Below are 72089 nucleotides of genomic sequence, written 5' to 3'. Positions count from 1 at the left end.
AGCATTTGCACCAAGTTGCCTCAGTAGTCCCCTGGACATACATGTGATGAAGATAGGCCAAATGGTGTACGTCAGGATCAGAGGTGTCGTCATAGGCGTCAATAGCTGGTGGCTTCACCTTAGGTTCCTTGGGAGCATTCATAATATCAGCACAGAATGGAGTGGTGTAGTCAAGGATGAGGCCGGCTACCCCCTGTTGAATATGGCATATCGGATCTTGCCTTATACCCTGGGATGTTCTACACCGCTCGCTATCCGCGCGACTAACATAAGTTCTAGTGAGATGGCGCGAAGGGGCAGCAAAGGGTGAATCTTCCATGACAGGGGTGGAACATATGTCTGACAACTCAGTTTCTTGAGGCCTGTCTAACTGGATACCTGGTACTCTTTTGGATGGTCCACGTTCAGGCGTAGGGATTGTATCGGCGTCAGCCCTCAAATGACCGCCTGGAGGAAATGAAGCTGAGCAGTCTCATCTTCCACCCGGACTTGCTCAGGTTGTGGTTCAAGAGGGGGTTCAGGATGGCCGTCCTGCCCCACAGATTGATTGCTTCTCTCGTCCCTCCCTCGAGGAGGACGGCCACCATTCATTATGGTCTCGTCGATTTCGTTTCGGTTGATCAGCGCGTCCGTGAAGTGCTGGACGTCTACCATGTTACCTTACCTCCCCACGGATGGCGCCAAATGTTGTGGGAGTTTTTCCAATGGTTGATGACGAGGAGGTATCAGGTTCCATGTAGAGTTGAGTCCAGTCCACGTCGGCGGCTTACCTACAAAATAAGAATATTCCCGGAGGAATATTCCCTCCGATGCTTAAGTAAGATTAGTGTTTTAAGGAAGAAGTACTTAATGAAAAGAAAGCATTAACTTTATGAGATTGAAGGGTGTTTCTCTATCTAGGAACTTGTGTCAATTCCTTGGGAATTGAGTGTATTTATAGTCTCCCCCTTTTGGGGGAAAACCCTAGGAGGGTCTCACATGATTGGCTAGTTTACCATAATTGGACAAGTGTCACCATCATAATATTCTCTATGTTGGGCCATGGGCCATAAAGAAATCTGTACTTTTATTTTCAGCCATACATCATCAAATGCTTGTTCCTAAGTAGCTGCCAAGTAGGCGTTTTGCTGGCTGAAAATGAGCCACGTGTCACCATGAGATTGGGCCATGCAGGCGGGTATTTTTACCCACATCAAATGCCCCTTCTTCTTGCAGTAGAAGCATTAAGATTCAGAAGTAGGTTGGCTCACCTTCTTCATTTTAGACTTGGTGCCGCCAGCTTGCTTAGTTGGGCTGGCCTTCTTGCCACCTTTCTTAGCATTCCTCTTCTTACCAGATTTCTTGAACTTGCCCCCACGCACCATAAGCACATTTTGCTTATCACTTTTGAGCGTCTTTTCAGCGATATTCAGCATACCGTGAAGCTCAGTGAGCGTTTTGCCAGACTATTCATACTGTAGTTCAGCTTGAACTAATCATACCCGTTATGAAGAGAATGGAGGATGGTGTCTACTGCCATTTTCTGAGAGAACTGTTGATCCAGCCGACTCATATTCTCAATGAGTCCAATCATTTTGAAAACATGTGGACTTACGGGCTCGCCTTTCTTAAGCTTGGTCTCAAGAATTTGCCTATGAGTCTAGAATGTTTCGACTCGAGCCAGATCTTGGAACATGTTCTTTAACTCACTGATGATCGTGAAAGCATCTGAGTTGATGAACATTTTCTGTAGATCTGCACTCATGGTTGCAAGCATTAGAAATTTTACATCTTTTTTGGCATCAATCCAACGATTGAGGGCTGCCTGAGTGACCCCGTCGCCAGCGTCTTCGAGCATCGCCTCTTCTAGGATACGTACTCCTTTTCTTCCTGCATAAGAACTATTTGCAAGTTCCTTTGCCAGTCAAGGAAGTTTTTCCCACTCAACTTCTCCTTTTCGGGAATTGATCGTATGTTGAATGAATTGTTGTTTGCCATAGTTAAAACTACAATTGAAAAGAATAAACAAATAAATAACATTTCACAGTTTCTCTTAATAAACTTAAATTCTAGCATTCATGCATAATTCTATATTTATTAAGCATTTTATTCAAGTTATGTGTTCCAGCAGGTGTGAATAAAATGATTCCAAGACCCTTAAATCATTAAAGAATTAAGCACATTATGTATTTAGACTCAATTCTAAAATATTTTAGTTAAGCAAATCCTTTGCTAATAGTCTAGAAACTACTCTTGGTTGATACGTACGTCTAAGGACTTATTAGGTAAACCTATCTTATTTTTCACGACATAATAAGACTCCTTACTTACATCGTTGAGTTTCACCAAAACTAACATGTACTCACAACTATTTGTGTACCATACCCCTTTAGGATCAATAAGTAACACCTCGCTATGGCGGAAAACTATTACTAAGATTGATGTAAAGGTTATCCAAGTAAGTGTTATTTTGGCATGGCACCTTTTAACTCAATTTTTTAAAGTTTGGAACTTAAGGCTCTTACTATGTTGGTTAGATTTTAAGTGAACTAAAATCCTTAATCATGCAACATAATCAAGCCACAATCTCATGCATAATTAAGACATATTGAAAGCAATAAGTAACTTAAAGCATGCATAAGATATAAATGTGATCTAGTTTAGCCCGACTTCATCTTGAAGCTTCAACTTCAAACTCCGTCTTGAAAATGGATTGGAAACTCAGTCTTGAATTTCACCATGGGAGATGCCATTTTCTTCAAATAGGATAATCTATAATTGAAACCAATTACAACTATTTGATGGTACGCAGACCATATTTAAAATTAAAAACTTTGGTGCATTAGACCAATTTTACATTCAAATTAATGGTACGCAGACCATATTTACTATCCTATTTGGGCCATACTAGTCACTTTCCATAACCTGCAAAATAATACATTTATAATATACCATTCATCCAATCATTTATCAATGAATGGCCCACATAGAAAGTTAGTAGAACATATTATGCATCACATAAATATTCGCAGCAATTAATCAAGGCTTCCAATAATCTACAAATTATTCAATCCTTATTAATTCTAATCGGGTTGTTTTAACCTTAAAGGAATGTAGAACTAATCAAGAGTTTAATGACTAAAAGCTCCCACTAAAAACCAAGAAATTTACATGCTTTACAAAATTTAAACATAAAATTGTATTTCCTAGTCCAACCGGAACTTACAAATTTAATTAAAATTTAAAGCTCATATAAATATTATTCAAATCCTTTATTTTATTTTTAGTTCATTAAAATTAATTAATTTAAATTTTATCAACTTTTTAATTTTAGAAAAATAATTAGTATAAATAAATTATAATAATTAAATTATTCAAAATTAAATTTCGAGAAAAAATTAATTACGAAATTAAATTTAATTAAAATCGTTTTCATACGAAAAAATTAAAACGAACTAACGTGCCAAGACAAAGCCATAGGCTTGCGCCCATGCCTCGTCGAGGCCTTGTAGTAGCAGCTGTAGACACCTAATTTTGTCCCCATTCCCGAAAGGGAAGGTTCGATGATGAGAACATATATCTCCACTTGACAACACACAATTATTATTCTGAGTATTGACTCTAAACCCCTAAGCCTAAGCCTCACGCTGCGAAATTGATCACGCGTTCTGTCGCAATCGATCAAAAAATCGAACATAACGTATCCTGTCCCGTAATTTGAAATTCGTTAAATAAAAGGAGAAATAGCAAAGTCAAAGTGGTTAGTATTCTGAGAACCGTGACACACCTCTCAAGGGTGCGTCGTAACGTGTCCCTTTTCCATGGTTTAATTGCTTTCCTCGCCCTTTTTATAAACTGTTAAACTAATCAAATCTAATTGTTCTATCACGCCTAATAAATATAATATGTTGGGAAATTGGATTATCATGCTAGGTCCCTTAATACAATCTAAATCAGATAATCGCGCTCGATCTAGTACTATATGTTGCACATTGTTAAAATCAACTCAGATTAGTTTAATAGTTAACGCATGTCCCTTCAATTATTTATGCTGAGCTAGTAAGGATATCCTGCCTCTGGATTTATCGAAGAGCGAGTACTCCTCTCGGTAGTTACAGTCCCCCGAACCCTCATTCTCTACCTTGCGGGTGTATGTTGAGAGATCCCCACACCAGGGATCACAAGGGAACCTACGGCCGTCGTGGTCAAACATAATTGCACTCCCTTTATGTCACGATAACCGGGTTTTTTCAGTTTTTCTCATTGTCGTTAAAAACTAAATGGCGACTCCTATATTACTAGTCAATTGGGTGTAAACTCACAGGAAATCCAATTACACTTGATTTGACAAAAAAGAAACGTCACACCCACGAGGGACAAGGTCACGCATTAGCCTCGTGCTTTTTCGACCCCCTCACAGTGGCGACTCCACTGGGGATAGTGAAGGAAATACTCGTGCTTGTAGGTAATCAAAATAGCCGAAGGGTGAAACGATCCTACCCCGCGTTTATTTCCCCATCAAGTTGGGACGACCTGAAAATCAGCATATTAATGTGAACGGGCAGAACCGCATAACAAATCTTGGCTCCCTCAGGGAGTTTGGACTAAGGATACCCATCGCCAACCGGGGGGTGCATACGCTTCGAATGTTGTCCACTCGGCACTTTCGCTAGTAGTACACCCGTCCCAAACCCAATCGCTCGCCCATTAGGTCCCTCTCATTGGTGCATGCCCCCTTGGCTTACATCGTGATTGGCCTCTTGGGTGAAATTAGTCTGTTGAAGACACTACCTCGACCGGGGCATGTGTTGGATCTGCGATAGAAGCGGTACCAAGCCAGGTGAAAATGCCACCCATAGAAGCCTATCATAAACTACATGACATATTATTATTGCCTCATGATGTGATGTTAGTTATGTGTAGCGAAATGTATGATTGTATGTGACAAACAATGTTAGAAAACCAACGACCTTAAAAATTTCCCATACATTCAAAAACCAATTGGCCAAAGAGTTATACCGAAATACGTGTTCCGCAAACCCGAACGATCGCCACAAAAATAAGTGACGCTCGGGATGGCCTGTAACGAATCCCACAAACGTTGCACAACGCATAAAGGACGTTATTAGGCAAGCACGCAAAATCAAAGTAGCAAAGTATACGCAAACAAAAAGCGAGAACCAGCCAGGGACGCATTTTCAACGCCCCTGGTTGGGCGCTGAAGTTGCTGCTTGGCCTTTTGGTCAGGCGCAGCAGCCTCGGTGCCCGCGCAAAAAAAAAAACACGTAGCAAAAAAAAACCTTTTGTGAAAAATTGCTGCAAGGGCGTATGAAAAGCACTCGATTCTTAAAGCGACTAAAATAAAATAAAATATATAAATAACTCTTTATGTCGTTGTTAGGCCTCCTACGAGGACAATGCTCGGCACCAAAACCGAACATGCCAAAAACTATGAATGTCACAATAGGCAAGTGTTTCGAAAATCCAAAGAATGACCAAAAGAAAGAGCCAAAAAGTGTACCAACAAAAGAAAGAGCGAAAAAACCAATAGGGAGAGTCAAAGTCTAGACTAAGTAATGCTTGGAACTTTGGGGCCTAAACTTTAGCTTATCTTATGCATAGGACTGGTCCTGCCACTTGGTGCAGATCGGGAAATCAAAAGTTAGTGCGTCTCGAAGATACATCGCCAACACCAGGTTTAATGACTCCAAGCTCCGTCCGTCATCCCTCATTTCAAGGATCTCCGCTTCCCCAGCCTCGATTCGCACCCTCAAACATGTCCATCGAAGAATTGCAAGACCAGATGGCCCAAATGACCCAACTCATGGGCCAACTGAAAATGGAAAACGAAGCCTTAGCGGCTGCACAAGCCAAAAATGACCTCGATAACAAGAAGAGGATTGAAAAAATGGTCCTACAGCAAACCATGGGGAGCAAGTACTTCTCCCTCGATCCTGAACCTTTTCGTGGCAAACTACCAGAAAAGTTTAGTTCATCTGACTTACCAAAGTTTAAAGCCACGGACAATCCCCGTGATCATCTATTGAGCTTTGTGAATGCCATGAACTTGAAAGGCATGGACAAGTCCATGTATTTACCTGCCTTTCCTTTGTCATGGGAACCTGTGCCGCTCAAATGGTACTACCACCAGGACCCTAAGATCTTCCCCACTTGGGAAGACTTTGTCAGTGTCTTCATCAAGCAATACTCGTCGAACATGGATTTTCAAGTCACCATGCGCGAGCTGGAAGTTCTCTTCCAAAAGAAAAATGAAGGTTTCACAACCTACTTTGCTAGATGGAGGGACCAGGCGGCCCAACTAATCAATAGGCCTCCCGAAACAGAATTGGTCCAAAATTTCATTGACAACCTGGACCCGGCTTACAGACAACACCTTAGGTACCTGGGACTTGACACTTTCAAAAGAGTTTATGATGTAGGAATAAAGATCAAGGACGACCTCGCAAAAAAATACAAAGTAAACCCGCATACAAAAGCAACACCTACAACAGGGGCAACACATCCCAAGCCCAAGAAGTCCGTGCCGTAGAGGAGACACCCGCCCGAAGAAGCCCTGGAAGATGGATCCGAGACTGAAAGTTTGCCCTACTCGGGTCGACTCTGGTACAAGCCTTTGAAAGACTAACCAATCACGGAAAGTTGAGACTTATAGGCCCCACCCGTGACCCTCCTTTCAAGGGCAAATATTGGGTCGAAGGTACTTACTGCAAATTCCATCAAGGAAATGGGCATGACACTGAAAACTGCTGGAATCTAAAACATACGATCCAGGACATGATAGAGGATGAAGTGATACCGCTCCCTAACAATGGCAAACCCAACAACAACAAAAGCCCACTCGGCTCTTGTCACGTCTCTCTCGACCAACCAGAAAATGAGAACTTCGACCCTACGGTGTATATTACACCTCAAGGTGCACTGCTCGCTGTGGTCCCTATGGATAGAATCGAGAGAGGAGTGTGCGGTGTGTGGGATGATGATGCTGAAGATATCTACCTATCTCAAGTATCGGGCCAGGACCTCTTTACTGAAACTTGGCCCGGGTATGCTTTCATTGACACCACCCCTCAGGAACCCGAAGTCGACAACCTCACCCGATCCGGAAGGATATATCAACCGGATATTCGCCCACCTCCTACGGACGATATCCCAGTCAGACAAACTCCTGAGAATGGACGGCACACCACCGTCGCGGAAGTCATTGAAAATCCTCTTTTGAAGCAACTAAAAAGAACCAAAGCCGAGATTACCATCTGGGATCTCATGTGTACTTCAAAGGAACATCGGGAAAAGCTTATTCGCTCACTTGACCTCATCTCGGTGCCTACAGATATCACACCTGACTCATTGGTTAACCACGTCACGAGAGATGCTGGAGAAAAGGCCATAGTTTTCACTGACAAAGACTTGCCGAAAGAGGGGGGTGCTCACAATAAAGCCCTCTATCTAGTGGTTGGATGCAAACGACAAAACATTCCCCTAGCGCTCGTAGATAACGGTTCGGCAGTTAACGTTTGCCCATTACGAACCGCCCATTGCTTGGGGCTAGAAAACGATGATTTCCAAACCTCCACGCAAGGGGTACGAGCCTATGATAACTTTCGAAGGCCTGTGTGGGGAAAAATCAACCTTACCATACAAACCGGGCCTGTGGCACGCACCACAGAGTTTCAAATAATCGACATCAAGCCCACTTTCAACCTCCTCTTGGGGCGACCTTGGCTCCAAGACTTAGGAGGTGTGGCTTCTACCTTGCACCAAATGGTTAAACTTAACCATAACGGGGTAATACTGGAAATCCGCGCCCCTCCTCTCGACGTCAGTTGTACTATGGTTGGAACGGCCGAAACTGCAGACGACCTTTATGGGTTCAAAATGGATGAAGCAATCCAGTTCATCGAAGACTATGATCCAGCATTCCTAGACCCGCGCGCATCCCGAGTCATCCCTAGAATGCTGTTAGCTCAAGGTTGTTTCCTAGGAACCCCATTGGGCATAAGGAAGAAGGAATACACATTCCATACTTTACCCACCAAATCTACTCCCTTTGGCTTAGGCTATGAACCAACGGAGGAAGATATTGCTGACCGCCTGTTTGGGCTAAGCCTTAACAAGGCCAAACAAACCACCCTCCTTCCCCCGTATCAAAGGACCCTAAACGGTTTGTTCGTACGGGAAGGAGAAGAACACCCATGCTGTGATTTCCCTGAACCCTGGCCTTCGTTCAGGATGGCTTGCTAAAACCCGGATTTGAAATTTTCCATGACTGCCACACCTTGGATGAGGCACCCCACCTCACCAAGACCAAAACAGCTGAAATATTGGACAACTAGGCTCTATGGACATTGTTTAACGAATCGAGGCCTATGGAGGACGAGACTGTGATGACTACCCTAGCTTTACAAGATGAAGGTTTCGAACCAACCCGGTTAATCGCTTCTGCATCAACACTAGAAGAGATAGAGAACGGATGGGTGAAGACATATCAGTGGGTCAACGCAAAAGGAATGGAATTCAAGATGAGTACCGGTGAAGACCAAAGTTTTACGAGACTAAACCCAAGGCTTGAGCCATATAGAGAACCTTAGTAAAAAAAAACGCCTAGTAGTTCTTTAGATTGATAGAAAATAAAATAAAATAATAAAGGCCTTAGATGATCCTAAGACCCCTTAGAATATAGGTTAATTTTATTTCAGTGTGTTTTCCTTACTTTCCAAATTAATAAAGGCGTAATATTTCACCTAAAAACTTTTATTCTAACACTAAGTGAGCACCAAACGTACTTGCAAAGAGGCAGCCCACTCTAGGCCCAACAAACAAGGCCCACTCGGTCTTGAATCGTGACATCGAAATTCATCAAACCCCAAAAGAGAACCACATTATCATATTACCAAAACATAAGGGTCTAACCCATGCAACCCAAAGAAAGCAAAAGAAACCATGCAAATGTTGCTAAAAAAAAACTTATAAAAATAAACGCCGCCCCCGTCATCAACACGCACCTCAGCCCATTCAAAAGCCTACGCAAAGATCTTCATATCTTCCACACACTAACCCAATTCTCAAAACCGTTTCGAGTCAAGAATAGGAAAAATTAATCCGGACAAAAATGCGTCTCACTTTAACAGTCAAAAAATCTCCGAAATAGCCTCAAAATTGATTTTAATACGAGTAAAAAAGAAAAGCACAAAACGAAGAAAAAAAGAAATAAATGCAAGAACATGTGAAGCAAAGCGTCAAAAACGACCGCCCAGAAATCATTTTCAGCGCCCAGGGCTGGGCGCCGAAATCTTTGACGCCCCAGCCTGGGCGTTCAAACTCTCTGCCTGCCTAACTTTTTTTTCCACAAAGTGCTCGTCATTTTCTCCGCACATAACGGAAAAATAACGAACACTTGGGGGGTACAGTACATATCCAGATATGCGTACCAAAAAATAGCCGTACAAAAAACACATGGAATTTCATTTTTATACGCGGCTTACGGCGAAAACAGCAGAAGAAAATAATGATGATACTTCACTCATTTGACCGATTAAATAATATGTTTCCACCTCAGGGCATATGTATTAAAATCTGGCATCCTATAATTTATTCTAGCTAGAACTACGCGCGACCTGATTCTAACAAAGATACGTAGGCAATCCTATTTATGGATTCGGTCCAATTAAATAGTAAAATATATATACATTGTGCAAAAGTGTTAGACATATATAAAATATAAAAAAAAGGGAGAAGCAAAAACGAAAGTAAAAATTAAAATACGCCTTTATTAAAAAATAATAAGAAGGAAAACAAAAGTTCTAAGAGGAAAAAAACAAACACAACTGGAATAAACAAAGGGCACCTATACCCTAGCAGGAACTACACTACTCTAGTTCTTCCGGATCATCAAATAAAGTCTTGTAGAGGGCAAGGTTTGCAAGATCCACCCCCACAGTCTTCTGCGCTGCCCCTATATCAATCTCCATAAGAACTGGCTCCTGGACACTAACTTCCAAAGATGCCAAGACTTCAGAAACATTCTCAGTTATAGCCCGCTCAGCCTCAAGGGCACCGACAATGGTGGGAGAAGGATCATCAACATCAACTAGATTAGTCACTGTTTCTACAGACGGCTGAGCCGTCCTAACCCATACATTGTTCCGGCGACGATCTTTGCGAGAGCTTGCATTTCTTTTAGCAACGGCAGGCCCCTTCATGTTAGGCATCTTCTTAGGCGTAGAACTGGAACGGGGAGGAACTTCCTTTCGCTTTCGATCAGGACGAGCTTTCACAGTCTTAATACCATGGGTGCAAAATTGGCAGAATCACGGCCCTCATATCTAACCCGAATACGAGGTATCAAAAGCTCAGCCGACTCCCCATTTCAAGCCTCGGTCCTCACAGCTTTATCATCGGAGCTCATCCACAACTTGTAGTTTTCAGAAAGACCCACAAAGCCATTTGTAGCTACGGCCCAACGCGGGAGACCATCATAATACTTAACCCATGCTTGAACCCATGCTTGTGAAAAGGCCGCTACTTTAGGTGGTACCATATCAGAAAAGGGGATGGTCTGCCTTAACCCGTATTGACGCATGACTCGGTAAAGAAAGATATAAATGGGCCGGGATAGCCCCAACAAAGAAACATAAACCGATACATCAGAACCCCCCGTCATAGTAGTCAAACCCCACCACGGTACCACCCACTTAATAGAACAGATACCATGAGTAAAAAAGGAGGCCCACTCGGCCTCGTCCTGGCCTCGGTGCAAACACTTCCGGTTACCCAAGGCTATAGGGCGATAGTGTTTAGGATCGGTAGGAATTTCTAAGAGCCTAAGTCGTTCCATGAGCGAAATCTGCAAAAACGGGTACGATCAGATCAAAAAATAATAAATAAACAAACGAAGCCTGGGGCGCAGTTTCAACGCCCAGGACCAGGCGCCAAAAATTCTAACGCCCAGCCCTGGGCGCTGAAACTCAGCTCCAGGCAGGACGAGTAAAAAAGAATGCAAAAAAAATAATCGCAAGGAAAAGATCGATTACCTGCAGCAATAGGGGGCTCCCCTTAAAATATCCAGATTTGGCATCCTTCTTCAGCTCATCCGCACTCAGCAAAGTCTCGGCAACAACCAACGGCATAATAGAATAACAACTTTCCATCTGGCTAATCAAGGGGATAAACCTTATGTCACCGTACTCACCATTGTTATTCGACAGCAAATAATGATTCAACAAGCAATATACAAGGGCTCGAATGTTCAATTTTTGTTCGGTCATATTTTTACTAGGTCTAAAGTGATGTTTTACAAGCTTTGCCAAATTAACCTCATCACCTACAATAATCTCAGCAAGCATGTTAGCATCTAGTCCTAGGAAAGCCCCTATGGTTGTTTTACCCTCTTCAATGGTGCCAGGGGTGGCAGGAGTAGCATTAGTAGGATAACCAAGGATCGCGGCAAATTCATCTGGCAAAGGACATATTTCGTTGCCCCGAAAGACAAAAACATGATGATCGGAATCCCAAAAGCTTAGGGCTGCATGCAGAAAGTTATAATCAATATTAATTTGTTGTAAGCCTAAAAATGCCTCTAAGTGGTATTCTTTCAACAAAGCCTTTTCTGTAGGAGTAAGGGCTCGTAGCCAACGCCTAACAGCTCGTTGGAGTGAGAAGGGAGGAATCGACATGAAAAATGCAAGGAGGGATTAAGACTAAGCAACTACAAGAGAGAAGAAAATTGAGAGTGATAGAAAATAGGGACGTATCTAGCCCCTATATATAGCTGAAGACATCAAGTGACATCCCGATCCCATTCGGAAACGCGTAAAGAAATCCGAACACCAAAAATCGCCAGGAGAGGACGTTCAGCGCCCACGGCTGGGCGCCGAAATAATTAACGCCCTGCCTTGGGCGCTGAATATGCAGCCCAAGGCCCAGATTTCACAAAACGCGGAACAGGAAATGACTTAAAACCGTGTTGCTAGACACGAGGCCCTATTGCAATTAAGATCAAGCCCAAAAGCATCTTTAGCACCTTAATAGCAAAAGTGAATGTTAAAACTTGGTCAAAACTTAGACACGTCTCAAGGAATATATGTGTACACTTTTCAAAACAAATATGAGCAAAATAAATATCAAGGTCATTCTTCGAAACACCAAAAAAAAATATTGTTAAGTCGTTGGTTTCTCAAAATAAAAAATATTTTGTTTGTCAAAAGATTAAATCCGGGCCAAGCTAAACCGGATATTATTGGAAAATAGACTTTGTCGCCTGGAAACTGAAGTCGCACTCCACGACTTCGCCAAAATAGCACACCACTATAAAGGCCGCTCGCACATACGAGCACAACCCCAAACATGATTAAGAGACGTTATAAAATACGTACCTCTCTTGGCGAAAAATGACCAACGAGCCCAAGTGCTTGGGGGCTCGCGAAAAAAATATGTACTCCAATAAAGAGTGTGCGGAGTCGAAATCATATTCCCGGACTACGCTACACGCAGTCCCATGTTTGGGTAAACTCAAAAGAATCGGTTTCGACCTCAGAGAAAGGTCGCCGTTGACACTTGTACAGGGTCCTCTGATCAAAGACCAAGTGGTGGCAAAAATCGAGCCGTAAAGACCAGCTCAAAACCACAAAAGCAGACGATCACAAAATAAAGGTCCGTCTAAACCCGTTGTCAACCCACATTCAGATTACAACTAAGTCCGAGCATCCCTCGAAAGAATTCGCTCTTGCAAAAATGAATAAAAAATTCTCAAAAGAAATCACGATGGACAAAAAAATGGAACTTGCCCATCTTCAGTTGGCAAGATCGCGTCACGAGCCACGCGAGTTCCCAAATTGATAAAAAAAAAAAAAAAAACCAATTCAGGGACGTCCACCCTCAGCGCACAGGGCTCGCCCACCCTCAACGGGCGGGGTCTGCGTCACTAGCCGCGCAGGTCCTCAGTTTTCGAAAAATAGAATCTTCAAAAACGAAATAAAATAGGCTCGCCATCTTCAGCCGGCGGGGTCTACGTCACAAACCGCGTAGGTCCTTATTTTCAAAAAAAAAAACAAACGAACTTCAAAACAGATTCGTCCACTTCTTTCGGACTGGGCGTCCACCCTTAACGGACAGGTTCGCCATCTTTAGCCGGCGGGGTCTACGTCACAAGCCGCGTAGGTCCTTATTTTCAAAATTTCAAAAACAGATTCGTCCACTTCTTTCGGACGGGGCGTCCACCCTTAGCGGACAGGTTCGCCATCTTTAGCCGGCGGGGTCTACGTCACAAGCCGCGTAGGTCCTTGTTTTCAAATTTTCAAAAACAGATTCGTCCACTTCGTTCGGACGGGGCGTCCACTCTTAGCGGACAGGCTCGCCATCTTTAGCCGGCGGGGTCTGCGTCACTAGCCGCGCAGGTCCTTAGTCGCTGCAACGATAACTTTTTTCGGTTTTCCTTTTTTTCAACAAATTAAAAGGACTGGTTTTCCGTTTTTCCAAAAAAGAACGATGTGCTTGATTTTCCTTCGTTTTATGTCCCATAAAAACAAGGGGGTTTTCTCGTTTAGCTAGCCCAGAAAATGAGAATCTTTAAAAACATTTTTACCTCGTGGTTGGGCTTGGCCAGGCCCAATTACACTTTATAGCTTTGATTTCTAAAACATCTGTAGCTACTCCCAATGACAAAGTGAGGGAGTTTCTACGCCTCTTTAGATACTTCTAATGACAAAGTGAGGGAGTTTCTATACTATCCGTTGACAAATCCCAATGACACGTGAGGGATATGTCGACACTTCAAGTGATGAGCCTTAAGTCAAATGTTATCACTCGGGGGCTCGTGAGACCCTCGCAAAAGCAGGTCACCATGGCTTGCGTGACGCACTCTGTCTAATACTTTGACCATCGTCTTACTCCAAGAGTCAGTCAAAGTGGGGGCTAACTGTAGACACCTACTTTTAACCCCATTCCCGAAAGGGAAGGTTCGATGATGAGAACATAAATCTCCACTTGACAACACACAATTATTATTCTGAGTATTGACTCTAAACCCCTAAGCCTAAGCCTCACGCTGCGAAATTGATCACGCGTTCTGTCGCAATCGATCCAAAAATCGAAAAGAACGTATCCTGTCCCGTAATTTGAGATTCGTTAAATAAAAGGAGAAATATCAAAGTCAAAGTGGTTAGTATTTTGAGAACCGTGACGCACCTCTCGTGTCCCTTTTCCATGGTTTAATTGCTTTCCCTGCCCTTTTTATAAACTGCATGTTAAACTAATCAAATCTGATTGTTCTATCACGCCTAATAAAGATAAAATGTTGGGAAATTGGATTATCATGCTAGGTCCCTTAATACAATCTAAATCAGATAATCGCGCTCGATCTAGTACTATATGTTGCACATTGTTAAAATCAACTCAGATTAGTTTATAGTTAACGCATGTCCCTTCAATTATTTATGCTGAGCTAGTAAGGATATCCTGCCTCCGGAGTTATCGAAGAGCGAGTACTCCTCTCGGTAGTTACAGTCCCCCGAACCCTCAATCTCTACCTTGCGGGTGTATGTTGAGAGATCCCCACACCAGGGATCACAAGGGAACCTACGGCCGTCGTGGTCAAACATAATTGCACTCCCTTTATGTCACGATAACCGGGTTTTGTCAGTTTTTCTCATTGTCGTTAAAAACTGAATGGCGACTCCTATATTACTAGTCAGTTGGGTGTAAACTCACAGGAAATCCAATTACACTTGATTTGACACAAAAGAAGCGTCACACCCACGAGGGACAAGGTCACGCATTAGCCTCGTGCTTTTTCGAGCCCCTCACAGCAGCGCCCATGGGCCGCGTGCACGAATGCAGCGCCCATGGCTTGCCACTGCGTTGGTCGTAGCGCAAGCACGAGTAGCCACGCGTAGCACCCAGCAAGCCGAGCAAGCCACGTCTACGGCAGCAGGCTCCCTTGCTGGGGCGGGGCAACGCTCTCTGGGCGATCCAACGCTCACTGCCCGCGCTCGCGGCCTCGTGTGCTTGCTGCCTTCTTCTCGCCTCTCACCCACGTGCACACAACACACACCGCACAGCAGGGCAGCCCCCTGCGCACGTGTGCCATGCCTTGCTCGCTGCCTACTACCGCATGGGTGACGAGCTCCGTTGCTCGTCGTCGCATGCCCGCACTATGCAACACCCCTTAAGGGTAACACTTAGATTCCATTGCTTCGTGCGTGCAAGATTCGTGAACTCTTTTCATAAAAATCAAAACTTTTATAATATAAATTTATTGACAAATTAATAGCTCATATTAATTTCATAAATTTAGGCGAAAAATCGAAAATTTATTATTCAAATTAATTTTCTATTATATTTATTTTCATGTATTCAAATCTAGGTCATAAAATTTTAAAACTTTTCAATTATAACAAAATTTTATGGTGGTTTTTAATCATAGGATCCTAATTAAATTGCTAATTAATTATGAAAATGAAATCAAATTCTAAATTATTCGAATTTCAACAAATTAATTACAATTACAAATTAGGTTGTATAATTAACAAGATTAGGCTTTAAATTTGTTAAGGGTATACAGTAGATCAATCATAGATTCAACATTTAAATACAAGATTCGCAAATATTTAATTTAACATCATAAAAATTACAATTTTTGCATTCGAAAAACTAAAACCTCCAAAAAGTCATAGTTAGGCTTCGAATTTGGGAATTCTCGGTTCGGTATCAAATTAAAGATTTTAGTCAAAATTTACAAACATCGTTTACATGCGAAATTCACTATAAAATTATATGATTCCGACCATTACTGACTAAACTGCCGAAATCTTACAAACATATCATTACATAATCGCACGAATTTGCAATTAACACTAGTGGAAAAAATACCTGTTGAGGGGGGCATTTTGGGCTTATTGAGGCGAACAAGGCCCGCTTCGACAGACGTGGCATCAACAGCTCACATAGCTGTTGAGGCGGGCTTTGTTCGCCTCAACAGGTAGTCTGTTGTGGGGGGCTTTCAAAAGCCCGCCTCAACAGCCCAAAACCAAAGCGAAAAATAAGGACCTGTTGTGGGGGGCTTTACAAAAGCCCGCCTCAACAGACACCTCTGTTGAGGCTCACTTCTTAAATGCCCCCCTCAACAGACATGTATTTTTGCGTCAATACCTGTATTTTTGCGCCAATACCACCACTAATATTCTGCTTTAATTTTCTTTGTTAGGTAATAGAAGAACCATAATACTCATAAAATAGACAATTGTAAACAATAAATACTTCATTCACATTAATATTGAAATAATATTGTTTAATGTAATTTTATAATATAAATTCACACAAAAATAATATTTGAATCTACAATTCGATTATTCTGCCTACGCTTCCCTTGACCATTACCAAAATTACTCTTCCTTGTAAATGAAAAACCACTCAATTTTGCAAGTTGTCCAACCAGTTGGCCAACACCACCAAACGCAACAGAGACAAAGACACGATCTCCTTTCTTAGCACCTCCAATCTCGTACAACCCAACATAGGCTATCATGCGTGCCTAGCATACCTACATATGATACAAGCGAAAAAAATAAAACGACAATTATTTTTTAAACAAGACACTGGATTCATGAATTCATATTGGATTCATGAATAATTTTTTAAACAAGAGATCAGAAAGCTGTAGTTATAACTTAAAACCATCCCATTTTTAATTATTTACAGAATAACCCAACTTATTATACCACTTGATAAAACGGTCGCCTTTCTTTTCCTTCTCTCACCACCTCCCCTTAAGGTTGGATTTATATTTTCAATTTTTCCTAATTTTAATTGAAATATGATTTCCTCCTCACTATTACAACAACCTATAAAAGTAAACCTAAATAACTGCACAAAAAGGAGCACTTAAGGCACTACATTACACGGTGAAAAGGAGGTGATTGTCTTAAAGGCTCTTGGCAAGGTGAATATCTAAGGAACATTTGAGGCATTTTAGGGCATTTGATGCTCATAGCAGACCTTTGTAAACACAAATTAGTGCAGTAAAGTATTAAAGTGCTAAAGTACAATATCAATCCTGCAACAGTAGGGAAAATAAGAACTGCATACATCTACCATATACATCTAAAAGCAGTTTTAAAACACAATCTCAGCATCAAGCTTAACCAACAAAACGATTTCTTTTTTTTCCCAGCAATGGTTCATAGTTTCATACACACAGATGCCCCAATTCACAGAATATTAATTCTTAAAGCCATACACCAGCAATCCAGAAAGTGAACATACCTTGATGTCTGGATGAGTTAAAATATGGAGCTTTGTATGGAGCTTATGGTTGCTTGCCCTCCTGTTGCTGCAATGTACTGCTGTGTTTGCTGCATTTTGAACCACAAAATGTTACTAATCATACATGAGAATCCAAGATAAAGCAAGGTATGATATATGAATGGTAAAAATTTATCAGTTAAACAACAAAGTAATGCCCGAAGTTCACCAAAATGGCAAAATGACAGTTCAGTTTTACTGAACTTTAAGAAAATATACATTGTAGTTGATGTTTGTTGCATGTGGAACCAAAAACCATTACTAATCATACATGAGAATCCAATATCAGAATATCTGGATGGTAAAAATTTCTCAGGAGAACACTGAAAGACGCTTAATAGGAAAAGAAATGGAAGAAGATCATCAAAATTACAGTTCAGTTTTACTGGAGTTCAAGCAGGTATATTTTGCAGTTGATGTTTTGGTGCATTCGGAGATGACAAATATTAGATTCTTTTCCTGCCCGTTCTCTATGTCTCAAGGGAGAAAATAGATCACAGATCAATAAGCATTAGATGTATTACAGAACACTTGATAAGCATCGGAAAACTACCTATTCCCAGTCTCTATCTCATACAAAAGTGAACAAAGTTAAAAATAATTAACAATAAGAAACTGAAATGAGGGAGAAGAAAAACAACCTTTACGACAGTTGCTTGAAATCAGGCCACGATTATGGTATTCTGTATATTTTGCTACTAGCTAGAAACAAGATTGAAACAAGATTGTAATCAGTAATCAAAACAAAAGTTTTAATACTAACATAAAATTAATAGAAAAATAGAAAATACCTTTTCTAGCATCTGTGATTTGTTATGATTTATAATTTATCAACATGTTTGATAGTTGACACTTGACAGAGCAGTAGTAACTATTAAGCTTATGGACAAGGGACTGACTGCAGATATTCAGTTCAGTCTGATCTCCACTAGAGTACTAGACAGCCATAACATATTTTCTATTAGCGTAAACATGATCCTTAACAACAACTTGTTGTGCAGTTAGTAGGCTTAAATTGCTAGATGAATCATTAAGTAATAACCCAAGACACGAGCACTGAGCCAATGAGCAATGAGCAATGAGCCAATGATGATGATCGTTTGGCATCATAAGCTGCACCTTCCATATCCCTCTACACTTCCTAACTTAATTTTACAACCTTAAAATGTTTCACCTTTACCACCCTATATATTATATAATCTATTCTACATCTCATCTAACTACACTTGTATTGTTCCACAACAACTAAACCAATCAACCATCTAGTAAATCAACAAGGATTGCCAAAACAACCTCAAATAGACCCTCGTAACATTCAAATTCAACATTTTAGCAATTTAGACTTGACAAGTATTAACAATGAAATAATCAACTTGGTAATGAATTCAATGTAACTGCCGTTTCTTCTTGTAATGTGTAATGTAATGTACTCCGTAGTATTCAATTTCAAATCAATTAGAACAAACCAGATTTTGATACTTTATACGATGACCTTAAAAACCACACAAAAGAATTAAACTTAGGAATATATTTGAAACTAAACAATTACACCCTTCTTCTCTAGCTTTTCTTAATTGGCTCATCATCATCTTCAATATCCCAACTCAAATATTCATCATCATCTTCAGCAACACTCAACCTCTTTCGCAATTCTTCCTTGTTACTAGGACTACTTAGAATACAATGAAAAACTGACTAAAAAGTAAGAACGTTCAGGTTCAGAAATCAACAGCAATTCCTACCAACTAAAAACATGTTTTGCTAATCATGGAAGAGCAATATGCTTTTTTTCCCAACCTCATACCCACATATTCTACTCCGTACTGTCTTCTTCCCTATCTTCCGAAAAAATTAATCATGCATCCAAACTCATCAATGAATTCAGATTACAAACCACCACCACCGCAACTAATTTGAGACAAAAAACCTAAAATAAAAAACCTAAATTCACCACAATTGTAAATCATTAATTGGAATTGATGAGAGTAATTCCAAGAAGAAGAAGAAGAAGATCTCTTTACCACCGCAAGATCAGAGCCACCAGCAAGCCATCACCTTGCTTGCGTCGCCTCATCCGACCACCCACGACCTACCTAAACCCGAGCCGCACCTCCACCACCGCCACCTCCCATTAGAGAATAAAAAATCGTTAAAATCAACAAAAATAATCAAAAACCTAAATTATAAATCAAAAGAGTTAATAAAAAATAATATGAAAAATCAAAAACCTAAAAGAATTGAAGAATGCAGGAGAGATGGAGAGAGATGAAAGAGTTACCTCATTTGGAGAACGACGTCGTCTTCCTCGAGAATACGAAGTAGATGACGGTCGAATCGATATACCCTAGCTTGAGGAGGGAGACAAATCGACGAGTTTGAAGAGTCGAGGGAGAAAGGTCGCGGAGATACCCTAGCTTTGTAACTCTTCCATGGAAGGCGGAGGAAAAGCTTCCATGGAAGCCAACGACTGTGAGGAGAGCGAGAGGGAGCCCGATTTGTTGACGAAATAGCGGGTTTGAGGAGTTTTGAACCAGGAGAGAGGAGAGGAGAGAGGAGAGTGAAGAGAAGAGAGAGAAATGAAACAGATGAAATGAGGAGGTTTAAATGTTACGAAGACCTGTTGAAGCGAACAAAAATAAGCCCGCCCCTTTAGACTAGTGTCTATTGAGGCGGGCAATCAAAAGCCCCCTTCAACAGTATCTATAGAAGCGAACACCACAAAAGCCCGCCCCAATCTGTTAGTAAAACATTTGACCCGCGTTGACTGAGTGGTTATTGAGGCTCACTTATGTATGCCCCCCTCAACAAGGGGGCTACAACAGGCATTTTTTCCACTAGTGTAATCACCCCTTTAATTTATTGCAAATTTATATAATTTAACCATGTTAACTATAATTGATTATGGAATTAATTAGAGGCTCGTGATACCACTGTTAGGTTATGATAAATATAAAACATATATTTCATGCGGAAAAACCATAAAGCCAGGAATCCAAATTAATTGCCACATAGTCAATTAGCATAATTTAGGATACATACATGTGACGTGTGCCTTCCCTAACTTCTCCCGAACTGAACAAGAACAAGTTTAGAACTCCAATTGTCGCCCACAGCACGCTCGGATCCGCCTTAGATTCAATTAACTAGAATATTATCTAAGGTTTTATGTTATTCGAAAGCTTAATTATATTTTAGGCAAATTATTAAGGTATTCCTTAAACTTAAACTATATGAATACTTATTGATTGTGGTGTATAAATTGTGATTATGAATCACCTATTTATAGGGAGGAAATATCGGACATAGATTTCCACTAGGATTCAATTTACTAATTCAATTAGAACTCTACTTAAATTAATCCATTAGAATTTAAAGCTTAATCAAGCATATAATTCTTGTGGATTTAGGAAAACAATTAATCAAACAATCCTAAACGACTAAGGATTCATAGTATTGCACTAACAACACACACGCAGCCCATAAGGCCACGGAGCGAGGCTCGGCCCAAGATGGTTGGCAGCACGCGGCCCATCGTGGGCGCTGCTGCTGGCCTTGCTAGCTTAATTTGCTCGGTTGGGCTTGTCTTGCTTGGTGCTCGGCTGGGCCTGCCTTGCTTGGCTGGGCCTGCTGCCCTTGCTGCTCCCTGCGCGGGCTTTGCTAGGCGCGGGCCTGGCTTCATGCTGGGCCTTGCGTCTAGCAAGCTCGTCCGACGATTATTTCGTAAGTCACACTTCCTATTCGTTTTCCGATTCGGGAATTCATTTCCTATTCGAACAATATTTAATATTTCCGATTCCGGAATTTATTTCCGATTCTAACAAATATTTAATATTTCCGATTCCGGAATTTATTTCCGATGCCGACAATATTTCCGATTCCGGTAATATTTCCGTTTCCTGCAATATTTCCGATTCCGGGAAATATTTCCATTTCCAATAATATTTTCCGATACGTACCGTGTTTCCGTTTCCGGCAAGATCTACGACTTGGATAATATTTATATTTCCGTTACGATCCATATTTCCGTTTCCGGCAATATCATCGTTTCCGAATATTCATAAATAGAGTATTTCAGCTCCCACTGGAACCGAGATCCGTCGATTCCGAATATTCATAAATAGAGTATTTAATTCGCTTAAAATACTTGATCCGTTCACGTACCATTTGTGTGACCCTACGGGTTCAGTCAAGAGTAAGCTGTGGATTAATATTATTAATTCTTCTTGAACTGAAGCGGCCTCTAGCTAGGCATTCATCTCCCTTGATCTCACTGAATTATTAACTTGCATAATAAATTAATACTGAACCGCATTTATTAGACTTAGCATTGAATGCATACTTGGACCAAGGGCATTATTTCCTACATGGAGCTCTAAAGACTTGTTCTTGTTCGGTTCGGGAGCAGCTAGGGAATGCACGCATCACATTTTATGTCACCTAAATTATGCTAATTGACTATGTGGAAATTAATTTGGATTCTGGCTTTATGGTTTTTCCGCATGAATTATATTGTTGTATTATTCATAACTTAATAGTGGTATCACGAGCCTCTAATTAATTCCATAATCAATTATAATTAACATGGATTAAATTTTATAATTTGCAATGAATTATAGGGGTGATTAATTTCGTGGATGTAATTAATTGCAAATTCGTGCGATTATTTGATTATATGTTCGCAAGATTTTTTGGCAGTTTTGTTAATAATGGTCGAAATCTTATGTTTTTATAGTGAATTTCGCATGTAAAAGTGTGAGGGGATCGAAAAAGCACGAGGCTAATGCGTGACCTCGTCCCTCGTGGGTGTGACGATTCTTTTTATTCATCAAGTGTAATTGGATTTCCTGTGAGTTTACACCCAATTGACTAGTAATATAGGAGTCGCCATTCAGTTTTCAACGACAATGAGAAAAACTGACAAAACCCGGTTATCGTGACATAAAGGGAGTGCAATTATGTTTGACCACGACGGCCGTAGGTTCCCTTGTGATCCCTGGTGTGTGGATCTCTCAACATACACCCGCAAGATAGAGATTGAGGGTTCGGGGGACTATAACTACCGAGAGGAGTACTCGCTCGTCGATAACTCCAGAGGCAGGATATCCTTACTAGCTCAGCATAAATAATTGAAAGGACATGCGTTCACTATTAAACTAATCTGAGTTGATTTTAGCAATATGAAACATATAATACTAGATCGATCGCGATTATCTGATTTAAATAGCATTAAGGGACCTAGCATGATAATCCAATTTCCCAAAAATATTTTATTTGTTAGGCGTGGTAGAACAATCAGATTTAGTTAGTTTAACAGTTCATAAAAAGGGAGAGGAAAGCAATTAAATCATCGAAAAGGGACACATTACGACGCACCCTTGAGAGGTGCGTCACGGTTCTCAGAAAACTAACCACTTTGACTTTGCTATTTAACAGCGAGAGGCTTAGGCTAAGGGTTGGAGTCAATACTAAGAATATGAATTGTGTGTTGTGTTTTCACGTCGAATTTGAGGCTGTATTTATAGGGAAGAGTTCGTGGAAAGATAGAATTGTAGAGCTCTAATCCACAAAGAATTAGGAAAAAACACGTACCCAGGTAATTCCAGCGCGCAGGCCTGGGCGCCGAAGATTTCGGCGCCCAGAGCCAAGCGTTGAAAATAGGGTCTGGGGTGTTTTCTTTAGTCAGATTTAGATTCTTGAAATCCGTAGTGTTTGAGACTTAATCGAGTCTTTTGGTGCGTATCAATTTCATGACGAAATGCGTCTGGGCCGGTTACGAACTCTAGGCTCGTTAGGATTTTAATTAATACGTAACTCTAATTTACGAATCATATTAGGAATAGGATTCTCGCAGTTTTCTATCTCATTTAGGATTTATGTTGGAGTGCAACACCTAATTCTGACAGGTTTCTATCTTTTATGACTTGCCACTTTTAACAGCTGCCCATTACAGCAGTTACTATTTTTAGCAGGTTTCCATAAATAGCAGGTTTCGGGTGAAATGAAAAGGGGAATTGAGATTCGTTATTTTATAGGAGATGCGTTGTCAAGTGGAGATTTATGCTTTCATCATCGAACCTTTATACTTCGGGAATGGGGACAAAAGTAGGTGTCTACAGTTAGCCCCCACTTTGACTGAGTCTTGGAGTAAGACGATGGTCAAAGTACTAGACGGAGTGCGTCACACAAGCCATGGTGTATGTGACCTGTTTTGCGAGGGTCTTACGAGCCCCCGAGTGATAACATTTGACTTAAGGGTCATCACTTGACATGTCGACATATCCCTCACGTGTCATTGGGATTTGTCAACGGATAGTATTGAATACTCCCTCACTTTGTCATTGGAAGTATCTAAAAAGAGGCGTAGAAACTCCCTCACTTTGTCATTGGGAGTAGCTACCGATGTTTTCGAAATCAAAGCTATAAAGTGTAATTGGGCCAGGCCAAGCCCAACCACGAGGTAAAAATGTTTTTAAAGATTCTCATTTTCAGGCTTAGCTAAACGAGAAAACCCCCTTGTTTTTATGGGACGTAAAATGAAGGAAAATCCAGCACATCGTTCTTTTTTTGGAAAAACGGAAAACCAATCTTTTAAATTTTGGAAAAATGGGAAAACTACTCACATCGCTTTTTTTGGATAAAACGGAAAACCAAAAGCTACTCACATCGTTTTTGGGAAAAACGGAAAACCAAAAGCTACTCACATCGGTTTTGGGAAAAACGGAAAACAAAAGGCTACTCATATCGTTTTTGGGAAAAACGGAAAACCAAAGAAAGTTATCGCTGCAGCGACTAAGGACCTGCGCGGTTAGTGACACAGATGGCGAGCCTGTCCGCTAAGGGTGGACACCCCGTCCGATAGAAGTGGACGAATTTATTTTGAAATTTGTTTGTGTTTATTTATTTTTTGAAAATAAGGACCTACGTGGTTTGCGCCGTAGACCCCGCCGGCTGAAGATGGCGAGCCTATTTCTTTTTGTTTTTGAAGATTCTATTTTTCGAAAACTGAGGACCTGCGCGGCTAGTGACGCAGAACCCGCCCGCTGTGGGTGGGCGAACCCTGTCCGCTGAGGGTGGACGCCCCTGAATTCGTTTTTCGATTTGGGACTCGCGTGGTTCGTGACGCGATCCTGCCCACTAAGATGGGCATGATTCCTACTTATTTTTTCATCGTGATTTCTTTTTGAGAATTTCTTTTATTCATTCTTGTAAGAGCGAATTCCTTCGAGGGCTGCTCGGATTCAGTTGTAACCTGAACGTGTGTTGACAACGGGTTTAGACGGACCTTTGTCTTGCGACCGTTTGCTTTCGTGGTTTTGAGCTAGTCTTTACGGCTCGATTTTTGCCACTGCTTGGTCTTTGATCAGAGGACCATGCACAAGTGTCAATGACGACCTTTCTCTGAGGTCGAACCTGCTTTTTTTGAGATATCTAAACATGAGATGGTGTATGGCGTAGTCCGGGAATGTGATTTAGATTGTGCGCTCCTTGTTGGAGTATATCTTGTAATCATGTTTTGGGGTCATGCTCGTATGCGCGAGCGACCTTTTATAGTAGTGTGCTATTTTAGCGAAGCCGTGGAGTGCGACTTCAGTTTTCAGGCGACATCCGGTTTTAGCTTGGCCCGGATTAATCCTTTGACAGACAAACATTTTTTATTTGGGAAACCAACGACTTAACGACACACGTTTTTTGGTGTTTCGAAGAATGACCATGATATTTATTTTGATTTGAAAAGTGTACATAAGCATTTTCTGAGACCAGTCTAAGTTTCGACCAAGTTTTAATGTTTATTTTTGCTTATTTGGGAGCTAAAGGTGATTTTGGGCTTGATCCTACTTGCAATAGGGCCTCGTGTTTAGCAACACGGTTTTAAGTCCTTTCCTGTTCCGTGTTTTGTGAGATCTGGGCCTTGGGCTGCATTTCCGGCGCCCAAGGCTAGGCGTTAAACATTTCGGCGCCCAGCCATGGGCGCTTGAAGTCTTTTCCTGGTGATATTTGACTTTCGGATTTCCTAACACGTTTCCGAATGGGATCAGGATGTCACTAGGTGCGTTCACCTATATATAGGGGCTAGATACGTCCCTATTTTCCACCACTATCAATTTCTTTCTCTCTTTTTTGCTATGTTTTAATTACTCATTGCTTTTGCCATGTCGATCCCTACTTTCTCACTCCAACGGACTGTTAGGCGTTGGCTACGGGCCCTTACTCCCACGGAAAAGGCTTTGTTAAAAGAATACCACTTAGAGGCACTTTTAGGCTTACAACAAATTAATATTGATTATAACTTTCTGCATGCTGCCCTAAGCTTTTGGGACTCCGATCATCATGTTTTTGCCTTTCGGGGCAACAAAATATGTCCTTTGCCAGATGAATTTGCTGCGATCCTTGGTTATCCTACTAATGCTACTCCTGCTACCCCTGGTACTATTGAAGAGGGTAAAACAACCATAGGGGCTTTCCTAGGACTAGATGATAACATGTTTGCTGAAATTGTTGTAGGTAACGAGGTTAACTTGGCAAAACTTGTAAAACATCACTTTAGGCCTAGTAAGAATATGACCGAACACACTGCTACAAAATAGGCTTATAGCAACGGCAATAAATCGTTACCATAGACCAATAAACCGTTGTAATAGGCTTATAGCAACGGTTTAAAAATCGTTACCAATAGGGGGCGATGCTATAAGTCAATGGCAACAGTTTCCCGGATTTAGGCAACAGTTATGATAAACCGTTGCCAAAAATAACTAAGGCAACACTTTTTGTAGGCAACACTTTTAACCTATGGCAACAGTTATTCAACAACTTAAGCCAATATTTACACATTTAAGGAAACTGTTTTCTCCAACTTAAGGCAACACTTATTAGTTTGGTGTTGGTAGAAGTTTAAAACTAAGGCAACACTTTCTTATACTTATGGTAACACATCCAATTATATTTATAACAACGCTTTCTATTGAGTGTATGACAACGCTTTTGGTTTTGATTATATGGCAACGCATTCAATTGGTCTAAAGCTATGCTCTCGAATGGATTTAGTTATCCATAAATATTAATAAATATGGGCTGCGTATAATAAGATTTTCATAACAAATAAGTTCAAAAAACGTATACATTTCAAGTAGCTTAATTCTATAAGCATAATATCTATTACAGTTGTCTGAATAGTAAAAAAAATATAGGTTCTAAAACTAAATCCATTAAAATAAAAAATTATCCTGCGATCACGATCCGATAACTTTATTTTTCAAAACCTATATAATAATTATGTGCCAAAACCCCTGTGAATCTTCACATATTTAAAGTAGCTTGTAATTCTTGAATATATGCACCATCCTGCACAACAAACAAATCAAGTGTAACACATAAGAAACTTATTATCAATGAAATTCAAATACGTAATAAAAAAAAAGAAAAAAATGAGAGCTAAACCTTAAGAATAATGGGTAAATGACAACGTTTTTCAATACCAAATGATTAATGTAAATTTATCAAGACTCACATTGTACACCCTTATATATTACAAAAGTCTATAACATAAAATGATAGTGAAAGTGGAAATTCCGACAAAGTTTATTTAAAATTGAACTATCCACAAAAATGGAACTAATTAAAACTTGTTCCAAATCCATGTGACAAATTATTTCAATCGAATATGAACAATTTTGAAACAATAACAAATCGATGAAGAAAAATAAGGTACAAACAAACTAAGTTCAAATAAGTTAAATTCAGTTATTCAGGTCAAAACATATATAGCCTTAATATAACTAATTTGTGCTTATCAAACTTTATGCAAGCATATATTGGTTGTAAAATGAATTTTAAATTCCTAACCAGAACTTAACCAAACTTATATTGCCTAAATAATTTTTAAAGGATGGAAAGAGCAAGGCCTCCAATTCGTCAAACAATATTAGATAATTGCCAGAACTTAACCAAACTTATATTGCCTAAATAATTTTTAAAGGATGAAAAGAACAAGACCTTTAATTCGTCAAACAATATTAGATAGAGAAAACACGTAGCTAATGATAAGGGTAAACAACATTAATTAAAAAATAAAATATAAGAAACAACAACATAGCAATTACTTATATGTGTCACTAGGACAAGGAAATGAAAAAGGTCAGAAATAGTAACAACTTCATAGAATAGGAAACCCGATGAATCACTTGAGAAGAGAGAGTTCAAAAGGATCACATAATTAAGAAGCACAATATCAGTACAATTGATACTAAGGTACAAAGAAGTGTGAATTCTTGTTTTTTATGTACTTTGGTCTTTGGGTGTACCTATTGGTGAATGCATTTTCCAAAACATAACTTGACATTGAATGTGACCAAAGTTTTATGATACTGAATGTAACCAAATTAAAGCTTGTGTTTTTGGGGTCTGCAGGTGCCTAGAAGTTCTTTTAAGAAACATAAAAGATGGGTATCTACAAGAATTCGAGTACTAATCCCAAAAGCGTGAATTACCTTGGATGGAGTTGTTCTGTTCTATATCACGGCTTAGAACGAAGAATGTCGCATTTCTAGTTGTGACGGTCTCACACCTCAGGCACTTTGTTTCATTTGTTAATATACCCAGCATTTGTGTCTTCCGATCAGTAACCATGAAATATTTGTCCTACTCAAACATACATATTTGTGGTCCACTCTCACCAATGTAGATCTGATTCATAGAAACATTACATGCCAGTTCTTAGTTCTTGTGTTACAAAAGCATAACTACTGAAAACACAGGCTTAACACTCATAAGATATAAATAATTTAAATAACAAGTAATTTCCGTTACAACAAACCAAAAATAATGAAAACGATAAAGTTACTCAAAAACTCAATAAGAAGAAATCACAAATCGGTGATTGGAAGTACCTTTGATTCCAAGAGAAGATTGCCCAGAACCAACAGCAGAGCGTGCTTGGTCTGCACTTGCTTACCGGAAGGGCTGTTTCATAGCAACATTTCAAAATCAAACTAACCCAGTAAGTATTCATATACGAAGGTAACCTACTGAAGTATCAAGTTGTAGAACCGAGTTAATGAAAAAACTTTATAGGAGTTTCATGTTAGATTCGAGATAATATATGGTGTTATCATATGGGGTAGATTCAACCACTTTTCAATGATTTGCTGACTTCTGCTTTGGATATGATTCTGTTCTGACAAAAGAAGAGAGCCAGAATAGGCAGTACTAGGGTACAATTATAAACAGAACATATTACGTCCAGATTTTGAAAACAAATAAAGGTATAAACTGAAGAAAAATGACACATTCGAGTGATTCCACAACAATAAAAAGAAAAATAATTAAGGACCATGTCATATATTCTCCTCTATCATATAGCATTTCAAAATAAAACTCAAAAACAAGAACACTAATGGTACAGAAATAACAATCAAGCTTAGACAAAACCAACAACCAGGAGGAAAGAGACTGCAGCAATAAGGAAACAGGCATGACCGGGGACGGTCTCATTTCAAGGAACGAAAGGTAAACACATGTGGAGTATAATCTTTGAGTGCCTTGGTTTCAAATCAAGGGTTATATCTTAGGTTTATACTGGGCATTTTGGTGTGTCTTCACACCCAACCTACCCCTAACCTAGCTAGGTCGTATATTCGATCAGTACATCTGAAACAAATAAAGGTCATCTCGGTAAAAAGCCCCAACATCTCTCTACCACTAGGGAAATGAAGGGTCTAGACGAGGCTGACATAACTATCATTTCGAAGAATCCATGTTTGATCTTCAAATTATACTTTTAATTTCTATTACATGAAAGTTCAGCGCATCTGATTCATAAAGTTTCCGTTTTTCATCTGCATTCCATGAATTTCAAATTTTCAAGAGTCACGGGACTAACTAACATCTAAATTAACTTGCTAATCATAACTACTATTTTACCTACTTTTAGTGGTGCTCGCGAAATTTCAAAGGAAACCACCACCAACATCATACTACAACAAAATTTTCTTTACCTGGCAAACTTCAAGATGAATATTTTCTTTACTGTACAACACCTCAGTTACTTTTTTACTCCAAAACCCCCTCAAAAATAGGTTGCAGTTCATGTATTCAATTTCAACTGACAGAAAATTGACCATGCCAAAGTCTGTAACAATCATAGAAATGTAATTTGAAGGAGTCGCATTGTACCTATTAAAAGACAGCAGAGGAGTTTTGAGAGTTATGAAATGAACCAAACAATTTAATAGGAAAACGCACTTTAGAAGTTGCATTAGGGTCAACTGCCAAAAAAGTACAGGCATAAGAACGCAAGCATGTAGTGATTGAAATATAGATCAATAGAAACATATTAAGATAATCAATGGGAAACCTACATACCAAGTTCATTAAAATATATTAAATCAAGTTGGGCCCTTTCAAGAAAATTATATGCTTTACAACAAACCAACACCAGAATATGGAAGGCATTAGCCACCAAAGATAGACAAGCAGTCTTAACAGTAAAGAATTCCATTAATAAAACTAAAGCAGGCCCCAAATAAAATTCGAGTGACTTCATGATAGTCTATGAAACAACATTTGTATGTGTGTATATGAGGTTCAGACCCCCTAGTTACAAATCTGCTAAGTAAAAGTTGAACCTCGAGCTTTGGACGAGAATCCACTATGATTACGCGAAATTGTTTCCTCGTCTCATGCCACAACAACATGTGGATACCTCAACTATGGTTTAAATGCATATAATGATGTAGTGAACTAACCATAGAAAGTGAAATCAAATGTGGAACATGATTGGAAATATACCAAGAAAAACAACTTGATTCACTAAAAGGAAATAACATGAATGAAATATTACTCACAAACAGAGAAATAATGGCAGCAGTGATGTTTCAGCTGGTTATACTTTCTACAAACTCGAACTTTTGTACTTGATTGGTCATTTTGCATCCACCAAAGCCGAATGCAGTCAATGGATCATTACCAACTTTCTTGTCACCTATACAACAAAACTTCAATTCGGGTGCACACAACCCATATCAGTGAAAACAACAGAAAAGTAATTCCACATTAACATGGCTAACAGAAAAGTAATTCGGGTGCACACAACCCAATCGCCAATTTCTATTATCTCCAATTTTGAGGCCCAATCTCCAATTGGACTGCTTCAAAATGAGGAAGAGGATGGAAGAGAACGAGGAAGATGATGAAAAAGAACGAACACACAAAGAACGAAGAGCTAGGGTTTATCGCTTTATTTTTTCCAATTCAATCGAAGAGCAGATCCAAATAAGGGGGAAAAAACAACAGGGCTCTGGTATATACAGAGTATTTTACAAATTAAGGGTTTGGGGAGTAATACCAATTTTTAATTTCCAGTTTTTTAAACTTTTTTGGATGAAGAACCGTTGCCATATCTCATCAAAAAGTAAAAAAGTAAAAAAAATATTACAATAAAATAAATATAATCTACAACCGTTGCCATATATTTTCTATTGCAACGCTTTTTTAAAGTTATGTTTACTCCAATAAATAATTATTTAACTGTTACAATAGGTATGATGTAGCAACGCCAGTAAAACTGTTGCATTAGAAGGCGTTGCTATAACCCCTTTTTCTTGTAGTGACAGAAATTGAATATTCGAGCCCTTGTATTTTTCTTGTTGAATCACTATTTGCTATCGAATAACAATGGCGCGTTTGGTGACATAAGGTTGATCCCCTTGATTAGCCAGATGGAAAGTTGCTATTCTATTATGCCGTTGGTTGTTGCTGAGACTTTCCTGAGTGCGGATGAGCTGAAGAAGGATGCCAAATCTGAACATTTTAAGGGAAGCCCCCTATTACTGCAGGTAATCGATTATTCCGTGCGCACGTATACACGTTTTTTTTTTGCGTACACAATGAGTTTCAGCGCCCAGGGCTGGGCGCTGGAATTTTCGGCGCCTGGTCCTGGGCGTTGAAACTGCGCACCAGGAACCGTTTTCTTTTATTATTTTTTTGATCGTGCCCGCTTTTTGCAGATTTGGCTCGTGGAACGGCTTAGACTTTTGGAAGCTCCTGCCGATCCTAAACATTATCGCCCTATAGCCTTGGGTAACCGAAAATACTTGCACCAAGGCCAGGACGAGGCCGAATGGACCTCCTTTTTTACTTATGGCATTTGTTCTATAAAGTGGGTGGTACCATGGTGGGGTTTGACTACTATGACAGGGGGGTCTGATGTATCGGTTTATGTTTCTTTGTTGGGGCTATCTCGTCCCATTTATATTTTCCCTTACCGAGTCATGCGTCAATATGGTTTAAGGCAGACTATCCCTTTTTCTGATACGGTACCACCTAAGGTAGCGGCCTTTTCGCAAGCACGGGTTCTAGAGTGGGCTAAGTATTATGATGGTCTCCCGCGTTGGGCCGTAGCTACAAATGGCTTTGTGGGTCTTTCTGAAAACTACAAGTTGTGGATGAGCTCCAATGATAAAGATGTGAGGACCGAGGCTCGAAATGGGGAGCCAGCTGAGCTTTTGATAACTCGTATTCATGTTAGGTATGAGGGTCCGGATTCTGCCAAACCTCCTACCTATAGTATTAAGACTGTGAAAGCTCGTCCTGATCGAAAGCGAAAGGAATTTCCTCCCCGTTCCAGTTTCAGGTCTAAAAAGATGCCTAACATGAAGGGGCCTGCTGTTGCTAAAAGAAATGCAAGCTCTCGCGGAGATTGTCGCCGGAACAATGTATGGGTTAGGAAGGCTCAGCCGCCTGTAGAAACAGTGGCTAGTCTAGTTGATGATAATAATCCTTCTCCCACCATTGTCTGTGCCCTTGAGGCTGAGCGGGCTATAACTGAGAATGTTTCTGAAGCCTTGGCATCTTTGGAAGTTAGTGTCCAGGAGCCGTTTCTTATGGAGATTGATATTGGGGCAGCGCAGAAGACTGTGGGGGTGGATCCTGCGAACATTGCCCTCTACAAGACTTTATTTGATGATCCGGAAGAACTAGAGTACGTAGTGTAGTTCTTGCTAGGGTGTAGGTGCCCTTTATTTATTTCGGTTGTGTTTGTTTTTATTCTTAGCACTTTTTTTCCTTCTTATTATTTTTTTCAATAAAGGCGTAATTTAATTTTTCATTTTCATTTATTTTTGTCTCTCCTCTTTTTTATATTTTTATATGTCTAACACTTTTTGCACAAAGAATATGTTTATTTTATTGGACCGAATCCTTGGTAAGGATTGCCTACGTATCTTGTCAGAATCAGGTCGCGCGTAGTTCTAGCTTTAGAATAAGTTCTAGTATGCCGAATTTCGGTAGATACGCCCTGAGGTGGAAGCATATTACTTAATCGGTCAAATGAATGAAGTATTATCATTATTTTCATCTGCCGTTTTTTGCCATAAGTCGCCACAAAATGAAATTCGACTAATTTGTATGGCTATATTTTTGGTAAGCCTATTTGGATACGTACTGTACCCCCCAAGTGTTCGTTATTTTTCCGTTGTGTGCGGATAAAATGACGAGCACTTCTGAAAAGAAATTTTTTGGCAGACAGAGAGTTTCAACGCCCAGGCTGGGGCGTCAAAGATTTCGGCGCCCAGCCCTGGGCGCTGAAAATGACTTGGGCGGTCAATTTTTGACGCTTTGCTTCACATGTTCTTGCATTTATTTCTTTTTTTTTTGTGCCTTGATTTTTTGCTCGTATTTAAAGTCAATTTTGAGGCTACTTTGGAGGCTTTTTTGGCTATTAGCGTGAAATGCATTTTTGTCCGGATTAATTTTTTCTATTCGTGACTTGAAACAGTTTTGAAAATGGAGTTAGGGTGCGGAAGTTATGAAGATCCTTGTGTAGGCTTTTGAGGTGAGTTGAGGTGCATGTCGTTTTTGAAGGATTGGTGGGGGTTATATTTTATTAATTCCCCTTTTAAGCAACATTTGCTTTCGTTTTGGATTTTGATTTCCTTTGACTTCTTTGGGTTGTATGGGTTGATTTTTATGGTTACACTGGTTGACTTTTATGTTTTGGGGATATGAATGGGATGGTGCGGTTTATTTTGTGGGTTTCGGGAATTGGCTCCCATGGCACTATTTCAAAACCGAGTGGGCTTTGTTTGTTGGGCCTAGAGTGGGCCGCCTCTTTATTTTTGTATTTTTGCAAGTACACTTGGTGCTTTATTTAGTGTTAGAATAAAAAAAAATTAGGAGAAATATTACGCCTTTATTGATTCGGAAAGTAAGGAAAACACACTGAAATAAAACTGACCTATATTCTAAGGGGCCTTAGGACCATCTAAAGTCTATTATTTTTTCTACCAATCTAAAGAACTACTAGGCGCTTTTTACTAATGGTGCTCTATGTGGCTCAAGCCTGGGGTTTAGTCTCATAAAACTTCGATCCTTCACCGGTACTCATCTTGAATTCCATTCCTTTTGCATTGACCCACTGATATGTGTTCACCCATCCGTTCTCGACCTCTTCTAGTGTTGATGCAGGAGAGATTAACCGGCTTGGATCGAAACCTTCATCTTGTAAAGCTAGGGTAGTCATCACAGTCTCATTCTCCATAGGCCTCGATTCGTTAAACAATGTCCATAGAGCCCGGTTGTCCAATATTTCAGCTGTTTTAGTCTTGGTGAGGTGGGGTGCCTCATCCAAGGTGTGGCAGTCATGGAAAATTTCAAATCCGGGTTTTAGCAAGCCATCCTGAACGAAGGGTTCAGGGAAATCACAGCATGGGTGTTCTTCTCCTTCCCGAACGAACATCCCGTTAAGGGTTCTTTGATACGGGGGAAGGAGGGTGGTTTGCTTGGCTTTGTTAAGGCGTAGCCCAGACAGGCGGTCAGCAATATCTTCCTCCGTTGGTTCATAGCCTAAGCCAAAGGGAGTAGTTTTGTTGGGTAAAGGATGGAATGTGCATTCCTTCTTCCTTATGCCCAATGGGGTTCCTGGGAAATAACCTTGAGCTAGCAGCATTCTAGGGATGACCCGGGATGCATGCGGGTCTAGGAATGCTGGATCATAGTCTTCAATGAACTGGATTGTTTCTTCCATTTGAAACCCATAAAGGTCGTCTGCAGTTTCGGCCGTTCCAACCATAGTACAGTTGATGTCGAGAGGAGGGGCGCGGATTTCTAGTATTACCCCGTTATGGTTAAGTTTAACCATTTGGTGCAGGGTAGAAGCCACACCTCCTAATTCATGGAGCCAAGGTCGCCCCAATAGGAGGTTGAAAGTGGGCTTGATGTCGATTATTTGAAACTCCGTGGTGCGTGCCACAGGCCCGGTTTGTATGGTAAGGTTGATTTTTCCCAACACAGGCCTTCGAGAGTTATCATAGGCTCGTACCCCTTGTGTGGAGGTTTGGAAGTCATCGCTTCCTAGTCCCAGGCAATGGGCGGTTCGCAACGGGCAAACGTTAACCGTCGAACCGTTATCTACGAGCGCTAGGGGGATGTTTTGCCCTTTGCATCCAACTACTAGATAGAGGGCTTTTTTTATGGGCACCCCCCTCCCTGGGTAAATCTCTGTCAGTGAAAACTATGGCCTTTTCTCCAGCATCTCTCGTGACGTGGTTAACCAATGAGTCAGGTGTGATATCTGTAGGCACTGAGATGAGGTCAAGTGAGCGAATAAGCTTTTCGCAATGTTCTTTTGAGGTACACATGAGATCCCTAATGGTAATTTCAGCCTTGGTTCTTTTCAATTGTTTCAAAAGAGGATTTTCAATGACTTCTGCGACGGTGGTGTGCCGTCCATTCTCAGGAGCTTGTCTGACTGGGATATCATCCATAGGAGGTGGGCGAATGTCAGGCTGGTATATTCTTCCTGATCTGGTGAGGTTATCGACTTCGGGTTCTTGAGTGGTGGTGTCAATGAGAGCATACCCGGGCCAAGTTTCAGTAAAGAGGTCTTGGCCCGACACTTGAGATAGGTAGATATCTTCAGCATCATCATCCCAAACACCGCACACTTCTCTCTCGATTCGATCCATAGGGACCACAGCGAGTGGTACACCTTGAGGTGTAATGTACACCGTAGGGTCGAAGTTCTCATTTTCTGGTTGGTCGAGAGAGATGTGACAAGAGCCGATTGGGCTCTTGTTGTTGTTGGGTTTGCCAACGTTAGGGAGAGGTATCACTTCATCCTCTATCATGTCCTGGATGGTATTCTTTAGGTTCCAGCAGTTTTCAGTGTCATGCCCATTTCCTTGATGGAATTTGCAGTAAGTACCATCGACCTAATATTTGCTTTTGACAGGAGGGTAACGGGTGGGGCCTATAGGTCTCAACTTTCCTTGATTGGTTAATCTTTCAAAGGCTTGTACCAAAGTCGACCCGAGTGGGGCAAACTTTCGGTCTCGGACCCATCTTCCAGGGCTTCTTCGGGCGGGAGTCTCTTCTACAGCATGGACTTCTTGGGCTTGGGATGTGTTACCCCGATTATAGGTGTTGTTTTTATATGTGGGTTTGCTTTGTATGGTTTTGGCGAGGTCGTCCTCTATCTTTATTCCCACAACATAAACTCTTTTGAAATTGTCAAGTCCCAGGTACCTAAGGTGTTGTCTGTAAGCCGGGTCCAGGTTGTCAATGAATTTTTGGACCAATTCTGTTTCGGGAGGCCTATTGATTAGCTGGGCCGCCTGGTCCCTCCATCTAGCAAAGTAGGTTGTGAAACCCTCATTTTTCTTTTTGAAGAGAACTTCCAGCTCGCACATGGTGACTTGGAAATCCATGTTCGACGAGTATTGCTTGATGAAGACATTGACAAAGTCTTCCCAAGTGGGGAAGAGCTTAGGGTCCTGGTGATAGTACCATTTGAGCGGCACAGGTTCCAAGGACAAAGGAAAGGCAGGTAAATACATGGACTTGTCCACGCCTTTCAAGTTCATGGCATTCACAAAGCTCAGTAGATGATCACGGGGGTTGTCTGTGACCTTGAACTTTGGTAAGTCAGATGAACTGAACTTTTCTGGTAGTTTGCCAGGAAAAGGTTCAGGATCGAGGGAGAAGTATTTTCTCCCCATGGTTTGCTGTAGGACCATTTTTTCAATCCTCTTCTCGTTATCGAGGTCATTTTTGGCTTGCGCAGCCGCTAAAGCTTCATTTTCCATTTTCAATTGGCCCATAAGTTGGGTCATTTGGACCATCTGGTCTCGCAAATCTTCGATGGACATGTTTGAAGGTGCGAATCGAGGTTGGGAAAGCGGAGATCCTTGAAATGAGGGACGACGAACGGAGCTTGGAGTCACTAAACCTGATGTTAACGATGTATCTTCGAGACGCACTAACCGTTGATTCCCTGATCGGCACCAAGTGGCAGGACCAGTCCTAGGCATAAGATAAGCTAAAGTTTAGGTTCCCAAAGTTTCAAGCATTACTTAGTCTAGACTTCAACTCCCTCTATTGGTTTGTCACTCTTTCTTTTGTTGGTACACTTTTTAGTTTTTTTTCTTTTGGTCATTGTTTGGATTTTCGAAACACTTGCCCGTGTGACATTCATAATTGTTAGCATGTTCGGTTTTTAGTGCCGAGCATTGTCGTCGTAGGAGGCCTAACAACGACGCAAAGAGTTATTAATTTTTTACGAGTCGCTTTTGAAATCGAGTGCTTTTCTTACGCCCTCGTAGCAATTCTTTTTACGAACATTTTTTTGTGCTACGTATTTCCCTTTTGCGCGGGCACCGAGGCTGCTGCGCTTGACCAAAAGGCCAAGCAGCAACTTCAGCGCCCAGCGAGGGGCGTGAGAAATTCTAGCGCCCAGCCTGGGGCGTTGAAAATGCGTCCCTGGCTGGTTCTCGTTTTCTGTTTGCGTCTACTTCTGTTTATGCGACTTCGATTTGCGTGCTTGCCTAATAACGTCCTTTACGCGTTGCGCAGCGTTTGTGGGATTCGTTACAGGCCATCCCGAGCGTCGCTTTTTTTGTGGCGATCATTCGGGTTTGCGGAACACGTATTTCGGTATAACTCTTTGGCAAATTAGTCTATGAATGTTTGGGCAATTTTTAAGGTCGTTGGTTTTTTCTAGGATAGCTTGTCACACACAATCACATATTTCGCTACACATAACTAACATTCATCATGAGGCGATAATAACATGTCATGTAGTTTATGATGTAATTAATTGCAAATTCGTGCGATTATTTGATTATATGTTCGCAAGATTTTTCGGCAGTTTTGTCAATAATGGTCGAAATCTTATGTTTTTATAGTGAATTTCGCATGTAAATGTGTGAGGGGGTCGAAAAAGCACGAGGCTAATGCGTGACCTCGTACCTCGTGGGTGTGACGATTCTTTTTATTCAATCAAGTGTAATTGGACTTCCTGTGAGTTTACACCCAATTGACTAGTAATATAGGAGTCGCCATTCAGTTTTTGACGACAATGAGAAAAACTGACAAAACCCGGTTATCGTGACATAAAGGGAGTGCAATTATGTTTGACCACGACGACCGTAGGTTCCCTTGTGATCCCTGGTGTGGGGATCTCTCAACATACACCCGCAAGGTAGAGATTGAGGGTTCGGGGGACTGTAACTACCGAGAGGAGTACTCGCTCGTCGATAACTACAGAGGCAGGATATCCTTACTAGCTCAGCATAAATAATTGAAAGGACATGCGTTAACTATTAAACTAATCTGAGTTGATTTTAGCAATATGCAACATATAATACTAGATCGATCGCGATTATCTCATTTAAATAGCATTAAGGGACCTAGCATGATAATCCAATTTCCCAAAAATATTATATTTTTTAGGCGTGGTAGAACAATCAGATTTAGTTAGTTTAACAGTTCATAAAAAGGGCGAGGAAAGCAATTAAATCATCGAAAAGGGACACATTACGACGCACCCTTGAGAGGTGCGTCACGGTTCTCAGAAAACTAACCACTTTGACTTTGCTATTTCTCCTTTTTATTTAACGAATCTCAAATTATGGGACAGGATACGTTCTGTTCGATTTATGGATCGATTGCGACAGAACGCGAGAACAATTTCGCAGTTAAAGGCTTAAGCTAAGGGTTGGAGTCAATACTCAGAATATGAATTGTGTGTTGTGTTTTCACGTCGAATTGAGGCTGTATTTATAGGGTAGAGTTCGTGGAAAGATAGAATTGTAGAGCTCTAATCCACAAAGAATTAGGAAAAAAACACGTACCCAGGTAATTCCAGCGCCCAGGCCTGGGCGCCGAAGATTTTGGCGCCCAGAGCCAGGTGTTGAAAATAGGGTATGGGCTGTTTTCTTTAGTCAGATTCGGATTCTTGAAATCCGTAGTGTTTGAGACTTAATCGACTCTTTTGGTGCGTATCAATTTCATGACGGAATGCGTCTGTGCCCGTTACGAACTCTAGGCTCGTTAGGATTTTAATTAATATGTAACTCTAATTTACGAATCATATTAGGAATAGGATTCTCGCAGTTTTCTATGTCATTTAGGATTTATGTTGGAGTGCAACACCTAATTCTGACAGGTTTCTATCTTTTATGACTTGCCACTTTTAACAGCTGCCCATTACGGCAGTTACTATTTTTAGCAGGTTTCCATAAATAGCAGGTTTCAGGTGAAATGAAAAGGGGAATTGAGATTCGTTATTTTATAGGAGATGAGTTGTCAAGTGGAGATTTATGCTTTCATCATCGAACCTTTCCCTTTCGGAAATGGGGACAAAAGTAGGTGTCTTCAAAAAGACGTTTCAAAATTTTGACAATTTCAAAAATTTGATGCCGAACCCAGAATTCCCAAATTTGAAGCCTAACTATTACTTTTCGGAGGTTTTAGTTTTTCGATTGCAAAATTTGTAATTTTTATGATGTTAAATTAAATATTTGCGAATCTTGTATGTTAATCTTGAATATATGATTGACCTACTATATATGTTTAACAATTTTAAGGTCTAAGTTTGTTAATTATACAACCTAATTTGTAATTATAATTAATTTGTTGAATTTCAAATAATTTAGAATTTGTTTTGATTTTCATAATTAATTGATAATTTAATTAGGATCCTATGATTAAAAACCACCATAAATTTGTTAAAATTTAAAATTTTTAAAATTTTACGACCTAGATTTTAATCCCTAAGAAAATATGTAATCGGAAATTAATTTGACTAATAAATTTTCGATTTTTTCGCCTAAATTTAGTGAAATTAATATGGATTATTAATTTGTCGTTAAATTTAAATATAAAAGTTTTTTATTTTTATAAATCGTTCACAAACTTGCTTGCACGAAGAAATGGAAGCTAAGTGTTACCTTTAAGGGGTGTGGTGCATAGTGCGGGCATGCAACGACAAGCAAGGGAGCTCGTCGCCCATACGGTACTAGGCAGCGAGCAAGCACGAGCATGCGCGCGCGGGCATGGGCATGTGCGGTGTGTGATGTGCGAGTGATCAAGCAAGGCCATGAGCGTCAAGCGCAAGGCAAGAGACATGCCAGAAACACGACGAGTAAGGTAGCTCGCGTGCTTCTACTCCTAGCCCCTGCCCAACGCACAGCAACAAGCACATCGTTGGCTGTTGCGTTGCTCGCTTTTATGCATCTCTCGACCAGCAACAAGCAAGCCATGGGCGCTGCACTTGTGCACGTGGCCCATGGGCGCTGCTGTGTGGCTTGCTTGAGCGAGGCGTGGGCTTAGGCCTACGACCTTGCCTTGGCACGTTAGGTCGTTTGTTTTATTTTCGATTGAGAGTCGATTTTAATTAAATTTCGTAATTTTAATTTTTCTCGGAATTTAATTTTGATTAATTTAATTATTATAAATTATTTTATACTAATTATTTTAATAAAATTAAAGCCTTGGTAAAATTATAATTAATTAATTTTAATCAACGAAAAATAATATTAAGGGATTTAAAAATTATTTTATGTGAGCTTTAAATTTTAATTAAATTTGTAAGTTTTCGTTTGGACTAGAAAATACAGTTTTATGTTTAAAATTTGTAAAGCATGTAAATTCTTGGTTTTAGTGGGAGCTTTTAGTCATGAAACTCTTGATTAGGTCTTTATTCCTTTAAGGTTAAAACAACTCTTTTAGAACTAATAAGGTTAAATATTTTGTAGATTGTTGGAACCTTTGATTAGTTGCTGCAAATGTTTATGTGATGCATGATTTTTCTACTAACTTGCTATGTGGGCCATTTATTGATAAATGAATGGATGAATGGTATATTGTAAATGTACTGTTTTGCAGGTTATGGAAAAGTGACTAGTATGACCCAAATAGGATAACAAATATGGTTTGCGTACCATTAATATGAATGTAAAATTGGTCTTATGCACCAAAGTTTTTATTTAAATGTGGTATGCGTACCATCAAATAGTTGTAATTAGGTTAAATTATAGAATATCCTATTTGAAGAAAATGGAGCCTCCCATGGAGAAATTCAAGACGGAGTTTCCAATCCATTTTCAAGACGGAGTTTGAAGTTGAAGCTTCAAGATGAAGTCGGGTCATACTAGATCACATTTAAATCTATGCATGTTTTAAGTTATTTATTGCTTTAAATATGTCTTAATAATGCATGAGATTGTGGCTTGATTATGTTGCATGATTAAGGATTTTAGTTCACTTAAAATCTAACCAACATAGTAAGAGCTTTAAGTTCCAAACTTTAAAAAATTGAGTTAAAAGGTGCCATTCCAAAATAACACTTACTTGGATAACCTTTATATCAATCTAAGTAATGGTTTTCCCCCATAGAGAGGTGTTACTTGTTGATTCTAAAGGGGTAAGGTACACAAATAATTGTGAGTAAATGTTAGTTTTGGTAAAACTCAACGATATTAGTAAGAAGTCCTTTTATGTCGTGGAAAATGGGATGGGTTTACCTAATAAGTTCTTAGACGTACCTATTAAACAAGAGTAGTTTCTAGACTATTAGCAAAGGATTTGCTTACCTAAAATATTTTAGAAGTAAGTGAACATACATAATGTGCTTAATTCTTCAATGATTTTGAGGATCTTGGATTCACTTAATTTATTCACACCTGCCGGAACTAAATATTTCGAATAAAATGCCAATGACTTGTTTTAATTGCATGATTTCTTTAATTTTCAAGTTATTACTCATGATAAATGTTTAGACTTTGCATGCTTCAATGTATGTTTTAATTATTGTTTATAATTAAATATCTTTACTGCAATAAATCCTTTTAGAAGGGTAACAGTAAATTTCCTCAATTGGTAGTGAATGTAAGAACGATTCACGGAAATGAGAGAAAAGGAGCAATTTAAAATGTACGTTTCTTTTAGCGACTTTTATGGTTGTTTTCGAGTATCAAAGTCGAATGGCAAACCGATTGGTGCTTGTGAATTCAAAATACAATGTAGTTTTGAGATCATAAAGCAATGAGTTTAAACTCTCAGCTTTACCAATGGTTAACAACCAAATATCTTTGTCCATTTAATTCACGAATGAGCTATAGAGTTTAGTTCCTAGACATTCGAATAGATCGACGCTCAGAGAACTTTAGAAGCTTCTGGTGAGATCGATCATCTAGTTGAAGAAAATATTCAACAAGACTAAAATGGTAAGAACTTTGTTGAAATTACATAGGACATGTCTAACAAAGTATAAAACTCAACACTAGAGATGTCAATTCTTAAGACTATAAGAAAGGGTACAAGAAATAGGAAAATAAGGAACAAGTGAAAGGAATTTACAATTCCGTTTCTACCTAAAAGGTAATATTTAAAGAAAAGTGACCTGTCAATCAAACTTCCTTGGTATGATATACCGCTTGAGGTTCTTACTTCGGCAATAACTCAAACAATGGAACCTAGGCTACACTAATGACCTACAAGTGGGAAATGAAGCATTGCTTGCTACATTAGTTGTAAGGTCATCTAGTTTGTTTTAAGTCCTTTTAAGGCTGGAACTTAATGTCTATTTTGTTCCATAATCAGCATACCTAAATTTCTGTTTTCAAACACAAAAACATTCACATTCAAGAAAGACAAAAACAATGTTTGTTTGTTTATTTAACATGGTCATTTACGGGTTGAGTCAATATGCTTGATTAAAAAAAACAACTCTTTAACCATAAGAACTTTACTAGGATCAAATCAATCTCTTTATTTGAGTTCCACTAATCTTTGGCATTGTTTCTTAGACCATATCAACAAGTTAACGTTCTAAAGCTCTATTTTGATGGACTTTTGAAAGTTTATTGATTTCTAGATCATTCAAGACAAGTTAGTCTTATTTGTTGAAAGTAACAAAAGATATGAACTATTGTTAGAACTCCTAGACAATAGAGTTCAAAGCTAAAGAAAGATTTTATGGCTATTATATCACCTTGATTTGAGTGAATGTTGGTTTATTTACTCAATGTGATATAAGTTTGAATCAGTTTGGCTAGTTCAAAGATTCAGAAGTATAAAATCCACTTGGCAAGAAATCATAAAGATCTAGGTTAGATCATGATGATGATTACTTAGACCAAGAATGATCATCAATGATTGTGTGTTGTAATTTCACGATCGAGCTCCATAAGATATGGTATATCTAAATTGGAATGATCGAAGTCAATTGGTACTTGATTGGTTCAATGATGAATCATAAAAAATTTCCTATAATTTCTAAACAAAATGCTCAACTACCACCAAACTAAATCAAATTCGTCAAAGCTATTGAAAAGTAATTTCAGAATATCTTTTCAATAATATATATATCTAAAGAGTTGCTAAACTCAGTGGGAGCTTAGTGTTTGTTATTCGACAAACTAAGGCCCAAGTATAGATATATGTTTCATTGTGATTTATTCAAATGAGACACAAGGGTATTGTTTCTACCACGAATTTTTGAGAACATAATATTTGTTTGCTCGAAATAATGTCCTTTTGGAGATTCGTTTCCAAAATGACAAGTGGGAGAAAATGGACCTCGAAATTCTTCGAGGCGAACAACAAACATAAACGGACATTCCGGAGGCTTTTAGAAGTTCTTCAGAAAATCCGAACACTTATTCTTTAAGGATTTTAGAAATGGCTTTAAAGAATAGACATCTCTTAGAAGACTTTACAAGTGCTTCAAGGAGAACAGAATATTCAAAGGAATTTTAAGTGGCTATTGATATTCTATTGTTTGATGTTCTAAACCCATGTAGGCATATAGTTCGTTTCACTGAAACTATGTGATTCTTCTATTCGATAGTGAAGAAACCTACAAATTGCAGTTAGACTATTATCATGGAGATAAATGAGTTTATGACTTGTGAGAAAGGTATGACGAAAATCATATTCCCTAAATTGGTTAGAGTCCATATATAGACTCAATGTTTTAAATGGTTAGAGGCCATAAAACATACTCAATTTTTTTATGACAAAATTAAAATTTTGTTGACTTACAAGAATGGTTTACATCTATTGGTTGCAAATTGGTTTTAAGAATAAAAACCATCAAAACATGAAATTGTGTTCACACACAAAGCTAGATTAGTTGCTAAAGGTTACAAGAAAATTCATGGCTTGGATTGTGTTGAAACCTCATGCGTAATCATAATGCTCAAGTCTATAAATCAAGCAATGATTGCATATTGGTAAATATGGCAATTGGATGACAAAACATCTTCCTCAAGCAAATGTTGGAAGAAACTATGTATATGATATGTCATAGGATTTGTGGATCCAAATAAATACTTGAAAAGGAAAGCTAGTTTATGAAATTTAAGTACAGATTTTAAGCAAGCAATTGGGAATTAAAACTGTATTTTAGTAAAGCTAATAAGTATTTTAATTTCGTAAAATGTACATGATTCTTATAGATATATAAGAAGTTTAGTGGGAGTACGTAAAATTTAATTGGTCCTATATGTATCACACACATATCTTTCGATTGTAAAATAACATTCAAATGCTAACGACTTAGATTTGAAATTATTCATCAATGATAGACCATGGCGAAACTTAGTACCTACTGGGTATTAAGATCTATTTACAAAGATCTTATAAAATTGTTTTAGATTAAGTAATGGAATTTACTAAATCAAACACGAAAGACTCCATTGGAGATATTCGACCAATATGAATAAATCTAAGTAAAGAATGTTTGAACTATGTATAAGCATTTACTAAGTTAAACATCAAAGGATCTAAATGAGATTCTTCACCTATATTAAAAGAATTTAGCTGGATTCAATGTCTACTGGAACTGAATGAGCTAAAGTTACATCGATAGAATTCAATTGTGAATTATTCTGCAAAAGAATTTATCATGTATGATATAATATAAGGATTGCCAAAAATGTATCATATGGCTTTAGGAATAACGAACATAACCAATCTCTATTGGTCTAAGTAAAGATCAAGTAGATTGAGATCAAGAAAACTTATGGTACTTGAAAAGCTACATAGGATTAGTTCTTGATTCAAGTAAATGAAGATATGCTAAATATTGATGCTACACGCATAAACACTGGCAAAGGATCAAGGAAGATCCCTTTGGACTTAACCATTGGCAAGAACAAGCTATATGCATCGTGTTTTGAAATGGCAACATGGATTGAAGACCATGAGTTGTTGCGTGCGAAATTATACATTAATTTCTATGTTCTGAGATACAGCTGGAAAGTCTTCGAACGCAAAATAAGAAAATTCAAACAAAGCGTCACTAGCAACCTATACAGTTGAAGTGAAAGTAATTATTGCCTAACAAGCAATGAAATAGAGTTGTTTATGTTAAAGAGTTCTTCGCTGAACTTGGGTAGATCACATGTCTGCTGACTTGATGGTTCCTCATTGCAAAATGCGTACGTAGAGCCACTCTTGTAGCCAGAAAGACTAGATCACAAAATAAACATACTCAAAAGATCGTATTATCCTATCTCGAAAGGCAATTGATGAAAAGGATATTAAGATTGGCAAAGCATGATAACTAAACCTATGCAACGAGTCAGAAAAAACACTCACATTGTGGCCCTGGAAATCAAGCATAGCTTTGAATTCCGTTAGTTGTTTTAAAAATGGGTTAGGGGCCCATGGTTGTAAAACATTGGGGTTGAACATTTATCATATATGAAATGTATTTTCATATTCCATTTAATCTTGGTTTAGTATTAAATGATGAGTCCTTTCAATTTGACAATATATATTCAAGATAGACTGTCAGGACCAGTCCTGTGACTATGAAATGTTTATCAAGTGAACTTGAATGTCAAAAGTTGAAAATGGTCCCTAGTCGGAAGTTTTCTATAAAGGTGGATGCATAAAAAACGCTAGACGACTAGAATGCAAGATGACTAGTAGTAATGTTTCTTGAACTATGTGGACATTGCAACGTCGCAATCATTTGCATAGATACTTACTTGAGAAGATTAGTATCGGACAGACCTATGAAACTTTATTGTAAGAGATGAAAATTTGTCATAAGTAAATTTCATTACATTATTAGACACTAATCCTGAATATCTGAGTGATTTGAGATTACTTCTTTGAAAACTGGTTACATTGACGTTGTCAAGCGTCGCACCGTAAAAGTAGACTATAACGGCAACACTCAGGTAATCACCTATCAAACGAAGTCTAACCTCAAGATCACAAGATTGGAAATTCCCTCCCATAAATCAGGATGAGATGCTGAAAGTTGTACAAGGCCACTCGGAGAGCTAGAAACTAAAAAATGCATGGCCGTGCTTAGATGAATCATAGGATATGATTATCTGTTTATTTGATCAGTTGAACTCGGAAACCGAGAAATACCTCTGGACATAATAAGGATGACTACTCTTACCTTATGTTCATGAGCTGGCATCAAGCGACAAAGGAATTAGGAAATGCACACTTGTCCCCAAGGATAAGTGGGAGACTGAAAGAAATAATGCCCTTGGTCCAAGTATGCATTTAATGCTAAGTCTAATAAATGCGGTTCAGTATTAATTAACAAGTTAATAATTCAGTGAGATCAAGTGAACTGAATGCCTAGCTAGAGGCCGCTTCAGTTCAAGTGGAATTAATAATATTAATCCACAACTTACTCTTGACTGAACCCGTAAGGTCACACAAATAGTACATGAACGGATCAAGTATTTAAGTGAATATATTATTCATTAAGTACTCCATTTATGAACATTCTGAAACGACAGATCTCGGTTCCAGTGAGAGCTGAAATCCTCAAAAGACAAAATAAAGAATACTCCGGAAATGATGATATTGCCGGAAACGGAAATATGGTTCATGACGGAAATATTAATATTATCCAAGTCGTAGATGTTGCCGGAAACGGAAACATGGTTCGTATCGGAAAATACTATTAGAATAGAAATATTGTCGGAATCGGAAATATTTTCGGAAACAGAAATATTACCGGAATCGGAAATATTGTCGGAAAAAGAAATTATTTCCGGAATCGGAAATATTAACGGAAACGTAAATATTTGTTCAAAACAGAAATGAATTCCGGAATCGGAAAACGAATCGGAAGCTCGACGAGCGACTAGCCGGCAAGCGAGTCGGCCCATCGCTCGACAAGCAACGCAGCACCATGGGCCGCACCCTGCAAGCAAGGCAGCAGCTTATGGGCCGCGCCAAGCTGCGAGCAAAGCAGCAGCCATGGGCCTCGCCAAGCTGCGAGGAAGGCAGCAGCACATGGGCCGCGCCAAGCTACGAGCAAGGCAGTAGCACATGGGCCGCGCCAAGCCTGCGGCAAGGCAGTAGCTCATGGCCCGCACCCATCCAGCAAGCAACGATTGCAAGGCCTGCCGAGGCGAAGGCCACAACGCACTGGGCCGAGGCAGCACGCGCACACCAACGTCACCCGTTGTGGCTGCGTTGGGTTGTTCGTATTGGGCTCCAAGAAATATCCGATTGCTTAATTCCCAAGAAACCTTGGATTGAGTATTCCTAGTCTTACTGGAATTCATATAATTAAGAGTTTAATTAATGTTGCAATTCTAATTGTATTAGAATTTCAATCCTAGTAGGGTTGGTAATTCTATTCCTAGTAAGACTCAAATTCCTTATTTCCTACACTATAAATATGAGACTAGGCCCTCATAATTACATACATGAATTGAATTGAAAATCATATTCTTTGTTCCCATTGTGTTCAAGGGAGAACATAATACAAGCCTAACCCGAATACATAAAACCTTAAGTAAGATCCTAGTTGGTCGAACCTAAGGCGGATCCGAACGTGTAGTGGACATTTTACGAACGTGTAGTGGACATCAGTTTCCTTGTGCCCTCTAGTGCCTGTTACAATCTACAATAATAACTGAAAGTCTAAAAGATCAATGCAGCCAACTTAAATCTGTAACTGAATTCACCTTATTCTTCTCATGCATACTATATGGATCAAGCGTAAATCTATGATGGACATCATGTCTCTCCGTTATCATATGGATCAATTGCCTCAAGCTTAGCTCTATGATATAATTGTCTGTGTGTCTCTCTAGTCACTTGACTGTCACAATGGAGAAGAAAAAAAAGACCTTGATCTTTAGAGTTGATATCAAGTGATTCGTCCTTCTGTTCTCCGTACCTTTGACCTTGTGCATAATTATGTTATCATCGTTCGACATCTCATCGTCGATGTTTACGTGATTTTTCTGTTAGCAATCGAGATAAACTCCTGCATAACTGTTTCGGAACACACACACAAAATAGCTAGTTCAGCATTTTTCTTACACTTTTAAGAAAAGAGTAAGAAAATATCAGGGGTAGAATCCTGAAAATACCTCTTTATATATTCCTGATGCTTCAGCAGGTTTTGATACTTCCACAACACAATTTGTTGGTGCCACTTCAATCACCTCAACCAACAGGCTAAAAGATGAACGGAACTTCGATTTTAGTTGTATTTTCATCGTGCTGTTACTCATCCATTAAACTAAAAGACTTGCATCCCTTGCTGCTTTCTCTATCTTTTCTATAGTTTCAGTGATTATGTATTTTGATCCTAGCATTATTGTGTTGTTCTTGTCATCCTGTTTTTCAAGATACCAATTAATCTAATGAGTGCAGTTCTTATTAGTAAAATTTACTACTTTATTTGAGAAAATCACTAGAGAATCCTCATTAATCAGATATAAGTAGGAAAGTATATTTTGGTTTTAAGTTTGTAGAGTTGCCTGCTCTTCAAATAGGGTTGAAAAATCAAGGTTGCTAGACATTGCGATCAGTTGGAAGGCATTAATAAATCCTTGAGTTTCAGGGACAATTTTTTCGTCTGAACTTCCCTGAAAGAAAAAGCCTTGGAATTTAGTTAGCATGTTCATCTTTGAACGGTGTTTCTTGTATATAGTCATTACCTTTTCAGGTTCAAAAACTGCTCGAACATTATATGTGTAGCTCTTTCCTTGAAAGGAAATTCAGGCAGCAGGCTTATAATCTACCTGAAACCACTCATCTTTAGCAATTTCTGCTACTGTAATTCTCTGCAGAAAACAGAAGTTGAGGCTGGTTTGATCAATCTGTTGTTTTTATTGATCTTCTACATATGAATTTAAGTCTGCATACCTTTTTTGGAACGGGGATTCAATAATCTACCAATAAGTTGCTTCTGTCTTGGTGTAAACCAATTTGGACATTCATACTCAACTCTTAATATCTATGCATAGGAAACTTTGTCGGATGAAGAGTTCTTTTGTACTATAAAAAGTGTTTTACCGTTTGTTTTGTGAGGGAAAATACCTTTGTTTACAAATTCAATAGATTGGGGTCAGTGAATGGTAGCTAACCAACACACAACTCAAATAAGATCACTCCACAAGCCCAGACATATGCAGCTGCTGCATCGTAAGTTTTCTTTTTCAATTCCTGTCAATTAGACTATATTAGAGTTAGTTCTTTCATTTAAACAATGTCGGGCCATTTTATCTTATCACCTATCCATATATATTTGATTCAGAACAGTTTCCTCTTACCTCAGGTGCTACATAGCTTGGAGAACCACATTCTGTTGACAATAAACTTCCAGGCTGTAGGCATCAGTTCAGAAATTAGTAAGCGGAAACATAGAAAAGGTAGATTATATCCTGAATGGTGCCTGCTGTCGTTGCAAAACGGTCCTGTTGGAACTGAATCAAAATAGAGGGTTGACATGCAAAGTGACAAATGTGGGAATCATCAGCCTTCTGAATGGTAGCATTCCTAAGACAAAGAATGGTATTTGCAAATTAATTTTAAGCAAAAATTTTGTTGTAAGAAAATTTTGTTATAACCCTACTGTAATATAATGCAGTGTTGCATATGCAGTGTCATACAAGAAAGATAACATTGGTATTGTTTGGCCATTGAAAAGCTATGGACATGAAATGAAATGATTGTTAAAATGTCATGGGGGATTTTTTATTTATGCCATTTAATGTCGATTGGTTTGAATATTTGTTTAAATATCTAATGTATGTGGCCATTTTGAAAATTTGTGACGCGTCTACAACATTGTCGACATCCATTTGTGTGGTTTCTCAATTATATAGGAGACACCATAGAATAACATATGCATCGCCTTGAACAAATGAGGCGACACCATAGAGTATCATATGCATCGCCTCAAGCTAAGCAGGCGACACCATAGAGTACCATATGCATCGCTCATTCTAAGCAGGCGACACCATAGAGTACCATATGCATCGCCTCATTCTAAGCAGGCGACACCATAGAGTACCATATGCATCGCCTCAAACTAAGCAAGCGACACCATAGAGTACCATTTACATCGCCTAAAACAAAGCATATGCGACACCATAGACTACTATGCATCGCCTAAAACGAATTAGGCGACACCATAGAGCACCATTTACATCACCTTAAACGAAGCAGGAGACACCATAGAGTACCATTTACATCGCCACAAGTTGATAGATTTCCTCTACGGAGTCGCCTCCAACATAAGAGGCGACACATAAACCGCCCTACAGGGTCGGGTCACAGGCGACACATAAAGAGGGTACCTATAGAATCGCCCCCTATGGAGTCGCCCATGAGGCGACTCTATAGGTGGTTAAGAGGCGACTCGAAAAGGGTTTTTTGTAGTAGTGATGGCCAACTTTTAGGGCTCTAAAGACTTGTTCTTGTTCGGTTCGGGAGCAGCTAGGGAAGGCACGCATCACATTGTATGTCACCTAAATTATGCTAATTGACTATGTAGCAATGAATTTGGATTCTGGCTTTATGGTTTTTCCGCATGAATTATATTGTTGTATTATTCATAACCTAACAGTATTTTGGTTGATTTATTCTAATATATTTAACCAAAACTATTTTTTACTACCTAAAAAATCGAAAAATTCTTTTGTTACCACCTAAAAGACTAATACTTATATTTTACCACCTAAATAAAAATAAAAGTTGGTTTTTACCACCTACGGAAAAATAGTTAAAACCGTTACGTGAGGCTCACTACTTCAATTTCTTCCCAATTTTTACACTCCCTCTGCTGTTTTCGTTAACTCATTCACCGTCCTCTCTTTAGTGCCATTGAATTTTGTCAGGTTTGTGAAATAATTGTAGGAAAATTATGTGAGTTCATGTAAGAGAAGGAAACAGAGGAAGAGAAGTGAGTTAAATACATGAAATCGTGCAAGAAGAAAAAATATCAGAAATATTACCATTATTGTGGTCATCCAAATAATGATGTCATGTAATTTTCCATTTTCGGGTGGTAAAAAATAATTTTTAATTTTTTGTAAGGTGGTAAAATACAAGTTTTAGTTTTTAGGTGGTAATTTTTTTTTTATATATTTTATTTTAGGTGGTAAAAAACAATTTTTCAAATTTTTTAAGTGATAAAAACAAATTTTCCTTATTTCTATAATCTAACATAAATTCGGTAAGACCGCCTTACCGAAAGAGCACTTTGATTACTTAACTAATTGGTTCCATTATTTAACTAATTATTTTCATTGCTTAACTAATTGGTTTCATTGCTTAACTAATTAGTTCTAGTGTTTTTCATTTCTTAACTTATATGACAACAAGGGGGTGTTAGGGGTGAGCAAAAATTGGTCCGGACCGAATACATGGGCCGGACCAGACCCACCCATGACCGGACCCGACCGAACCGAAGGCAATCGGTCCGGTCTCCGGGTGGGGAAATATCAAGATCCGGTCTTCGGTCAGGTCCGATCCAAAACCCAATTTTGGACCAGACCGATTTTTTCTTAATAAAATATAATATAAACTATTTAAAAATTTAATTCTCTCCTTTAATATGTTGTAAATATTACTATATTGTGATATATTTTATTTTAGTTTCCAAAAAAACCTTTAAACAATTGGTTTTTTATATATATTTTTTCTATTTATCATATTTTTTTGAAAAAATAAAAAATATATAAAAATAGATCTACAACCGGTCCAAACAGGTCCAGTCAGGGTTTTGGACCGATTTTTTCGGTCCGGTCCGGGTTTGGTCCGAGCATATTCCGTCCGGTCTTCGGGTCTTGAATTATCAATTTGGGTCTTCGGTCCTGTCCGGATCTGGACCGATGAACACCCCTAAGTGGTATTTTGCGTAAGGCCGCCTTTTATAAAATTTTGTATAAATTAAATCTTCCCTCTAAAAATTTTTGGTGAAATTTATTACCTATGATTTTAATGAAGCTCGATCTATCACTACTTTGTTCAATTAATTTTCTAATTTTATAAAATTGTCTTTTTTTTTGAGTTTTACAACTTATTTAAATTGTAGTGTCAATTTTTATTTTCCTAGTATTCTTTAGGGCAAGGGAAGTATAAATTTTTGGTAAACAATGTGCTTACTAATTAATCAAAAAAATTACGGAGTATAAGAATATCCGAAAATAAACAATGAAAATTAAACTATTACGGTAGGTCCTAACCGATAAAAACTTGCAGACTTTATGAAAGATGGAATATGGAGTACTTCGTCCATTCTATAATTCTCCTCGTATTTACTATTTATATGGTTAATGTTTAAAAATCACTGTAATTAGTAGTATAAAATAATAGAAAAAATACAAACTTGTGGGATATTACTGGTTTCTTTTAATGTAAAATTTCTAAATATCAATGTTTTATAATTTATGCGAAGTTAACACTATTAGTGTTTAAAGTAGTGTTTTAACACCGTCTATAATAAAAAAAAAAGTAGGAACATTATAGGACTACATGACAAAACTGTAGTGATCGTGATAATGACAACACACCTCAAATCCTCTCAAAGAAACGAGAGAAAAAAACACCCCCTAAAGGCGATTAGGGTTTACAAAGTTCTTCACCTTTCGAGATCAATCTCCACCTTTGTTGGTAATTTTTAATTATTTCCATTGAATCCTTGTCTTAATTTTGTTTTAACACCTGTTTCCTTGTTTTCTTGAGTTTGACAACTGTCTTTCTCAGTGTTTTAAACTTGTTAAACTCTGAAAATTCATCTAAACACTTGTCCCTGTCTTCCTTAATTTTGAATATAAAACGTTCTGAATCTCTTTAATTACTCTGGTTTGTGGAATAAATTCCTATGTTACTCTTATCTGTCTCTATCTTCTACTCTTCTTTATTCCATCGAAATTTTTCTACTCTTTTTTAATCACTGTTTCTGTCCTTCTCTTGATAGTGTTGTTTTGTTTGGTTTCTTAATGAATCAACAACATCCTTGGCAAACCTATAGGACGGGTCCCTTGTTGACCCTCCTCATGAATTTCATATGGGAGATATTAATTGGGATAAGTCGATTCTGGGTCATTTCTTTGATTCCAATCCTCCAAGTCAGTCCATGGTGCAACATTTGGTGGATTCTCGATGGGTGAAACGAGAAAACATAAAGGTTTTCCGTACAGGGGAATTCTATGTCCTTTTTTTGCTCTCATCAAGCTGATGTTGAGGCTATCCTTGAGCTTCATACCACCATTATTGATGGAAGAATTATCACTTTTTGTAGAGGAAGTGTAGGTACGCTACTGCAAAAAATTGATTTCAGTAAAGCATGCTTATGGATTCGTGTTGTTGGGTTACCTTTGGGTTTGCTGGATCATGAATGGGCTTTCAAGTGTTTCAACCTTATTGGCTATGTCGAGATGATGGAACAAGATGATAATGTTTTGCCTTCAATCCCAAAATTCAGAGCAAAGGTATGGTTACATTTATCGAAACCTATAATTCCTGGTTGTTTCGTTCCTATTCCTGGGGATCAGCGTGTTTGGGTTTATTTTTGTTATGAAGGATTTTTTAAGTTTTGTAAGAAGTGTGGGATAGTTGGACATTATACTTGTAATTGTGAGTTCTCTGCTTATCATGCTTTTCGATTAATTACTAATAGAATGAATGGTTTTGAGGCTGCGGGTTTAACTGTTATTCATGGTCCGATGGAAACTCCTTTGTATTCAAACATGATAGAAGGGTTAGCTGATAAATTTAGGAATAGGAATGTTAGAGTTGACTTTTTATTACTTGGGTTGGATGCGGAGAAAGGGGAAGAGGAAGGTTTTGATGAGCAGGAACCTGAAGTTGGTGATGATGATAATGGCAATGGGGGATCTTCGGATGATAATGATGATAACAATGATGGGGGTGGGGGTGATTTATAGAATGTTGTTTTTCAGAATGGAGACATGGATCAACCACATGATCCTGGTAATAATGAAATGGATGATGGGATGCATAATATGGATTTTGGGGAAGCAGAGAATGGTCTAATGGAGGATGAATTTATTAATGTTGTATCTGGTAGTTCAGAGGGTGAGTTGAATGAGAGTTCAAGCTCTGATCAATATGTAAGTGCAGTAGCCTATTCAACTGATGATGGGGTTGAAAATGAGCTATAGAATGATGATATTTTGGCTAATGATTATGATCCTTTAACTCCTGAAAATTACCACCATCCAGTTAGGTTTGACATGAATAGGCACATTATCCACATTCTACCCTTCCTTATACACAACAAACTGGTAATCCGGGATTTCATTTGAGAGCTCCATCGTTGCAAACTGATAGCGGTGATAGTAGTCTTTCTGAGACTGAATTAGGTGGCTCCTTGACAGACAATGCAGCTGGTCCAGTATCGAAATTTGAAGTTGGAGAGGTATCAAATGTTGTTCATCTTTCACCAGGTTTCACTCAGTCTTTATAGCCTTGTTCTGCTGGAGCAAAGGTTCATGTTTCAGGTGGGGTTGCTGAAGGCAGGCCACAAGTATTTCATGATAATGTTTTTTCTTCAACTCCAATTGCACCATTTGGTTTATTTGGGTCTGATACAGAATGTTCTGAGTACACTCATCAAAAACAGCAGGACTTGAGAGATATTGATGCACTATCAGGTAAAAAGTTTTGTAATTCCGATCGTGCTAAAAATTATATCCCATCTCGAGGTGTTTCAGAAATTTTATGAAGCGTCCAACTCATGTACAACCACCTCGTAGACTGAAAATTCTAACTTCCTCATCTGCTGCTGATATGCTGAATGGTTTGAGTTTGGGTGCTTCATACCCATTAACTCTTGTTGTCACAGGTTAACACAAGGGTACTGCTACTGATACAAAGATTCATATTGATGTGCAGGAGTGTTCTGATCATGTTAATGAATCAGTCCCTTCCTTTGTCTCTCTAGGGAGGATTACAAACCCATCTTTGTTCTTCCCTCAAAAAGACAAATCAGTTGTAGTTGGTCCTTGTGTGCATAACTTCTCTGGAGAAACTATTTTACCAGGTTTATTTTCAAACAAATGAAAGAGAACAAACTCTTTTATGCGATCCAGGTCTTATGAAATAATGCCGCAACTTGGTTACAAGGCTTAGTTGGTCTCAAAAGAGGCACAAGAGTTTTGATGATGTTAGGAAGGCAACTACTTTTGATACAGATCCTATTAAAGGTCTTAGTTCAATGTTGGGTGGTGAGTCTTCTAGTCTGATCAATGCTTCATCTGAACGTGGGAAGAAACGTTCTCAAGATTACACAAATACCGCAGCTTATAAAAAATCAAAGAATATCTCTGGTTTGGTTGATTTTCCTGTTCAAGTTATTACTTCTACACATTGTGAAACAAGCATGGGATTAATCCAGGGTTCAAAGTTTTCTCCACAATCCAAAAATGGTTCGCCAACTGTCCACTAACAGCTCCCGAGTGCTAAATGAAAGCTATTTCATGGAATTGTTGTAGGGGAATACAGTTAAACATACATAACATGTGCGGAACATCCCCAAAGCCAGGAAACATGTATAAAGAACAATTTAAGCACATCCCCAAAGTCGTGGGCCTTGTGTGCTCGCTGCTGCGATGTTGTTGCTGTTGCGCGCTTGTTCCACGCCACGGGTTGGCCTGCTCGCCTTGCTCGCGAGCTTGCTGGCTCGTTGGGCCTTGCGCGCTTGGCTCGATGGGCTGACAGCTCCAATGCGATTCTTATTCCCGACTAACGCCTTACGGCCATTATTTATCGTATCGTATACGACGAATCACCGTCGTACGATACGATTATTCATTTCGCCCAGCTTACGAATATTCGCGATACGATATACTATTCCGACGCAAGGTCGTATCGTATAATACATTTTCCAAAACTAATTCCCGAAAAGCTATTAAATGAATTCCCGATTCATTTAATCCGGTGATCTGTTACATGCCATTGGTCTGACCTTGTAGGTTAAGTCAAGAGTAAGTTGTGAGCTTAATATCCATTAGAACTCACTGATCGAAAGCATTGCTCCAGCTAGCTGTTCCGATCACTTGATCTAATTGAATTAATTGTTCGCAATTAATCTGAACCTTGGTATTAGACTTAATGCACCTTGGATGAAGGACGTATTTCCTTCAGTCTCCTACTTGTCATTCAGACAAGTGTGCATTCACATTCAGTTGTCGCTTAGTGTTACTTGCTGAACATAAGGTAAGATCTAATCCATCCTTATTAGGTCCAGAAATATTTCTCGGATTACAGAGCTCCACTGTTAAACTTTTACAAAAGGTTAAGCCTTAACCATTATGAGCACGGCCATGCATTTTCACAGTATCTAACTCTCCGAGAGGCCTTGTTACACAACAACACCATATCCTATCAAAGATAAGAGGACAATCCATTCTTACAATCTATGAACACTCACTTTGATTCATAGTACGCCCAATACTGCTTTTATAGCCTCCTTTTACGGTGCGACGTTTAGCTAGCATCAAAGCGAACTAATTCTCAAATGAGCAGACATAATCTCTCATGTTCTTAGGAATTGTTCTAATCACCATTAATGAGAACTACTTATGACATGACTTTAATATCTTAAAGTGTTCGCATGGTCAATGCGATATAAGATCCAATAAGTATCTATGCAAAAGATTCTGACATCCAGTCAATCTAGTTCAAGAAACAGAACCAAAAATCTACTTGCAATCTAATCTTTATTAGTCATTGGTCGTCCACCTTTCAATGACCTGGATTAGGGATCCTTTGTGACTTCAATATTCAAGTTTACTTATGGGTGTTTCTTTGTCGAAGAATCCATCTTGACATCCCATTTGAATGATTTGAATCACATGGACTTATCATTTAATACTAAACCAAAATTAAATGTATATGAAATAATAAATTTCATAAATATGAAATGGTTAAACCAATGGTTTTAAACACAGATCTAACAGATGTTCTAAAACAAAACATAGAAAATCAAAGCCATTCTCCAATATTCTTGATTCCCATGGTTGTTATATGTGCGTTGTGCTTCGCTTGTGGCAACGGTTTAGTCAATGGATCCGCGACGTTGTCGTCAGTTACAACCTTGTAAATCTCGATTTCTTTCCTTTCAAAAATTTCTCGAAGTATATGAAATCGCCGCAGTACGTGCTTGGACTTCTGGTGGCTCCTAGGATCCTTTGCCTGGGCAATGGCTCCGCTATGTTTGCAATACAAAGCCATTGGTCCTTTTTGCTGCTCCTGAGGTACAATGTACTCGGCTTCAGTTGTAGAATCCGCAACAGTGCTTTGCTTAGCAGTTTTCCATCTAAAATCATCTCTGTCGGTTTGAAAGCTTGCGTCTGTATGGCCCTAAACAATCAACTTATTTGTACCACCATAGACCAGAAACTGATCCTTAGTCCTTTTCAGGTACTTTAGGATATTCTTGGCAGCAGTCCAATGTGCCTCACCTGGTTCTGACTGGTACCTGCTCGTTGCACTAAGTGCGACCGAAACATTCGTGCTTGTACAAATCATGGCATACCATAATGGATCCAATAGCCGAAGCGTATGGAATTCCACTCATCTTTCTACGCTCATCAGATGTCTTGGGACACTGAGTCTTGCTTAGATATGTGCCATGTGACATGGGTAGCTGGCCTCTCTTGGCTTCCATCATATTGAACCTAGCTAGCACTTTGTCAATGTAAGTGCTCTGGCTTAATCTAATCATCCTCTTAGATCTATCCCTATAGGTCTTGATGCTCAATATGTACTTTGCCTTTTCTAAGTCCTTCATTGAGAAACACTTTCCAAGCCAAGTCTTTACAGACTCCAACATAGGAATGTCGTTTCCAATAAGTAGTATGTCATCTACATACAAGACTAGGAATACAATTTTACTCCCACTGACCTTCTTGTATACACAAGATTCATCCTGATTCTTGATGAAGCCAAACTTATTGACTGCTTCATCAAATCGTGTATTCCAACTCCTTGATGCCTGCTTTAATCCATAAATGGATTTCTTAAGCTTGCATACCTTTCCTTGGTTCTTTTGATCGACAAAACCCTCTGGCTTCTTCATAAACACAGTCTCTTCAAGAACACCATTCAAGAACGCAGTTTTGACATCCATTTGCCATATTTCATAGTCATGAAACGCGGCAATCGCAAGGATTATCCGAATAGACTTAAGCATCGCGAGTGGAGAAAAGGTTTTATCGTAGCCAACGCCGTGAACTTGCTTGTAACCTTTTGCTACCAATATAGCCTTGTATATGTATACAATTCCATCTTTGTCTTTCTTCAATTTGAAGACCCATTTTCATCCGATAGGTGTAAACCCATCCGACAAATCTACCAAATCCCAGACTTGATTTTCAGACATGGAGTCTATCTCGGATTTCATGGCCTCTAACCATTTAGTGGAGCTTGGGCTCGTCATAGCTTGCTTGTAAGTCATAGGTTCATCACTATCTAATATGAGAACGTCTAAGTTTTCAGTCAAGAGGACGCCTGTCCATCTATCCGGCTGAACCTTAGTTTGAGTGACCTACGAGGGGTAACAAAGTCTTGAGGAACTACTCCCACTGGCTCTTCTAAAGGCCTTAGAGGTTCTTCATCTTGAACTGCTTCTAAAGAGTTCTTGGTTCGTTGTTCGTCTCGAATCTCTTCGAGGTCTATTATTCTCCCACTTGTCAATTATGAAAATCAAATCAAATTCTAAATTATTCGAATTTCAACAAATTAATTACAATTACAAATTAGGTTGTATAATTAACAAGCTTAGGCCTTCAAATTTTTTAAACATATACAGTAGGTCAATAAAAAATTCAAGATTTAACAACAAGAATCGCAAATATTCAATTTAACATCTAAAAATTACAAACTTTTGCGTTAGAAAAACTAAAACTTCCGAAAAGTCATAGTTAGGCTTCGAATTTGGGAATTCTGGGTTTGGCCGAAAAATAGTTTTTTTTCAAAATTTTAGAATGCCTTTTACATGAAGAATGGACACAAAAATCACTCGATTTGGTTGAGTAACGAAGAAACTGCCGAAACACTGCGTACATATAATTAAATAAACGCAATTCGATAACTCTCTCTCTTTCCATGGTGTAGCGCACGATAAGGTTGCTGCTATCGTACACCCACCATTGAAATAGCGAGGAAGAAGAAGAATCAGAAACAAGAAGTTTGTGAGATCAATGAGGAGGCTTCGACGCTTCTTCACATTGCCTTTTTGCGCCCGATGAACCAACACCAGTTGAGAAGCACCATACCAGCAATGGGGATGAAGTTCGAGTGACGCCGGTAATTCGAACCCCATTTCCGTTGCACCCATCTGATAGACCACCGTCACCGCACACTCAGGAAGCTATTGCGGCATATCATGCTGCTATTAACTACTCCCCTTTTCAATCGGAAAATAGGGGTAGTCTCTCCGGGATTGTGGGAGGTATGGAGGGAGTTCAGGAGAGTGGGAGGATGGGTGGTTCTGCTCTGGAAGAAGTGAGGGAGATGGTGGAGAATGTGAATCCTGTGCTGGGTTTGGAAAATGGTACGGAAAACCTTGTAGAAAAAGGGGATTTTGTGGTCCAAAATGAGGGCTTGTTGAGCTCTAAAATGACTGAAATAATGCAGAGTGTCAATGGTGTGTTGGAGATGATGAGATCTGGGCGGGGTGGGAAGGAGAATGCCAACCCTGGGAATACAATTGAAACAGAGCAAGTGAACTTGCAAGGAGAGAAGCAGGTGGGGGAGAATGCCGCGGCTCGAAAACTTAGTATGAACCCGAAAACTCCATGGCTGAACCTTTTTCAAGGTAACCAAATGACGGGGAAAGGTACATCTCTCTCATTTATTGCTCCTACAGTATCAGATGGCTGTCCTGTTGCTATGTTAGACATTGTTGATGTGAATAAAATGGCTGCAATATGGGAAGCTGCTTTAATCATGTATGTAGTAGGGGATAAACCAACAATTGGGGCTGTCATTCGATTTATTGCCAATGAGTGGAAACATGTTGCTAAACCCAGTGTCTTTTTACATGATGAAGGCTATTTTGTAATAAAATTTAGTTTAAAGAAAGACAGAGATGATGTTTTGAAAGCTGGACCTTATACTTTCTATGGCAGACCTATGATAACAAAACCATGGTCCTCTGGATTTAATTTCTAAGATGAAATCCTTCGTGTAGTTCCTGTGTGGGTGAGATTTCCCAATCTCCCTTTATGTTGTTGGGGGAGTGACTCTCTAAGTAGAATTGGTAGCTTGATTGGGGTGCCACTGTTTGCTGATGATTACACTTGGAAGCAATTAAGGATATCATTTGCTAGACTCTTGATTGCGGTTGATGTAACAAAGGATCTCCCTAAGGAAGTCCTGATTCAGGACCACTTAGGTGTGACCATCAAACAGAAGGTGGAGTATGATTGGCTCCCACCTTTTTGTAAAGCTTGTAATACTGTTGGCCATGACTGTAGTGTAAAGAAGAGTGTTGGTGCGCGGTTGCAACCTGCTACAACTAGTCCAGCCCAACAGAAAATACAGAAAGTATGGAGGCCTAAGAAAGTAGTTGAGAAAGAAGTTGCAGTATCTACAACTGAGGTGGTGCAGGAAATGGAAATTCCATCAATAATTGATGAGGTGGTCCCTGCTGGAGATGTTTATACTCCAAAAACAGATCACACAATTGCTGTGGATGATGGTTGGAGAGTGGTTTCAAGGAGGAGAAGGGAAGCTAAAACTCCAAACATCTTTCTTGGCCTAGCCCAGGTCCATGCAGCTGTTGCAGAAATTTCAGAGGAGGAGGGTGAAAGTGAGGGGGAGGTAGAGGAGTTTCCTCCATGAATATTTGCCTTGGAATATTAGGGGTCTAAAGGACCCCTCAAAGGTGGGGGAGGTGAAAAAGTTTGCTGCTGACAACAATATTGTTGTTTTTGCTTTGTTGGAAACAAGGGTGAAAAGCAATAATCATCTAAAGATTCAGAGGAAATTTGGACCAACTTGGAGATGGGAAATTAATTATTCTGCTTCTCCAAGGGGAAGGATATGGGTGGGGTGGAAACACCCGGTGGTGACAGTTCAATTCACAAAATGCACTGAGCAACTGTTACATGGTGATGTTTTAGCCAAGTCTGGGAAGTTTCTAACTGCATTTACTGCAGTGTATGGTTTGCACTCAGTAGAAACTAGAAGACCTTTGTGGACTGATTTGATTCAATTGAGTACAATTATTGTTGGCCCTTGGCTAATAATGGGAGACTTCAATGCAGTTCTTTACTCAGGGGATAGAATCAATGGCAACCCTGTCCATGATGCAGAAACCAGAGATTTTGAGGGGTGTATTGATATTGCTAATCTAGCTGAAACCAAGAGTTGTGGGCACTTCTTTTCTTGGAGCAATAAGGGTCAAGGGAATGCTAGAATTTCTTCTAGAATTGACAGAGCTTTAGGGAGTATTGACTGGCATACTAAATATGTTGATGAAGTGGTTGATTTTATGAACCCTGGTTGTCAGATCACTCACGATTGTTGTTGAATTGTAGAGTGGAGGGGGCAACTGGAGGAAGACCTTTCAAATTTTTCAACTATATGGCGACTCATGTGGATTTTCTGAAAATTGTGCATGATGGTTGGGCTCAGAGTTGTGCTGGATCTCCCACGTTTTCTGTGTGGCAGAAATTAAAAGTGGTCAAAGGTGGGCTAAAAACCCTACACCAGAAGGAGTTTGCCAGACTAGATGAGAAAATTGATCTGCTAAGACAAGAACTTGATGAGGTGCAAAGCAAATTGGCTAATGACATCACAGACACTAAATTACAACACAAAGAATCATCTTGTAATGGATTACTGAAGAAATTTTTGAAAATTCAGGAGAGTGCCTACTGGCAAAAATCTAGGATTCAGTGGATCAAAGAGGGGGATGCAAACACTAAATTCGTTTTTAGTGCCATGAAAGAGAGAATCTCAAGGAACAACATTGATGTACTATACAATGATGCTGGTGATAAACTAGTTACCACAGATGACATCAAAGCAGAAATTAAGGAATTTTATGTGAAGCTTATTGGTACTGCAGCTCCTAATCTCACTGGTATTGATATTGAGCTTGTTAGACAGGGCAAACAACTTTCTCCTCTTGCTGCAGAAAGTCTTATTCAACCTGTTACTAACAAAGAGATAGATGAAGCTCTTAAAAGCATTGATGTGAACAAAGCTCCAAGCATTGTTGGCCTGAATGGTCTTTTCTTCAGGAAAGCTTGGGATATAGTGAAGGAGGAACTGTATGCTGCTGTTAATCACTTTTTTCAGACAGGGCATATGCTAAGGCAAGTGAATAATACTGTGGTTACTTTGGTACCAAAGATTCAGAATGCAACTCAAGTTAAAGATTACAGACCTATTGCCTACTGTACTATGATCTACAAGCTGATTTCAAAAGTTATGACAAATAGAATGCAACCAGTCATTGGGGAAATTGTGAGTTCAGCACAATCTGGTTTTATCCCAAGGAGAGTCATTTCTGATAATATCATAATGGCTACTGAGTTAGTAAAATGCTATTCCAGGAAACATGTGTCCCCTAGATGTATGATAAACGTAGACCTTAAAAAGGCCTATGATTCCCTGGAATGGCCTTTCTTGAGAAGTATGTTGCAAGAACTGGGATTTCCTGATAAATTTGTCAAGTGGATTATGGCTTGCCTGTGCTCAGTGTCTTATTCTATTCTGGTAAATGGGTTTCCTTCCAAGCCAATCCCTGCTCAAAAAAGGTTGAGACAGGGTGATCCAATGTCACCATTCCTATTTGCAATAGGAATGGAATATCTGTCTAGATGCTTGTCCTCCCTCAGCAAGTCAAAAGAGTTCAAATTTCATCCAAGATGTAAAAGAATAGGGCTGACTCACTTGATGTTTGCAGATGATTTACTAATGTTTGCTATGGGAGATAATGCTTATGTTTCTGTCCTTTTGGAGGCTTTCTCTAAATTTTCTGCTGCTTCTGGGTTGGAAGCTAACATGATGAAGAGTGAACTGTATTTGGCTGGTGTACCTGATTCTCTAGCTCTTAGTATCCTAGCTAAGATTGGAACACCTAGAGGTTCTTTTCCCTTTAGGTACCTTGGTGTCCCCCTCTCAACTAAGAAACTGAGTTTTACAGACTGTAAGCCCCTGATTGAGAAGACTGTAGCAAGGGTAAAAAGTTGGTCTGGTAAACTTCTTAGTTATGCTGGAAGGTTGCAACTGATTAGATCAGTTTTATTTGGCATCCAGTTGTACTGGTGTCAGATATTCATTATGCCTAAGAAGGTGTTGAAAGATATTCAAAGAATTTGTAGGTGTTTCTTATGGACTGGAGCTGAAGGGAATTCAAGGAAATCACTAATTGCTTGGGATCAGTTGTGCTTACCTAAAATTTGTGGGGGTTGGAATCTTAAAGATTTACCTCTGTGGAACAAGTCAGCTGTTGTTAAACATTGTTGGGCTTTGTCTTTGAAAGCTGATAAGCTGTGGGTGAAATGGATTCACACATACTATGTGAAGCATAATGATTTTTGGACCATGCCAATCCCCAATTGACTTTCTTGGTCTTTGAAGAATATTTGGCAGCAAAGGGAGACTCTAAGTAGTTCTAGTGATTTGCAGAAATTTGTAACTGCAGGGAAATTTATGATTCAGAGACTGTATAATCATTTGAGACAACAAGGGGAATCTGTGGGGTGGAAGAGAATTGTTTGTAACAGCCATGCTAGCCCTAAAAGTGTGTTTATTGTGTGGCTGGCCCTGCAGGATAGACTTGCAACTAAAGAGAGACCGAGAAGATGGAATGTTATTGCAGATAGTGTTTGTAGCCTTTGTCACAACACAGATGAAAGTAGAGATCACCTTTTCTTTGAGTGTAGTTATTCTGCTGACATATGGAGCCAGGTTCTGCAGAGAAGTGGCATACATAGAGCTGTTGGAACTTGGAATGAAGAGGTGCAGTGGGTTGAAAAAGCAAGCAGGAGTACTAGAAGCAAAGCTAGATTGTGTAATAGTCTGTTCTGTGAAACTGTGTACTCTATCTGGTTAGCTAGGAACTCTAAAATTTTCTCTAACCAGTTGGAAAGTGGCTTATGTATTGTAAACAGAATTTTGTTTAGGGTATCTTGTAATAGCTAGTTGTTGCTTTGCCTGTTGTGGCTGTGGCTTGGTTGTACTGGTGTTAGGGTATTTTTGCCCTCTTGGTAATTAATAAAATCTTATTACTTGCCAAAAAAAAAAAAAAAAAAAAAACGCAATTCGCAATTAATTAACAATTACGAAAATTAATCACCCCTTTTAATTCTTTGCCAATTTGTAAAATTTAACCATGTTAAGAAATAATAGATTATGCAAATAATAAGAGGCTCGTGATACCACTGTAGGTTATCATACATATGAACAACATAAATCATGCGGAAAAACCTTAATGCCAGGAATCATATTAATTGCACATAATCATATAATTAGTCTAGGATGCATACACTTTGTAGCGTGCCCTCCCTAGCTGCGCCCGAACCGAACAAGAACAAGTCTTTAGGACTCCAAGTGTCGTCCCTCCGTAGAAAGTCCACAGCACGTCCGGATCCGCCTTAAGATTCACCAACTAGAATCTCTCTTAAGGTACTTAGAATTATCGACTAAATAGGGCAACAAACGTTGCACGAGCACGAGCACCGCACAACCTGCGTAGGCCTTGCGGCCCACACGAGCAGGTGCAGCTCGCAGCCCACGAGCGTCAGCCCATCCGCGTGCGCGCACCATGGCCTTGCTGGGCCTGGCCTTGCACTGGGCCTGGCGAGGCTTTGGCAGCGTTGTGTTGGGCGCTTGGCTTGCTGGACGCGGGCCTGGCTTCGTGTTGGGCCTTCGTCTAGCAAGTCTCGTCCGATGCTAATTCGTACGGTACGCTTCCGATTAATTTCCCGATTCCGGAATTCATTTTCGATACGAACAATATTTAATATTTCCGATACCGGAATTAATTTCCATTTCGAACAAATATTTAATATTTCCGTTTCCGGAATTATTTTTCGATTCCAATAATATTTCCGATTCCGACAATATTTCCGTTTCCGGCAATATTTCAGATTCCGGCAATATTTCCATTTCCGATAATATTTTCCGACACATACCATGTTTCCGTTTCCGGCAACATCTACGACTTGGATAATATTTATATTTCCGATACGATCCATATTTCCGTTTCCGGCAATATCATCGTTTCCGGAGTATTCATTTGTATGCCTTTGACGATCTTAGCTCCCACTGAAACCAAGATCCGTCGATTTCGAATATCCATAGATGGAATATTTAATGCCATTAAATACTTGATCCGTTTACGTACTATTTGTGTGACCCTAAGGGTTCAGTCAAGAGTAAGTTGTGGATTAATATCATTAATTCCACTTGAACTGAAGCGGCCTCTAGCTAGGCATTCAGCTCACTTGATCTCACTCAATTTATTAACTTGTTAATTAATACTAAACCGCATTTCTTAGACTTAACGTTAATTAAATGCATACTTGGACCAAGGGCATTATTTCCTTCAGTCTCCCACTTGTCCTTAGGGACAAGTGTGCATTTCCTAATTCCTTTGTCGCTCGATGCTTGCTCTTGAACATAAGGTAAGAGTTGTCATCCTTATTATGTCCAGAGGTGTTTCTCGATTTCATAGTTCAACTGATCAAATAAACAGATAATCATAGCCTATGATTCATCTGCGCACGGCCATGCATTTTACAGTTTCTAGCTCTCCGAGTGGCCTTGTACAACTTTCAGCATCTCATCCCGATTTATGGGAGGACAATCCCAATCTTGCGATCTTGAGATTAGACTTCGTTTGATAGGTGATTACCTGAGCGTTGCCTTTATAGCCTTCTTTTACGATGCGACGGTTGGCAACGTCAAAGTAAGCAGTTCTCAAACAAGTAATCTCAAATCACTCAGGTATTAAGGACTAGTGTCTAATAATTTTAATGAAATTTACTTATGAAAGATTTTCATCTCTTATAGTAAAGTTTCATAGGTCTGTCCGATACTAGTTTTCCCAAAGTAAGTATCTATGCAAATGATTACGACATTGCCATGTCCACATAGTTCAAGAAACAGAACTACTAGTCATCTTGCATTCTAGTCGTCTAACGTTTTCTATGCGTCAATCTTTATAGAAAACTCCGACCAGGGACCATTTTCAACTTTTGACATTCAAGTTCACTTGATAGACATTTCTTAGTCACAGGACTGGTCCTGACAGTCTATCTTGAATATTTCGTCAAATTGAAAGGACTCATCATTTAATAAACCACAAATTAAATGGAAAAATGAATTCTATTCATTTATGTGAATGATTAACCAATAATGTTTTACAAAGTATTAAACTCTAAAACTTTAAAACATTAAATGAGGACATCAAAGCCATTCTCCAATATGCTTGATTCCCATAGCTACAGTGTGCGAGTTGTGCTTCGCCTGCGGCAGAGGTTTAGTTAATGGATCTGAGATGTTGTCATCAGTTCCAATCTTGCTTATCTCGACTTCTTTTCTTTCAACGAACTCTCGTAGAAGGTGAAATCTACGAAGTACATGCTTGACTCTTTGGTGGTGTCTAGGCTCCTTTGCCTGTGCAATAGCTCCATTATTATCACAATACAAAGCTATTGGTCCTTTAATGGAGGGGACTACACCTAGTCCACCTATGAACTTCCTTAGCCATATAGCTCCCTTTGCTGCTTCATGTGCAGCAATGTACTCCGCTTCAGTTGTAGAATCCGCAATGGTGCTTTGCTTAGCACTTTTCCAGCTTACTGCACCTCCGTTGAGGCAGAAGACAAACCCAGACTGTGATCTGAAATCATATTTGTCGGTTTGGAAACTTGCGTCCATATAGACTTTAACAATTAATTCATCATCTCCGCCATAGGCCAGGAAATCATCTTTGTGCCTTTTCAGGTACTTCAGAATGTTCTTGGCAGCAGTCCAATGTGCCTCTCCTGGGTCTGACTGGTATCTGCTCGTAGCACTGAGTGCATACGCAACATCCGGGCGTGTACATATCATAGCATACATTATTGAACCAATCAATGATGCATATGGAATCCCATTCATTCGTCTATGCTCATCAAGTGTTTTGGGCACTGAGTCTTGCTTAGAGTCATTCCATGAGACATGGGTAGGTAGCCTCGCTTGGAGTCTGCCATCTTGAACCTTTCAAGCACCTTATTGATATAAGTGCTTTGACTAAGTCCAATAATCTTTTTAGATCTATCTCTGTAAATCTTGATGCCCAGTATGTATTGTGCTTCTCCTAGATCCTTCATCGAAAAACATTTCCCAAGCCAAATCTTGACAGAGTTCAACATAGGAATGTCGTTTCCGATAAGTAATATGTCGTCGACATATAATACTAGAAAAGAAATTTTGCTCCCACTGACCTTCTTGTATACACAAGATTCGTATGCGTTCATGATGAAACCAAAGTCACTGACTGCTTCATCAAAACGTATATTCCAGCTCCTTGATGCCTGCTTCAATCCATAGATTGATTTCTTAAGCTTGCATACCTTTTTAGCATTCTTTGGATCCTCAAAACCCTCAGACTGTGTCACAAACACAGTTTCTGTTAAAACGCCGTTTAAGAAAGCGGTTTTGACATCCATCTGCCATATTTCGTAATCGTAATATGCAGCGATTGCTAACATTATCCGAATAGACTTTAGCATTGCAACTGGTGAAAAGGTTTCATCGTAATCCACACCGTGGACTTGCCTGTAACCTTTTGCAACCAATCTAGCTTTGAAAACTTCAAGTTTCCCATCCTTGTCCTTTTTCAGTTTGAAAACCCATTTGATTCCAATGGCTTGGTAGCCATCTGGCAAATCGACCAAATCCCAAACTTGGTTTTCTGACAAGTAGTCTAAATAATATTGCATAGCTTCTTGCCATTCCTTGGATCTAGGGCTCGTCATAGCTTGTTTGTAAGTCGCAGGTTCATCACTTTCAAGTAATAGAACGTCATAGCTCTCGTTCGTCAAAATACCTAAGTACCTTTCCGGTTGAGATCTATATCTCTGTGATCTAAGCGGGGTTACATTTCTAGATGGTCCTTGATCCTCACCAGATACTTCTAAAGATCTTTGAGTTTCATCCTGAATGTCATCTTGAGCATTCTCTAGATTTTGTTGTTTGTCTCGAATTTCTTCGAGGTCTACTTTTCTCCCACTTGTCATTTTGGAAATGTGATCCTTTTCCAAAAAGATACAATCTCGAGCAACAAACACCTTGTTCTCAGATGTATTGTAGAAGTAATACCCCTTTGTTTCCTTTGGGTAGCTGACAGGCTAAAGTCGTATCACCTAATAAAAAATAACCTAAGGTCCACTAGCTAGGTAGCAAGGGAAGTCAGGATCGAATCCACAGGGAGACAGGCGTTCTTTCTACTATTAATTAATTAAACTAAACTATTGGGAACAAGATTTGGTTGATTGTTTGTAAACTAATACTACGAACGATAATTAAATAAGTATGAATCAAGATATTAAGGGAATCTAGGGCATAGGTTCACCAGCAATTAACAATCCAAGACAATGAACAATCACGATAATCAACAAAGTAATTAATTAGACTAGCATGCTCTCTCGAATCGATACTAGTCATAGACTTAGAATTAACGGGCTCTCGCTACTTATCAATCCCAATTCTACCTATTGACACAAGCCTAAACATCAAATTGCATCTCTCGAATTTTAACTTGATATTGCATAACTACACAGTTAAACCTGCGCAAATCTAATTGAATAGTGGAATAAACCAATCAATAGGAATTAATCACAATGTCTATAATCACAATTATTCAAAATCCCATCATATTAATTCATGGATCCCCAAACCCTAGAAATTAAACTACTCACACATATTATCAATAAACAAAGCAAGCATATTAATTGAAAGCATAATTGAAACAAAGTAATAAATCAAAGTAAGAAAATAATACCTAATTGAAGAACAATGGAATACTAAAGTTTGAACTTTTAATTGGAAATAAAACTAAGTGTTGGAACAATTGGAGAGAAAACTAAGCTTAGGAAAATAAACTAAGTGTTTGAAACTAGAAAATAAGGTGTCACTAAAAATATAAGGGGCTAGTATTTATAGTTTTCCCAAAATAGAGCCCAAAATCGGAAATAAAAAGTCGCGAAATACGCTGGAGGTTGGCGTCGCCCGATCGGGCGACGCTTCGTTATTCGTCGGAATTAGGCGAGTGACCACTTGTTGGAAAGCTATTGAAGTCTAGAATAGTGGACTATAGTCATTTTTGTACTTCCTTCGTTATTCGCGTTGCTTCAAAACTCTTCAAACTTAATGTTTGTGCTCTCGAAAGTACATAATCTCTTGTATTGATTCAAATGAGTAGGAAATGCACAAAAATATGCTAATTCCTACAATGATGAACCTGAAACTACAAACACACTACAAGGAGCACATTAGTACTAAAAATCGCTCCGAAGAGCTCATTTGAGATCAAAAAGTACTAAGGGACGGGGGTAAAAAATCTATATAAAATACACATATCAAACTCCCCCAAGCTAGATCCTTGCTTGTCCCTAAGCAAGAAAATCATCGATAAATACAAGACCAACTTCACCCCCACCATATTTCAAAATGAAAAACATAATTCAAGGCAAAATCTAACGAGCATGCATCAATGTCAACCAATCAAATCCACCCAACCACAAATCCTCCCTAACAATCGTCACGCAAAGCGAACCACAAGTGCACAATGGAATTCAAGACTAGTGCTCACACACTCATCACTCATTTATGTGGCGGGTAAAAGATGTACCCGTTCGCTCTCCTCCCAACATATAAGTGAACAATGCCCTCCCAAACTCACAACACTCGTGTGTCTAGAAAAACATACACTCAACCTAGTAGTCGACTTGAAATGTGTCATGTCATAACTTGCATTGATAAACAACTATTTTCACATAAGTACGACTCTATGCACAAAGGTCGGAAGGTCTTCAAAGCTTGTAATGTTAGGCTTAGGTAAGGGTGCGGTAAATTTGGGTATAATGTGAGCTTTAAAGCCTTGGCTTTGGGGAGCATAAATCCTAAAAACAACCGTGATCAATCAACAAAATGACCATAATCTCCTACTCAACACATGACAAAACAACAAATAGCCAACACCATACTTTCTTGCCTTTTTTCACAATTGTAACCAATCACTCATAAGGATATGAATTTGCAGAACTTGATTGAAACAACACTTTGAACTTTTTATGAGAGTAATAGATTTTTCTCTTTCTTTTCTCTTTCAATCTCTCTTTTTTTTTTCTTTCTTTTTTAGCAACCTTCACATTTGTTTTGTTCTTTCATCTCTTTTCATTTTCAACTCATTTTCAACAACAAACATGATAAGACGAACTCCATTTTCAATACCCACTTTGTGCTCAAAATGTAGCACACTACAACTCCCTCACCTCACTACTATTAGCTCCCCCAAGCTAGGCTTGGGACTAGTAACCAATGGGGTTTTTCATGGGCTTGTAATATGGCTAGTCACCGAATAAAATGGCACAAGCAACAACATGGGTAGAAAAGGAGGGGACAAATGTATCTAATTTCATCTGAAGGCTACCTAAATAGAAAAATGCCTTCGTCCTCCACAATGTGCATGTATATGAGTCATAAAACACTACTAATAGTTGCAAATCAATACTCAAAATCAATGACACACCAGGAAGCTATCACACATCCTAACCAAATCAACTAGTCAAGCACCAAGTCCACAAATAGTTAGTCGGAGTTGACTCATGTTAATGCAACAAAGAAATCGAATATCAAATCATGGCGAACACATCTACATTGCCCATCATCAAATACCAAGAATCAAAACAATTTTCGTTCAAGGGGCACAGGGAAGCATGATATTGTATTCATCGGAACGTATTTATGTATTTTTTTTCAAAGCAATAAACTACTCTAGAAAACATTAAACACACCAAAATAAACACACAAAAATAAGTAAATGCAAAAATAAAAGGAAAAACATACCTAATATGTATAAGTGAGTGAAACACCCCCCCAAGCTAAATCAGACAATGTCCTCATTGGCTCAAGGGGTATCATGAGGAAAGTGAGCAACCCGTGGCTTATTTGTCGCTGATTCGCAGATCGCCCGATCGGGCAGCACATCGCCCGATCGGGCGAATTTCGAACCTTTTCGTTGAATCTATGCGCGCCCGATCGGGCGCACCTCGCCCGATCCGGATCGGGCGAAATGCAATGCCTTGTTTTATTGACTTTTCTCAGCCCAGAATCCTTCCTTAACCTTTCTACGACGTCATCATCAACCGCCCGATCGGGCGCAATTTCGCCCGATCGGGCATTTCACTCGCCTTTTGTGTCGATCGGGCCACTTTCGCCCGGTCGGGCGATTTCCCAAATTTTTCTTTGTATCGACACGCGCCCGATCGGGCGCTCTTCGCCCGATCCGGGTCGGGCGAAATGCAAGCTGCTCCGTTTGGCTTTGATTCAACTTTTTCGAGCTTGGGGCCTTAGATCTGCATAACATTAAACACCAAAACCGTAAAATACAATCATCTCGCCTTTCCAATACCAAGGACTACACTGAATCACACACTTGATCAAAAATTATACTAAAACACACAAAACGAAAGCATAAAGTACACTACGGAAAGCAATAAATGGATAGTTAAGTACTCATCCCCTATTAGATTGGTGTAATGTCCCCATTACACAATCTCAGTTTATGCACAGACATCGAAAGGAAGGGGATGAGAGCCACGACAACTCATCGAATGGGGGCACCAAAGATGGTGCCATCTGGTGTCAAATCAATTGCCTTGGATGAGCTATGTGGCGCGGGGGGTTACAGACCACGACCCCGATCATGAATGCGATGCCCACCGTTCACCGAACTTTCGGCCTTTCGGGTCTCAGCATCATCAAATCGTGCTTCCCTTCGAACCCATGCCGAAGAGTTCATACTCCGATTACCTCCACCTGCAAAACAATTTGAAACATGCTCTTTTTCTGAAGGATTGTTGGAGTTAGTATGAGTCAATTTAGTATTAAAATAATCATTAGAAACATTGACTCCAAAACATGACTCCTCTATCATAGGGCTCTTAGCAACATGGGTTAAATTGAAAGTAACCTTGTCATCCCCCACATTTAAGGTCAGCTTGCCATTCTTGACATCTATGATTGCCCGCGCA

General features: G+C 39.2%; 1 long non-coding RNA gene and 1 pseudogene across 1 annotated transcript; both read right to left on the bottom strand.

Moving 5' to 3' along the window:
• Positions 1-26365: 26365 nt before the first annotated feature.
• LOC110779768 (uncharacterized) lies at positions 26366-30611 on the bottom strand. The gene is made up of 5 exons (XR_008924645.1): positions 30135-30611; positions 29286-29463; positions 28179-28251; positions 27780-27975; positions 26366-26634 (listed from the first exon to the last, which is right to left on the bottom strand). It is a non-coding gene; the product is annotated as an uncharacterized lncRNA (long non-coding RNA).
• A 17170-nt stretch (positions 30612-47781) lies between these two features.
• LOC110775850 (CBL-interacting serine/threonine-protein kinase 21-like) lies at positions 47782-50032 on the bottom strand (annotated as a pseudogene).
• Between the last annotated feature and the right edge of the window lie 22057 nt (positions 50033-72089).

The sequence above is a fragment of the Spinacia oleracea genome, chromosome 6 (assembly GCF_020520425.1).
Source record: "Spinacia oleracea cultivar Varoflay chromosome 6, BTI_SOV_V1, whole genome shotgun sequence".
NCBI classification, from domain to species: Eukaryota; Viridiplantae; Streptophyta; class Magnoliopsida; order Caryophyllales; family Amaranthaceae; genus Spinacia; species Spinacia oleracea.
This window is presented reverse-complemented; position numbering and strand designations above follow the sequence as displayed.